We start from the raw sequence: 72,089 nt of genomic DNA on the forward strand, positions 1-72,089 counted from the left end.
GGATACTCTGATTGCTGAAATACACTTTTGAAACAATGGGTCTTTTGAAAACATTTATGGTTTTGGGTTATATTTGAAAAGTTTAAATTTTTTGTGATTTTTGGGATGTTACATTTCTTGTGTTGGAAAAACTAATAATCTAATGTTGAATTTTGGATCTTCTGATTCTAATGTGTTGAACAAATCATTTTTGTGGCATTTTCGTTTTGGACATATAAACAAGAAATCCACACTGATGTATGTGGACCGTTCATACCTGCTACTAGACATGGTGAACTTCACTTTGTGACTTTTATTGATGATTTTAGCAGATATGGCTATATATACTTAACGAAGAATAAGTCAGAAACTTTTGAGGTGTTCAAAGAGTTCCAAAAGGAAGTTGAAAACCAAATGGGCAAAAAGATCAAGACTCTACGATCTGATAGGGGTGGAGAATACTTGAGTCTTGAATTCATCGATCATATAAAGGATAGTGGACTTATTTCACAATTTTCTCCTCCTAGAATGCAACAATTGATTGGAGTAACTAAGAAATGAAATCAAAAGTTACTTGATATCATTCGATATATGATGAACCGAGTTATGCTTCCAATAACTTTATGGGGTTACGCTCTTGAGACAGCCACTAATATCCTCAAACTCCTACCAACTAAGAAGGTCACTACAACACCATCCAAAATTTCGAATGGGAAACCTCCCAGTCTTTCACATTTGAAATTTTGGGGTTGCGAAGTTTATGTACTTCACGAGGTGGAAGATAAACTAGAACCAATATCAAAAAAGTTTTACTTCATGGGGTATCCTCAGAATTTTTTTTTTCTTTTGGATATCTTTTCTATAATGCTTTTAATAACAAAGTGTTTGTTGCTCGAAGGGGTTCTTCTGCGAGAGAGAGATCATGTTTAAAGAAAATAGTAGGAACCCAATTGATCTTGAAGAAATTAAAGAGTTAAACGAAGAAGGACTAATAGTAAAAATTGGAACTCAACTAGAGGTTGATCGACCTGTTGAGCAAAACAACATAGTTCTTGCTTCCCCACTTTATAGATCTGATATGGTTTGATTCCCTCTTGAGTTTTATGGTTTCCATATTGTAACTGAAGGAGAAGTGCTAATCAGTGATCGTACAGTTGCAGGTATGAATGAACGGTCTAGCTACAAGGAAGCAATGACAGACACTCGAGATGCTAAATGGAATGAGAGCATGGAAACTGAAATCCAATCCATGTATGATAACCAAGATTGGATTTTTGTTAATCCTACATCTAGCCTCAAAATTGTTGGATGCAAGTATATCTTTAAGAAGAAGTCTATCATGGATGGAAATGTGCACATGTATAATACTTAGTTGGTAGGAAAAGATTATAGTCCAACTTAAGGAATTTATTATGATGAATCTTCTCACCAGTAGCCCAGAATAAGTCTATTAGAATATTACTTGCCATAGTTTCTTTCTATGATTATTGAATATGGAAAATATATGTGAAGACTTCTTTCCTTAACATAAAACTAGTAGAAGATGTCTACGTGGAACAACTTGAGGGCTTCATTTATCCAAAGTATTCTAATACATTATGCAAGATTGAACGGTCTATTTATGGACTAAAACAAGCACGTGTAGCTGAAATCTTTGCTTTCATGAAAAGGTTAAAAAGTTCGATTTTTCAGAAGTAAGGATAAGTCTTGCATATATATCAAAGCTAATGGTAGTAATCTGGTATTCCTTTTATTGTATGCTGATGACATACTCCTTATAGGAAACGATATTCCAACTTTTCCAACTTTGAAGAGTGTTAAAACTTGGATTGGAAAATCTTTTTCTATGAAGGATTTAAGAGAATCAGCTTACATATTAGGCATTAGCATCGATGGAGATAGATCTAAACTTTTAATTGGAGTAAGCCAAAGTATATACTTAGATAAGGTATTGAAAAGATTCAAAATGCATGATTCTAAGAGAGGGTATCTACCCGTACAACATGGAATAAGATTGCGTAAAGATCAATAATCCATATGTGAATAAGAAATGGAAAGAATGAATCAAGTCATATAATATTATGCTATTGGAACGATCATGTATGTCATAACATGTACTAGACCTGACATCTCATATGCTCTTAGCATGGTGAGTAGATATCAAGAGAATCATGGTGATAGTCAGTGGAACAACCCACACTTAGAGATTAACTCATTGATTTAGTCACGAGTAATTCTTAAGTGACAATATATTTTATTCTTCAAATCTAAATACATATGGGTTTTGGTTTACAAAATATGTTGTGCACTGGTGTGCTCTAGTGCTATCCATAACTGGTAGTCAGAAAGGGTGTTTCCATGTATGATTAGACGAGTAGGCAAAAACTATGTACTCAAACTTTATTTGTTCGTTCTCGTAACTAGGAAGTGATATTTATGGGCCCCTCGGTGATTTGGTGCTGACTTCTAAAGTGCTTATCCGAGCCCTGCCTAAATTGATGTGTTCGATTCAGTAATCAGATGTAGTGTCAGAAATAGTTGATCGGGAAACAAAATATTGAACATTGAGATTCACTCTTATCCACTACTCATTTTTATAAAGATATCTAGAAAAAAAGTATAAACTGAAACCTCTCTTTATAGTTCAGTTAAAGGAAAATACAACATGAACCCAGAAATCAAGAAAGGATCTAAATGATTGATGTTGATTCTATTGTGGAAGAAATTGGACATTAAAAGAGAAATTGTTTCTCTAATCTCATCGAGCTGAAGAGGTATGACTTGTACAAGACTTCAGATATCTATATGATATAACTATTTATATTTCCATCATTCACTTGAGTATGTTATACTTCAGGTGACACTAATAATTGATATTATGTGTTGATGATTGGAAGAGATAATCAAATAACTACAAACAAATGGCATTTTGTGTTGAGGATATAAAAAGTGTTGTTATAGTCTATTATATAAACAATAGAGGTTTTGTACATATCCTTATAGAGATATGTGACAGTTGTAATTTATGAATAAATCTAGATTTACTTATCGTTTAATGGATGTTCACATTCATGTTCTGAAAGGATGTATTATATGTTAAAGAATATTTTCACATAATGTCATTTATAAAGTAAATCAATAAGCTTTCATTGAATTCATAGTTCTAATCATGACACCTAAATAATCCAATGATATTTGATTCAAACTTATGTATGTCATAATCATCAAGACTATATAAATATGAAACATATATACCAACTTCAAATTGATGGAATTATTTTAAGGCAAATGAGCTTGATTCATTTGATATATATGAATCTTATTGATATGGGAAGATGGTTCACAAGAGTCTTTATCTATTAGTAGTTAAACAAGAAAGGCTTGACAAAGAATTATACATAAGCGATGTATGTAATCTTTTCAATCCATGAATAAATTTAGTGATAGATGCTTAGTCAATTTCATTGACGACTTTTATTTGTTATTGTTGAAACTTTTGATTTGCTCAAATTGTTTCATAGTTAAGATTGAAATACAACTTAAGGAGATCATGATGGGTTTTTGCAATAAGAACATCCTATGTGCTCATACAAACCCTAATACTTGGATCTAGGTTTCTCTAATGTACATGCAAGTTATCCAAGACTATAAACCCTAATTCTAGCATACAAGTAATCATATTAACATAAGAATATGTTTAAGATATTACCTTGATTGTTATGTAGCAATAACAATCTCAAATCCTTCTTGTATTGACTTTAGAAAGCTTAGAGTCACAAATGTCACTCCTCTAATGGCTCACAAACACCAAGAGCAAAAGGATGAAGAGGAGAAGAGAATGAGGCTGCCTAAAACATGTGGAAACCCTAGAAAGAAGCTTGACCACGTTTTTGGGGCATAAGGGCTCTATATATAGTGAGGCTATTAGGGTTATCTAACAAAGAAACCCTAATTTGGATGCTTAAGCCCTAAGCAACCCATGGATTCCTTTCCTTAAAGGCCTTGGACGATTTCTAATGCGTTTCCCCATAGAATTCGTCCACTCCTTAATATAAGGCAATCGATAGCCCAAATTGTAATTATCTTATAATTACAATTTCATTCCCTTAAGTTTAATTAATCTCTTTTAGTCACAAAACTAATTACCAATTAATTCTTGACTAATATTAATTAAACAATATGATTTCTCCTTTAATATATTATTCCCATAATATATTAATAAATCATATTTAATCCTTTCTCTCCATAATTCATCCTATCAAGTTGGTTTGGTGAAGGCAACCCAAAAGGACCATGCTCCATCGGGTCAAGTACATACCAAAATAGTTGTGGACTTAGACACTAATCCAACAGTCTCCCACTTGGATAAGTCTAATAACTATTTTGCGTATGACTTCAGATCCTGATCTGCAATCGTAGCTTTCCAAAGCCGTTGTCAACTCTGATCCTATCAGATACGCGTGTCCTTTAGATAACGGATCATATATTCCTCCATTCTAGATATCATATGAGACATGATTTCTAATCATTCTCTCTGTACTATTTCTCGACTTCCGATTTATGACGAATGACTAATTGAACAAATCAAATTAGTCCTAGCTCGGCCGAGCATTTACGTTTGTCATCACTAAATCATCGAGGGACCCAAAGATATCGCTTTTATCCTACTTTAAATAAAAGGAACGGATAAACTTTGATTCAATGCTCGCTTGCACTCACTCACCGAATCACACACAACAATATGTTTTATGACACCAAGTTACTAGTGCGTTTACATATTATCAATGTGCAACCGATTTGCAAGATACAACTCACACATCTCGGTTTCAAGAATATAAGATGTTATCGTCTCACCAATCACTCGTGATACAATTCATGGAGTGATCCAAGTGAGCGTGGGTTTAATCCAATGCTCAAATCACATTCATAAGCACTCATGAACGTTGCAGCAAACATTTGCTTATGTCCAATACTCTTTAGACAAACCACACACCAATTCATGACAGTCTTTATTCATACCTACTTCCAACATATGAACGACTGTGGCCCGTTCGAATAATTTGACTGTTCTAAACCAATTAAATTATTCAGGAAGTCAAAACATGAAAAGTGAAACACAAGAATAATACTAATCCCATATGGCCTCAAACCTTTGAGTATAAATAAAACACCTTTTATTTATCACCATATCGATTACTCATTATTTGTTGTTTCGGGTAATCAACTTCTTACTTGAATTATTACACTTGTCCCATGCTCTTATCATGCACACAATGTTACCTATGGTTCTTACTTTGTGAAATAGATCAAATGAACACATTTCCAATCATACTCATTTCACAACTCCAAATCCCTTTTCATAAGTGAAAGAATATCAAATTCTTGCCACTTATAGAATATGTTAGATTCTAACATTTTATGCAATGATCCTTTTCGTAATGTCATAGCACAAAAAATCACAAAGACTATTGCCAACGATATTACAAAGTCCTCTATCGGATATTGTTACAATACAATTCCTTAGATATGATGTCTCTCACTCAAAGTACATTCCTTTGAACATCCTTTTGCATAAAAGTTTCTAATCTAGACATAGATTTTTAATATTCAATTCCCAATATGGACATGTTTCCATATTTTTCCATATGACAACTCATTCTTAGTAGAATCTTTTCTATTCATAATAATGTCGATATGGTCCATCCAATATCATGCTTCCAACTACTCACAAGCAACCAATCCTCGGCGAACTTTGGATTGTCTGTTTATAGTTGTTTAATTATCTTAGTCAAAACCGATTTTTGTTCATTTTCCCTCTAAATGCGCTAGACATTTGGAAAATTTTAGAATGGTCAAATATTATAGCATTTGCAATCGATCCTATACTCGAAGCGTATGGGACACGATACATAATGTCATACATAAAGATTTGATACTTTATCAATCTTCTGCCATAATATTTTATGTGATACGTTCTCAAAATTCAAACCAAGAAGAGGAATGTCGTAATCATAATCGAAAATTTGAGAACACACTATGTTTCCTTGACTAAATTTATTAACATTTCACAACCTACACCTTTAAATTTGAAATGAAGCATAATATTCTCTCCCTTAATTATAGCAAAACAACTTTTTAACCCTTACAACTTTGCAAATTATAACTCTTGTTTTCTATAATCAATATTGCTAACTTGCAATACTTTCCCTGATAATCATACAATCATAACATTTATGCTCCCACTATCATGATGATTATTATAAACATAACACTTATGCTCCCACTAGCTGTGACATGTATTCAGAAACCAGCTTAACTTCCAGAAAAACAATACTTATTGAATTTCTTAAGTTCATGTTTCTAATACTTAATGCTTTGATAATCCTTTATCTAAGCTTATACACCTTTTCCCTTAGATAGCTCATATGTGTGTCTAAACAATTCAGACTAATTGCCAAATCTCACAATTCGAATCATGGAAAGGGATACCGTAACCATAATCGAATTTGAGAATCCAATTTTCACAGTCACTATCTTTTTAAAATCTCTCTTAGTGAAAGCATTTCCTCATAGTCATTTTCATGAAGGAGAGAATCTTATGACACTTAGATTTTAATGGTGTGTGTGTTCCTATCCATGTGAATTTGTCAAAACCAAAGTTTACGACAAATTCAAACTCATATGAACCGAACTTTCTTAATCTTGACTTCTTGCCTTATGGTAACACAGCTGCCAACCATGTCTTCCAAGTAGTTAAGTAGCTCACCTTTTCCTATCAATGTACTTTTCATTAATCAAGGTCCTTGCCTTTTATGCATTCAAATGAGAACTCATAGGGCTCACATGCATAATTAACTCAATTGGAATGGCACAGAAACAATATAGTGTCAACACGATAGGTTGTAAACCTTAACTCGTGTGCTAGTGATGATCGATAAGGTTTATTTTGATTTGTTCTTGAAACCTTTCAAGACCATTAATACTCCCACTGACTCCTTGAAATATAAGATTCTCTTGTCAATAAACATTTCTTGACAAACAAATATTCAAGAGTTAGTGTAGTTTTTATAAAAACACTTCATAAATTGGTCCTAGTTGGTCTTTGTCTTATCCAAGACATCACAACTTTCCACATTTGATGAATGTTATAAACCTTCTTAATACTTTTCACTCAATGTCACAATCTTAACTCTAAGACTTGTTTTGGAACGAAGTATGATTGACTTCTTGATTTAACCATTTCTTCAATTCTTGATCCTCTTCTTAGACATACAATTGTACTAAGACTCACTTAGAGGATCAATTGAGATATGGTTCTTAATCATTAAGACCTATCATAAAGCATAAAAAGGTACTCTCCCTTCTTCTTAGAATGGAGAACCTTTTATCTTTCTTCCTACTTGATTCTTCTTATTCATTCTGCTATTGATTTAAACCTTTTCAATCAATTCAGAATTACACTTAATCTTATAAGTATAATCATATTTACTAAACCTTTAGTAAATCATGACGAATGTCTTTGTTACTCTTGTGGTGGACTTGATCAACACACAACTTTGTGTACTCGATCTCTTAGTCCTTCACTTGACACTTTGTCAATGAATTAGTCTAATTTCCAAATATGAAATTTCTCATTCATCGTGCAACCAAGTTGCATGATTCCAAGTTTCTATCCAATTGAAACTTGGGCGATGAGAAACTCTCCTTATTTCGTGAATTTTCGACTTTTCCATAATTAAGAATCAAATCCATTATTGCTAATAATAGAAACATTCAAACATCAATTTTTCATACACGCCATTGCAAGGATAAATAAATAACATAAAGTCAACATTTATTTTATTGCGGAAAAATTTTGTCCTTACAATGCAATTCATTGAAAAACTATGCTAATACATATTATTAGCAATCTAATTCTAACTCTAAGTAGTAGCTCAAGAATCTAATCTTCAAGTAATGCGATCGAAATCCATTTCTTCATGGCTAGATTCTGCTCACTTCTTCCCTTAAGCTTCCTCTCTTTTCTTTGATCCTACAAAACATCAATTGTAATCTTATCACATTATGTATTAAGAATCTAGAATAGGAGCTTAAAAGAGTTAGTCAATGGATTTTACCTAAAGCAAAGACATACGTTTTGACTCTCCCATCTCTTAGATCTCTTAGGTAAATAGGGCAGCTTCGTCTCCAATGCCCCTTCTCTTGGCAATAAAAGCAAATTGATTCTTTTGGAACGGAACATGGAACTACTTCAAACAATGCCTTTCTCTTAAGATCAAAATTTTCGATCATAGCATGTCTTTTGTTGACATTGTCTATATCCACAGAGGTCTTGAAGGCAGAATCACCAATCAACTTTGCTTTTCTATTGTGCCAAACCATTGCTGATTCAGCAGCAATAAGCATATAGGTGAGATCTATAAGGGTCACGTCGCAGTTCATCATATAGTACTCTCTTACGAACTCACTATATGAGTTAGGAAGTGACTGAAGAACCCAGTCAACAGCCATCTCCTCACAGACAACGGATCCCAACATTCTTAACCTATCAATGTGTGACTTCATCCCTAGGACGTGTGCACACACTGACTTTCCTTCTTTATGTTTACTTGCCAAAAGGGCTTGAGTGAGTTTGAACTTTTCAAGCCTTCGAACTTGTGGGTTAGGGAGAATAATAGGAGGAGGTGGAGGAAGTGAAGCATGATTTCTTGTTCCTCGATCGAATCGTGGAATATCATCTCCATGCGGAAAGCTTGTTCCACGGGATTTAGGAAGACCATAGTTGTCGAACTTTGACATCTACAAAACAGGAGAAAATGAATTCAAGTTAGTTGATTGATTGAGTCCTTAGTAAATCACCTAAATGAGATACTACGGCTAGGACCCAACACAATACGCTACAACCTAGAAAAGGGATGTCGTAATCTAGTTGCAGAATATTTGAATGTAAGTGAATGACGATTCACTAATTTTCACCACGAAAAACGAAAAAGAAATTTAAGTTTTAAATCTATGAAAACTCCTAGATCCTATGAGATTCATTGAACGTTTCAATGGCATGTTTAAATCTCGATATGCCCCTCTTGTTTGTGATTGGGATGCCGAGGATCACAAAGCGGGTGTGAATAACCATGCAAACTTACATGGTTCCCTCACATGTTACAGTCACCTATTCGATGTGCCGGTAAACCACACACGCTCAACCGAACTATTACAAACATTGAGTCACCCTTTGCTACCTTTACTTAGAACCATTTAGTGTGCCGGTTAACCACACACGCTTCATTAACGTCTTCGTAAGGGCACAAAGTGTAATTTCATGGAATTGCATCAATTCACTTTTTCCTAAATAACTAAGATTGGGAATTTGTAAAACATTTAGTTACTTTTTATATCATTATACTTATAGTGGAAGGTTTTTTCCTATCCTACCCGTTCGGCTAACGACCCTCTACTAGTCAAGAGTGCGGTGGGTAAGAGTGGATACCCATTCAATCGCCATTTTATATGCAATTTCCTTAAACACCCCTTATAGACCAGCTTCGTGAATGAGGCCTACTAACGGTAAGACTGACTTTTACTCATACATATATATAATGTTAGACTTTTAATGTTATATATAGTATAGGGTGTATTTTACACTTTTAAAATACTAGGTGATCAAATTTAACAATTATACTTTTAATTCAATCAAATTGTAAACCAAAACTTTTATGGATTTATTAAATCTCTTTTAATTATACACCTTAATTAATTAATAAAACCATAAGGGTGTGATTTAAACTTTTCAAAAACAATACGGGTCTTAGAATTTAACATTCCTAAATTAAACTTTTAATCAACTTTTAAATTCCAAAACTTGAGAGCAAGTTTTGAAAAATTTCAAAACATTAAGGTTTAGAATTTAAATATACATCAAAATTAAACTTTTAATCAAAATTTAAATTCCAAAACTTGAGGGCAAGTTTTGAAACCTTTTCAAAACATTAGGGTTTCAAATATTTAAATTTCAAAACTAAACTTTTGAGTTCAAATTTAAACTATAAAACCTAAAGGGGAAGATTTGAAACTTTTCATAATACAAGGATCAAATAACAAATAATCTAAATTAACATTTAATCACATAATTATCCGTATTTGATTTATTTAATGATTTCTTGCAAAACAATTTACCAATTTAATCAAAATAATTAATCAATTATCACATAAGGAAACAAATATTTTATTAATTGATAAATATCTTCAATTAGATCAAGAATATACTCATATATATCATAAAATCGGATTTATATTGATCTAATATGATAAAGGCAAGTATCTTAAAGATAAACAGCAAGAAATCCTGAAATCCCCTCTTTCTAACGCATAAACTCGTCGAGTACCCGTATGGACTCGCCGAGTAGGGGGCAACTCGCCGAGTCCACAATGGGACTCGCCGAGTCCATCATGCAGAACCACAAAAATCGAATTTTTTTCAAACTACAAGGCATCAATACAATACAAACCAATCTAGGCTCTGATACCACTGATGGGTTTTTGCAATAAGAACATCCTATGTGCTCATACAAACCCTAATGCTTGGATCTAGGTTTCTCTATTGTACATGCAAGTTATCCAAGACTATAAACCCTAATTCTAGCATACAAGTAATCATATTAACATAAGAATGGATTTAAGATATTACCTTGATTGTTATGTAGCAATAACAATCTCAAATCCTTCTTGTATTGACTTTAGAAAGCTTAGAGTCACAAATGTCACTCCTCTAATGGCTCACAAACACCAAGAGCAAAAGGAGGAAGAGGAGAAGAGAAGGAGGCTGCCCAAAACATGTGGAAACCCTAGAAAGAAGCTTGACCACGTTTTTGGGGCATAAGGGCTCTATATATAGTGAGGCTATTAGGGTTATCTAACAAGGAAACCCTAATTTGGATGCTTAAGCCCTAAGAAACCCATGGATTCCTTTCTTAAAGGCCTTGGACGATTTATAATGGGTTTCCCCATAGAATTCGTCCACTCCTGAATATAAGGCAATCCATAGCCCAAATTGTAATTATCTTATAATTACAATTTCAGTCCCTTAAGTTTATTTAATCTCTTTTAGTCACAAAACTAATTACCAATTAATTCTTGACTAATATTAATTAAACAATATGATTTCTCCTTTAATATATTATTCCCATAATATGTTAATAAATCATGTTTAATCCTTTCTCTCTATAATTCATCCTATCAAGTTGCTTTGGTGAAGGCAACCCAAAAGGACCATGCACCATCGGGTCAAGTACATACTAAAATAGTTATGGACTTAGACACTAATCCAACAGATCAATCAATAACCTTTCGTTGTGATAAAGAAAATGAGTTTTGTAAACCAAGTCTTATTGTAACATCTTTGGAGTTGTGTAATCGATTCACAACTCATTTTGTTAAAAACACTCACTCATCATTAGTTTGGTTCTTGTGGCACAGGATCACCTGGTCACTTGGATCTATCATTTGATGTTCGAGGTAGCCTTCGAATTCTCTAGTGGGATAGGGTCACGTGGTTGAATATTGATGGTACAAGTTTTTTGCAAAGGATAAAACAAAGGCCTTGCAGTCTATTATATGATGTTTTTAAAAAACTGTTTACTTTATAAAAAAATTTGAATTATGCGCACTGCTACAAATATATATATATATATATATATATATATATATATATATATATATATATATATATATATATATATATATATATATATTCCAACCAAATGAGTGGATTAAATACTTTCATTAGACTAAGGATGTAATGGTTTTTCCTTATTTAAAAGGTATGGACTTATGGACCTTTTGTTAGACAATAAGCTTAACCACTCTATCATCTACTAATTACATTTATGTAGACTATCCTAAATGATTGTTTATGATGAAGTCTCTACTAACCCCCTAATTATCATTCCATAAGACAAGTACTAAGAAAGTTCTTTTTCTAAGTGGGAGCAATTTGGATCTTTAAGAGCTAAAGAAGTATAAACTAAATGCATCATAGTTTGGAACTAGCAAGTTTTCAACTATAATTGAATTTGCTTAATATTTGATGAAAAACTAATAAAACACATAGAGATGCATTCATGTATGATTATCAAGTATGGGCTTGATTAATCTTCCTCGATATATTCTGAATATAAAGAGTAAGTGAGTTTTCACAGGAGAAAACATACATGAATGAAAATCTTCTCAGATTTAAGCTGACATCTCAAAGTAAGAATCTTCTTTCCTATAAGATAATGACATATTGTGATTTGATTATAAATCAATATGAGTCTTGTGTTTTCTATAAAACTAGTGGGAGCGCAGTAACATTCATAACCTTATATGTAATCGATATACTAATTCTTGGAATAAGGATCTATATAGATAGATCATGGTAACTCAAAGGATTAAGTAAAATTGCATTAATTGTTAAGGATCTTAAATAACTTAAGATAAATGACTCTAAGAGAGTTTACCTTGTCAAGTACCACATGACTTGATTTTGAGCAAAATCCTAGTGTAAATGTTTTTGAACTAGATAATATGATTGTATTCCATATGTTGTTGCAATTGAATTAATCATTTATGTTATGATTATGCATAAAGGAGAAATAATTCATATACTTAGAGCATATCGAATCATACCAACATAATCCTTGAACAAGTCATTGTGTAACTTATAGGAACATTCTAAGGTACTTGCGAGAACTAGAGAAATATTCCGAATATGCGGAGTATTTGAAAGAAACATATGTTTGAAGTTCTTACACATGTGCTAACTTTCAAATAGATTGAGATGATTCTCAATAAAAATCGGTCTTATCCTCATTATGAGTGAAGAGAAAGTTAAGTGAATAGTGTTTCCATGTAGATTTTAATTATAGTTACAAATCAGAGTTAAAGTACATTTTGGTTTGGAGAACCACATGCAAAGATGCTTAACGTATAGTTCATTATGACCATGACTAATCTCGTTACGTAAGTATTAGTATCTAAGTTATATTTAAGCATCTAATATATTCTTAATAGTTTTCTTTATATCTGGGTTATATATATAAAACTAAAAATGTTTGTATTCGCAAAGTTTATACAAATGAATTTTTTTTCAAATCTACTTAACAAAGATCCATCATTAGCTAAAGCATGAAAGTCAAGTTGATGATATAGGAACTTATTAATATAAGTAGATATATTTTATTGAAATTTAGTATTTGGATATTGGAACAATACAAGCAACATATATTGTAATGAATTGATATACTGGACATGAGTCTTTCATTGAATAATTGTTGTGTTTTATATTAGCATGTATAAATCCATGAATAACTAGGTTATTCTAAATGTCTATAGTCGCTCATAGTTTTAGGAGCATCTATGAGGTAAGACTAATATGAGTGGATTGGTGGATTCTCATAGAGATGAGAATAGCAAGAGTTTCTACCAACTTCATAGGTACTTGATTAGGATAATAAGTACTGGACATGATCCGCATCAAAATCACTTTATGGATCATAGTCAAGAGTGATGTTTTGATCAACGTTGTATCTTTTTATTCTTTGACCCGAGATAGATATTTAGGATATGAAGGGTAGGGATTGTTGTGCTTTGACATGGTTTAACTGTTGGATTAGATGTCTAAGCCCATAACTATTATTGGTATGTATTCGGCTCGACTTGGCATGGTCCATTTGGGTTGCACTTCACCGGAACAATTGGATAGACAAAATGAGAAAAAGGATACTAGTGATTTATATTAATGTATTATAAGTTCTAATATATTAATATGAAATCATATTATTTAATTAGTATTGATCAAGAATTAATTTATAATTAATCTAGTGATCAAAAAGGAACTAAATAAATATGGACTCTTATATATATGTCGTGGACCAAGTTGTTGTGGACCAAGTTCATTTAGGTTGGGCTAAGGTTTCATGGATAGTGCATGGTGTGTTTAACCCATGGATCCTATGGAAATGAAAGTTCATGGGTATTAGGGTTTACATGAATGTAACCCTAATCCTTTACACTATATAAAGAGGTCCTTGGTTCATGAAAATGCCACTAGTTCAAAAAATTTGTGAGGAAAATGTTGATTTCATAAGAGGAACCTATGTATCCTTATTCTCTAGTTATTCCAAGTTGGTTTTGGTGATTTGTGATTCCACTTGAGGCTTCCACACTATTGGGGCTAAGCTCTTAAAGTTCAAGACTTCAAGCTTCATCAAAAGGTATGTTATATAACTAGTTTCTTGTAGTTTAGTTGCTTCATAGCATGCTAGTTAGGGTGAAACCTTGGACTATCAATTATATGCATGTATAATAGAGAAAAAAATAGATCTAAGGTTTATAGGGTTGGATGTACACCATAAGAGTGTTAGAATGCTCAAAACCCTACAGTGGTATCAGAGCCAAGGCTTGTTTTCGTTTATACTTGATGCAAACTTGTTTTTCAAAACCAAAATTTTGCCCAGACTGGAAAACTCGACGAGTTCTGGCTATAAACTCGCCAAGTTCATGTGTTAATGCATGAGTTCGACGAGTTCCTTGGAGTACTCGATGAGTTGAGCTTCCAGTTTACATATTTTCATGTTTTTTGGCTGGAATTGGACTAGGAACATTACCCTAAGCTGTTTTTTGAACTTGTAATCCTATTTTTGATGTGGTAATGTTCATGCTAATCCAATTTCATAGATAATTATCAACAGATTCATGTTTTGTATTAGTTTAATGGTTAGGCTAATTACATGAAAAGTGTTTGATTTGAATTATCTTGTTCTTATGAGTTGATTTAGATTAATAGAAAAGTTATGTGATAATATGTTTTTAATCCAAATTAATCTAAAAGTTGCTCATAATATGTGTTTTTGTAACTTGTCCTCAAGTTATATGAAAAGTCATATTTATGATTATTAAAACTCATAAGATTTCCATAAGTTATGAAAAATGGAGAGTCTCATTTTTAAATGTTTTAAAGTCTTCCATAACTTGTCCTCAAGTTATGAAACTTGAAGAGTTTTTCATTAAAACTACTTTAAACACAAAAGTTATGGAATTGAAAAGTTTTTCAATAGTTCAAAACTTGCTCTCAAGTTTTGGAATTTATAAAGTTTCCCCTCATGAATACTTTAATTCCAAGTTAAACCCTTAGAATTTTAAAAGTTAAAATTCAACCCTTACACTTTATAGTATTATAAGTTTATATATATATATATATATATATATATATATATATATATATATATATATATATATATATATATATATATATATATATATATATATAAGAACAAAGTCAGTCTTACCGTTAGTAGGCCTCATTCACGAAGTCAGTCTATAAGGGGGTATAAGGTTACTGCCTATAAAATGGCAGTTTAATGGGTGTCCACTCTCACCCACCGCTTCCTTGACTGGTGGAGGATCGTTAGCCGAATAGGTAGGATAAGGACTAGAATTCTCCGTTCATTAAAAGTATTAATGATAAATACTAAGTAACTAAAATATTATGAATTCTCAATCTTATTTACTTAGGAAAATGTGAATTTGGCACTAACCCATGAAATTACACTTTTCACTTTGCCTAAATCGGTTAGTGGAGCGCGTGTCATTAACCAACACACTAGCTTGATTTAACAAGGTAGGAAAATGGTAACTTAATGTTTATCATAGTATCGGTGGAGCGCGTGTGGTTAACCGACACATCGATTGAGTGATAAATATTAAGGGTACCAAGTATATTTACATAGTTATTCACACCTTGTTTTGTGATCCTCGACATCCCAGTCATAAAATTTGAGAGGGAACAATCGAGATTGAAACATGCCATTGAAAAGTTCAATGAATCTCAAAAGATCTAGGAGTTTCAAATCCAATTAAAACCTAATAAATATTTCCTTTTTCATGGTGGAAATTGGTGAATCGTCATTCGCCTACCTTCAAATATTCTATAGCTTGGATTAAGGCATCCCTCTTCCAAGTTAATAAATATTATGTTGGGTCCTAGCCTTAATATTTCATATTGGTTGTTATATTAAGGACTTAGATCAACTGACTTAAATATCTCCCATATTAGATGTCTGGTTTAGACATCTATAATCTTCCCAAATCTCTTGGAACAAGCTTTCCTAATGAAGATGAATATCCCGTGGTTCGCTCATGGAAATCATACTTCTCTTCCTCCACCTCCTCTAATTATTCTCCCTAACCCAAAAGTTCAAGGTCACTCAAACCCTATTGGCAAGCAATGTCTAGGTGTGCTCACATCTTAGAGATGAAGTCACATATTGACAAACCGAGAGAGTTGGGTGTCAAAGTCTTGAGGAAGTTGGATGTTCAATTACTTCTTAAGTCACATAGTGAGTTCTTTAATGACTACTATGTAACAGACTATGACATGACCCTTAATGATCTTATCTATTTGCTTGGTGTTGCTGAATCAACAATGATTTGGAGCACTGGTAATGTAAATTTGATTAGTAGATCAACTTCCCAAACTTCCATGGACATTGACAATGGTAACATTGAATATCTAGAAAAGCTTCCTCTTCCCAATGGAAAGGGATTGGCCATAGTCAACTCGGTTGATCAAATGGTAAAGAGAAAGGCAAGTCTGAGATAGGCACGTGTACCGTTCCCAAAGGGTCCATATGGTTCTATTGCCAAAGGAAGGATTGATTGTGAAGCTGCCCTAACTACCTGAAAGATCTGAGAGAAGGTCTAGTCAAAAAGTTTGACTCTGCTTCAGGTAAGTCCATTATCTAACTCAATTAGGTTCAAATTTGGAGATTCTTAATACATTTTGATGTATGGCAGGATCAAGCAAATGGAAGGAAACTTAAAGGAAAAGTATGTTGAATCTGATCGTGAAGATGGATTTCAATCGTATGGTTTGAAGATCGGATTCTTGAGCTACTACTTAAGGAGTTATGATAGATTGCTAGGAAATATGTAATAGCATAATTTTCATCTAAAGCTGCATTGTAAGGAAAACATTTTTCCACATTTTATAAATAAATAAAATTTTGATTTTATTTTAGTTTATATCTCCATGTAATGGATTTTATTGAAAATTGATATTTGTATGTTTCTAGCAATAATGGAAATGTGAATTTGATTCTTTCATTTATGGTAGTGTCTAAATTTACCAAATAAGGAAAGATTCTCATCACCTAAGGTTTCAATTGGACCGAAACTTGGAATCATGCAAGTTGTATAGTATGATGAATGAGAACTTTCAGCTTTGGAAAATTAAGACTAATTCCTTGTTCACATGTATATGTGAGGCAAGTGAAGGACTAAGGGATCGAGTACACATTTTTGTGCACTGATCAAGTCCACCACAAAAGATCGATAAGACTATTCGTCATGATTTACTAAAGTTTAGTAAATATGGTTGTACTTACAAGTTTAAGTATAATTCTGAAACATTGGAAATGTTTCTATGTATGGCAGAAGGAATGAGAAGAATCAAATTAGGCAGAAAGATAAAAGTTTCTCAAATATGAAAAGATGGGAGAGTACTTTAGTATCATGTTTTGTGATCATCTTAATGATTAAGAAACCATATCGCAATTGGTCCTCTAAGGACATCTTAGTGCATTCCTATGGCTAAGAAGAGGAATCGTGAATTATTGAAATGGTTAAATCAAGAAGATGAGACATACTTCGTTCCAAAACAAGCCTTAGAGTCATACTCCAAGATTGTAATTTGAGTGACACATCTTAAAGAATGTTTATCAACACTTGCCATATGAAAGAGTAAATTGTGTCCTACTCTTGTACATTTGAAATTGGTAAGTTGTGATGTTTTGGATAAAACAGAGACCAACTTAGGCCAATTGTGTGAAGTGTTTGTCTTGATAAAGAATCCGCACTATCTCTTGAATATTTGCAAAAGAGTCATATATATCAAGAGGACAGTGGGAATCTTAAAGATCTTCGAAAAAAAAATTAACATCTAATCAAGAATAAAACCTGTAGTTTCTCACTAGCTCACGACTTCAGGTTTATAACCTATCGTGTTGACATATTCCTATTTTTGTGCCCATTCTAGTTAAAGTTGGATTTGCATATGAGTTCTGAGAGTTCTCAATTGGTTGCATAACAACTTGGAAGCAATGGCAGGCCCTTGTGCTGCTAGATGGCAAGAAATTAAGAATAAACAAGTTCATTCCATGTGAGTTTGGATTTATCACTAACCTTGTCTTGTGATTATGGTTATGACAAATTTTACATGGATAGGAACATATACACTATATAAATCTAAGTTTCATAAGGTTTCTCTCTGATTCATGAAAATGATGGTGGGGAAATGCTTTCACTAAGTAGATTTTAAGTAGATAGCAATTGTGATATTTGCATTCTCAAAGTCGTTAGTGGAGCGTGTGTGGTTAACCGGCACACTAACATGGACTTGTGAGAAATGCCAAGGGTCTAAGCAATTGAGACTATGATTACGGCATCCCTTTTCATAGTTCTGGAAATTGTTTAGACACGCATGAGAGCTATCTAAGGAAAGGTGTATGACTTTGATAAAGTTTTATCAAAGCATCTCGTAACAGAAATTTGAACTTTAGCAAGAAAGTCAATAAAGTATTGATTTCTAGAAGTCCACCTGATTTTCTGAGTACATGTCAAAGCTAGTGGGAGCATAAGTGTTATGCTAATAATCATAATGTTAGTGGGAGCATGATACTTATGATAAGTGTTGCAAGTTAGCAATGTTAATTATAGAAAACAAAAAGTTTCAATAGGAAAAAAAAGTTGTTTTGCTATAATTAAGGGAGAGGAAATTATACTTCATTCCAATTCTAAAAGCTTAGATGGAGGTTTTAATCATCTTTAGTCAAGGATATATATATATATATATATATATATATATATATATATATATATATATATATATATATGAATTTCATGTTGGAATGGCTCAACATAAGGAAATTCTATATATGGGACCATTATTTGCATTCTAAAATTTGATTATAATTATGGCATTCCTTTTCATAATCTGAATTATGAGAACTTGGCAAATAGAAATAGAAATATTATAGCAAAAAAGTCTGGTCTAGTATCATGTCTTTACGTGAGACATCATGAGTCATGTCCCATATGCTTCAGATATAGGATCGATTGCATGTGCTATAATATTCATTTGTTCTATATTTTTCCAAATGCCCTGGGCATTAAGAGGGGAAAAGTCTAGAATTGGATATGACTAAAATGATTAAGCAATTGTCTAGGACAATCTAAGGCTTACCAAAGATTGGTTACCCAAGGACAGTTGGAAGTATGGTGTAAATTTTTGGAGAGGACCATTTTGACATATTCTGAAAAGAGGCAACTCTTGTTCAGAAGTGATAGTCAGAATGGAAATATGGGAATGTTTCATAGGTGGGAGTTAGCCATTAAATCTGTGTAAGATTAGAAAACTTAATGCAAGAAGGATGTTCAAAGCAATGTACCTTGAATATGAGACTTCGTTTCCATGGAGTTGATCTCCATTGGAACACTCTGTAATGTCTGTTGACAAGTCTTTGTGACTTTGTGCATAATAATTACAGAGGATCAGTGCATATAAGTTTAAAATGTAGCAGATTTCGGTAAATGGCAGGAATTTGGAATTCTTGCATTTACGGTAAGGATTTGGGATTGTGAACTGAGAATCATGGGAATTATGTTCAATCGATCTATTTCACAAAGTAAAGATCATAAACAAACTTAGTGTGCTTACTTGGTGTATGGTATAACTAACGTTTGGAAAAACATAGTGTGCATACTTGGTGTATGGCATAACTAGTGTTTAGAAAACATAGTGTACATGCTTGGAGCATGGGACAACTAGTGTTTTAATTCAAGTATTAAGTTGATAAATTTGAAACTTTATAACGTGTAAGCAATATGGTGATAAATAAAAGGTGTTCTATTTATATTCATAAGTTCTGAGACCATATTGGATTCGATTAATCTTGTGTTTCACTTTGCATGTTTTGACTTCCAGGATAACTAGGTCATTCTTCTTGAATGACTAAGTTATTCAAACCATCCACAATCGGTCATATGTTGGAAGTAGATATGAATCAAGACTATCATGAAGCTGGTTTGTAGATGTCCAAGGTAGTGGACATAGCAAGAGTTGCTGCAACATTCATGAGTGCTCATAAGTTATGAGTATTGGATTAAACCCACGCTCATTTGACTCACTTCATGGATTTTATCACGAGTGATCATGAGACAATAATATCTTATATTCTTGAAACCTAGAGATATAATTTGTTGCCTATGAGTTGGTTATACATCGATTGTACGAAAACGCATTGATAACTCGATGTTATAAAATGTGCCTTTGTGTATGATTCAACAAATAGTAGAACAAGCATATGATTCGAAGTTTATCCATTCCTTTTACCCTTAAAGGGATAAAAACGATATATGTGGGACCCTCGATGATTTAGTGATGACACCCCGAAGTGCTTGGCCAAGCCTGGACTGATTTGATTTGTTCAATTAGTCGGTTTTCATAAATTGGAAATCGAGAAACAACAAATGGACAGAGAAAATGATTATGATCCATGTCTTAGTCCATATGATATCTAGAATGGAGGAACATATGATCCCTTATCTAATGGACGCGTCATTGATTTATTCAAAGTACGGCAGCGGCTTTAAGTGCTACGATTGCCAGTCGGGTTTTGGAGTCATATGCAATGATAGTTTTAGACTTATCCAAGTGGGAGACTGCTGGATTAGATGTGTAAGCCCATAACTATTATTGGTATGTATTCGACCCGACTTAGAATGGTCCATTTGGGTTGCACTTCACCGGAACAATTGGATAGATAAAATGAGAAAAAGGATACTAGTGATTTATATTAATGTATTATAAGTTCTAGGATATTAATATGAAATCATATTATTTAATTAGTATTGATCAAGAATTAATTTAGAATTAATCTAGTGATAAAAAAGGAACTAATTAAATATGGACTCTTATATATATATATATATATATATATATATATATATATATGGTAGTCCACGGAGTGTTTAACCCATGGATCCTATGGAAATGAAAGGTCATGGGTATTAGGGTTTACATGAATGTAACCCTAATCCTCCACACTATATAAAAAGGTCCTTGGTTGATGAAAATGGCCCTAATGCATAAAATTTGTGAGGGCAAAGCTGATTTCATAAGAGGAACCTAAGTATCCTTATTCTCTAGTTATTCCAAGTTGGTTTTGGTGATTTGTGATTCCACTTGAGGCTTCAGCTTTGAAAGTTCAAGACTTCAATCTTCATCAAAAGGTATGTTATCTTACTAGTTTCTTGTAGTATAGTTGCTTCATAGCATGCTAGTTAGGGTGAAACCTTTGAGTATCATTTATTTGCATGTATAATAGAGAAAAGATAGATCCAAGGTTTATAGGGTTGCATTTACACCATAGGAGTGTTAGAATGCTCAAAACCCTACACTAACGTTATTCCGTAAAATGCAATCATAAGGGTCATCGTTGCGTATGACATGAACTACATTGATGGGCATATGTAGTCAAGATGAGATTTGTCCCTCTTATTTGTTGAGAGTTAGACATCTAACGCCTTAATAAAAGTTGAAAACTAAATGAAATTGATGACAATCCATATCTCATGTTCAACATGATGTTTGAGACAAAGAAATAATTGATACCACACCTTTAGTAAAAATTGTTGCTTAGAGCTCCTAGAATTGGTTGTTGATGAAATGACACCCTTCATATATTGTTAGGGGCAGTATGCCGTTGCTAGACGCCAGCTCCTGTTTACGTCAGTCATTAATGAATCTTGTGCAAGTGGGAGATTGTTGAATGTATATGCCCAAGAATCATTATGAGTGACTTTGCTATTAATATATGATCCTATAGGGTCACACCTTTATGAAGTTGGCACATGATGAGTAAAGCGTCTCAACACCTTTATGAAGTCGGTTACCTTTATATTGTGTACTTGATGCTATAAATCCCCAATAGGATTTGTGTCTTGATGAGTAAAGCGTTTCAACACCTTCTGGTTGTAATTTTCTTGATCGAGTAAAATCCCATCTTTGCGTTGCTTAATCTGTAGGCCGAGGTGTTACTGGGTCTTTACATGATCTTTTATCTCGAATTCCTTCTTCAGGATTGCACCCATTTTGAACAATTCTTTCATGGTCCCTATAAGATTCATATCATCTACATAGATTGTGATAATTGTATATCTTGAAGTGGATTTCTTTATAAACAAGTATGTCCATATTTTATTCTTCAAATATCACATTCTGATCAAGTAGTCACTTAGACTGTCATATCACATCTGTACAGATTGTTTCAATCCATAAATTGTTCATCTCAATCTTATCGAAAACATGTTCCGTGATCTATACTACTTGATCTATGCAACTTAAATCCATCGGGGGCTCTCATGTAATTTGTATGTCAAGATCCCCATAAAGATAGGCTATGACTACATCCATGAGTTGTGTATTCAGTTTTTCGAAAACTACTAAACTAAGCAAGTAGCCGAACGTTATAATGTCCATTACAAGAAAATATATCTTCTCGTAATTAGCTCCAGGGTGTTGAGAGAATCCTTTTGCCACGATATGAGATTTATATCTTAAAATATTATTATTCTCATTAAGCTTCCTTACGAAAGCCCATTTATTACCAATTGGTTTTAACATTAGGTGGTGTTGGAGCAACATGTATAATTATCATTCTTTTCGCCAAGAAGTCCAATTCATCATGGATTGCTTGTTTCCATTGAGGCCAATCCGTTCTATGTTCACACTCAACAATAGTATAGGGTTTCATGTCATCATTGCTCATCATATCAGCAACCACTACGTATATGAACACATTATCGACGAGAGTCTCTTTTAAACTTCAAAATATCATCTAAGCAAGTATACTCGACATATATATTAAGATTATGGAGATCATGAGAAACATGCCCCTCTAATACATCACTGTGATCCTTAATGATTCATGTGGCGAAATGGGTGCAACAAAATTTATTGTTTATCGAGGTAGAACATCCTTGGAACCGATTGACCTTCCTATCTTTTTAAGAAGAACGGTGGACTGGACAGTCAATGGCAGCTTTCCATGCACAGTGGGTATGACCGGTGCAACATTTTCAACCTGAGCATGGTGTCGCATATGGATGTCGATCCATGCAGGCACATTTGCAATAGGCATATTTGATCTCGTGACATTTTCTTAGTCACTAAATGTGTCTGGTAACCGAATAACAACATTTTTTAGACTTAGGATTCATTGCACTTCCTTATCACTATGTGTAGTAGGTCGATCCATATGAGACAAATTGGATAAATGCCACATTATTTCACATCGTCCCTTATTAATGTGAACGTGTAAATCACCATATGACGACGGGAAGATTGTTTCATCGAAGTCTCAATCTACATGTCTATCGTTAAAGAGGTTGTCTGTCAAGGGCTCTAAATAGCGCATGTTAGACGGCGATTCATAACTGACATATATTCCATTTCGTTTATTAGGTCTAACTTTTGAACGCTTTGGATGTTCAGTTAGAACATTATCTATTTATCTTTTATCAAAAATTTATATCAAATGAAATATAAGTATAATCAATTAACTTTTATCGAAATTGGTGATTTTGTTATATTTTAGATTTAGTGTTTATGATTTTAATAGGGTTTATAATTAATAAAGAGTAGCTCTACATATAGTGTTTGAACTTTAAAATGATATCAACTGTATAATTAATAGGGTGTTTGCTATTGTTTATTTGAAGTATTTATTGATTTATTTCAATTTGACATTATACCAAGAAGTTTTTATTGTTTGGATAAAAAAAGATTTTTATTTATTGATTTAAATAATAAGTTCTACTTATTACTTATTTATTTATTTAAAAAGTTTTTGATAAGTTGTTTTTATTATTGCATATAAAATAAGAGTTTTGACAGAACAATTTTGATAAAACTTCATTTTAATATCATATAAACTTATAAATACTTTTTAAAAATTTCTTTCTAATATCACATAAGTTAATAAACAATTTTACAAATAAACATAGGGTAACAAACACTCCTAAATCAATTAATTATACTTGTAATTTTTTTATGTTAATTTTGACCATAAATAATTTTATTTGTATTATATAATTTTTGATGAAACTTATAATTAATAGGAGGTTTGCTATTGTTTATTTGAAGTATTTATTGATTTATTTCAATTTGACATTATACCAAGAAGTTTTTATTGTTTGGATAAAAAAAGATTTTTATTTATTGATTTAAATAATAAGTTAATCAATTCGTACTACTTATTACTTATTTATTTATTTAAAAAGTTTTTGATAAATTGTTTTTATTATTGCATATAAAATAAGAGTTTTGACAGAACAATTTTGATAAAACTTCATTTTAATATCATATAAACTTATAAATACTTTTTAAAAACTTCTTTCTAATATCACATAAGTTAATAAACAATTTTACAAATAAACATAGGGTAACAAACACTCCTAAATCAATTAATTATACTTGTAATTTTTCTATGTTAATTTTGACCATAAATAATTTTATTTGTATTATATAATTTTTGATGAAAATTATAATAATAAAAATATATTTAAAAAACAATCTATTTATATATCTTACATAAAAAATTATATAACAAAAGATAAATTATTTGACATCAAAGTTAACCAAAAAAAACTTCACAAGTCAAAACTTACAAAATAATTTTGGACAGGAAGGAATACTATTTAGTTATACATATAAGTCGATCTTAGAAGTTAAAAAAGTTAAAATCATATTCATTTTAGAAATTAACATTAACTTATAAACTTAATAGTTCCACATAATCAAATTCCCTTGGAGTTTGATATGACACACTAAAATAAAAGTGCTAGCAATAAGAAACTTTTAGTCAGAATTATAGTACCATTAGCATACGTAATTACATTAAATTAATAAAGGGTACAAACAGTTTTCGATCTTTTGCTCAAAGTACCATCAAGATTCAAATCAACTTCAACATCACCATTGTTCATCTTCCTCTTTACGATCGTCGGACCAGAACTACTAAACAGCTGGGCCACCGAAGTCACCACATGACACTTGTTAGTGATAGTAGTAGAGCTGCCCGATTTTCTCTTTTTGCCTTCCGCCGACGACGACGACGATGTTGTCGGGGATGTGGTGGTGGTAGACAATGGGAACACCGAAGGTATCTCGAAGTTGGTCCTGGCCTTGGATCCTCTTAGTCGTCTTGCAGCAGCGTCATACGCACGCGCCGCCTCCTCGGCAGTATCAAACGTCCCAAGCCAGTGCCGGCATCGTCCTATCCTGTCACGTATCTCAGCCGACCACCTCCCCCACGGCCTCTTTCTCACCCCTCTATAATTCTTCTCCACGCCGCAACCGTGCTTCACCGCATGAAATTTCATTTCTTTGTCGCCATCCTTCACAAGACCAGAAGCTGTTTGATTACCAGCGGTGTTTGCAGACTTTCCGAACAGAACACTTTCTCCGACGACTGCTGCGATGCCTTCAAGAACGGCAGGATGGTCGTATTCTGGAGATAAATCAGTCTCCGGAGAAGGTGGGTCTGGAGTTAATGGGTTGTTGAAGTTGAAGTGAGGAAATTGATCAAGTACGGAGAATGGTTTTGCTGGTTCAAAAGGCAAAAAGGGAAGGGTTTGGAACAGGGTGTTCATTGTTTTGAAGGTTCTTCTTGATGTATCAATGGAAGCTTACACACACACATACGAACTGTATGTACCTTCGACTTGTATGCTAGTGGTAAGAGTAAGATAAAACAAACAAAAAGAAGTATGTAGTGTGCATGGGGACTGATGAATCCTCTCCAAGCCACTATTTATACTCACTTCAACCCGACCCATTTTGCTCACGAATCAAATACATTGTTGTTTGTATAAAGTTAATATAGTATTTGAATCATTAGTTTTTTAAACTATATGAGGTCTGCATATTGTCATTTCATATTAGCTAATCACTATACTATCCGAATTAATGGTGTCCCTCAACCAAAAGAAAAAAAATCAAGTGTCGTTGGACAAAAAAAAAAAGAGAAGATGTTTTAGCCGTTTTTTAATATATATATATATATATATATATATATATATATATATATATATATATATATATATTACCTACTCTATTCATAAGACTGCTCTAGAAAAAAAAAAAAAAAAAAAAAAAAAAAAAAAAAAAAAAAAAAAAAAGTTCATATAAAAATATGTTAAAAGTCTCATGATCTCAGTTTAAATGATGACATTTATATATGCCCAATTTTTTGATGTTAAATCAGTGTACTTTTGGACAATTAATTACTATTATATTTATGAAAAATATTAAAACAACCTTAAAATATGTGATAATAACAAAGATACAAAAATCAGCGGATTTAGTTGTAATAAGTTACCACTTGCAAAGTGCTTTGCCAAAAGGAAAAAAAAAAAAAAAAAATACCAAGACTTCCAACACCGAAAATTCAGCGTTTTGTTTGCCTAAACTTAGGTCTGATAATCGTGTGGGGTTCAGGTTGGCATTTGGTGGGTTGATGGGTCAAAATATGTCAATCCAAACACGGCCCATTTAAATATACAGATCACTGGTTGGCGGGTTTGGAACATAAACTCATATATGACCCGTCAACCCATTTATTTATACGGGTTCATAGATTGGCGGGTTTCTGGGTCAGGTTTGGGTTCGTGTGTCAAATTCCATAAATAAAAGTGACAATTAAACATGAATAAATTCTTGATGGTTAATGTAAACATATCCAAATTTTAGACACTTAAGTCTTAAACATCTAAATGAAAATTAAAAACATTCATAGAAACATGTTCAAACTAAACATTAATACAAACATAGATAATTCAAGTGCTAAAGTAATAGCCATAATTCTCATTTTCTTCTCCCAAAAAACAATGTCAATTCTCCAACACCATTTCGATACTTGATTTCGATCACACAGTAACAAATGGGAGAGTGGGACTATGGGAGACCGGGACACTGGAAGTCTGGAAGAGGGAGGCACGCTCATACACGATTTGATTTTGAGAAGCACGAGTCAAAATGTCAAAACAGTCAAATACAGTAACAGCCCGGATTTTCAGGTATCTTTTATTCATATATTTTGGTGTTTTGTGAGGGGACTCGGCGAGTTGGAGCTCAGACTCGCCGAGTAGGATCGCGGATTCTGGACGCGGGTTCGCGCCTGGACTCGGCGAGTCCAAGGAATGGACTCGGCGAGTCCGCGTTGTTTAATGAAACCCTAATTTCCCGGTCCTAAGCCCTATTTAAAGGACCTTATGGCCCTTCATTGCGGCTACCTTGATCTTGAGAGCACCAAAGCAGCTGAGAGTTCTTGTGAGTGAGATAAGAGGCCATTATTCACCAAATTTGTGTGTAATTGCAAGAAAGGAAGGGGAAAGTCAAGCTAGAAGAGTTGGGGAGCTTGGATCTACTTCCATTTCGTCAAGGGAGCTTCTTGAGGTATCATTCAGAGCTTAATTCCATGTTTTTGTTGATATGGTTAGATCTAGGGTTTCTTCATGCCTTGTTTGCTTTGTAATTGAAGTGTGAGAGGTCCCATGGGGATATGGTACCTAGATCTGGACCTTAGCAGGTCCAGAGAGTCCCTAATGCCATGCTTTATGTCCTTCCTTTTGGGTTGGAGACTAGGGTTGCCATCTTAGAGGTCATTTCTTCAAAAAGAGCCTTGTAGCTGTTGCATGGTATCCAAGACTAAGACTTTACGTGATGAATGAGCTTAGGAGGGCCAAATCTATGAGTTGAGGGAGCAGATCTGACCTCGGAAGCGAGATTGAGTTGATGCATGGCATGGACTCGCCGAGTCCGAAGAACAGACTCGGCGAGTAGCATGAAGATTGTCCTTAACCACTCAGCGAGTGGTCCTGCTGAGTTATGGGTTGACTCAGTGATTCAGGGAGAGTTAGAGAGGTTTGACAGGTGGACTGAGTCGAGCTGGAACTCGCCGAGTTGTTCTTGAGACTCGGCGAGTTGAGTCGTGGTGGCCCCGCGATTCATGCCAGGTGGAACTCGTCGAGTCAGGGGAGTACTCGATGTGTCAAGAGAGGATCCTAGGGAATCAATGAACACGTATAGACTCGCCGAGTAGCTCTAGTGCACTCGCCGAGTCCGGTCAAAGTTGACCATTGACCGTTGACCAGAGTTGACCAGTGTTGACTTGATAGGGGTAGTCAACCCTAGTTGAGAAAGTGTTAATTAGAGGTATGTTGTGTTATAGGAGGATTATAGCTCAGAGGATCGATCGCGAGTGACTTCTGGGATTTTGCTAGTTATCGAGATACGCGAGGTGAGTCTCCTCACTATACTTTACCTTGAGTAGGTAATCAGAGTTATGTGACAGAGTATTTGTATGCTATATGTATGTGATGTGTTGTACTGCATTATTTCTATGTGATTTATGATGTGCATGTTTATAGAGTTGGAACCGAAAGGTTCACAGAGTTAGAACCAGAGGGTTCACAGAGTAGGGTCCACGGACCCACAGAGTTATAGCCTTGAGTGGCTAATATGTGTTATGCGTGGTATTTTGGGGAACTCACTAAGCTTTGTGCTTACAGTGTTAGTGTTGTTTGTTTCAGGTATTAGTGATGACCGTGGGAAGGCGCCGGCTTGATCTGTACACACGCATGGGATTTTTATGATATGTGATCTTGGGATTTTGTATGATGTGAATTGGAGTTTTAAACTTGATGTTTTATGAAAATTAAATGAAAAATGTTTTTATATTTTGCGAAAAATTATTTTGAAATTCACGGTGTTACAAGTTGGTATCAGAGCCTTGGTTTGAGGGATTCGAGTACACTTCGGGCATATTTGAACTCAAACTGAGGATTTGAGAAGTATTTTCAAAAAGAGTAAAAGATTTTGGAAAAAAAAAACGCAGAGCAGAGTGTGTGTACGATCGGTCCGCGCCCGAACGGTGATTTCTCAAAATACCCTCATTTTATGTGATATTGATATTGATATGATGTATTTGCATGCTATAGTAGGCTAGGTATTCCTATTAGGACTAGAGTGGCCTGATTTGTGATGCCTTAGCCTAGGAAGAGGTGAGCTGCTATGAGATGCTTGAGAGTGAGTAGGTAGCAGCGAGGGGCTTATGAGAGATCTATTAGAGAGTGGCCTATGCATGATAGAGTACTTGGAATTTGGGATCCGAAGATGAGGACTTGGGGTGTATTCTGATACGGTGCGGACAGTAGTATTGGGCCCGTACTACTGAAAGCACCGGAGCGGTGTACAGCTCAAGTAAGAATCTTTGGAATACCAAGGATCAAGGAGGAATGAGTTGTCGAGTGTGAGTATGCTCGAATGGGCTCTAATTTATCGTATGTTGTATTTCAGAGGTAGATCATGGTGAGGACACGTTTGATGCCTGAGAGCAGTGATACTAGTGATGAGGAGATCCGCCGGATCATCCACGAGGAGGTAGCTACGTCCATCAGGGCAGAGATACCAGAGATGTTCGGGTCTATTAAGACCACGCTGATTGAGACCTTTGACGAGCATTATGCCGCTCTTTCTGAGGCTGCTGTTGCAGCGGCCACCGCAGCTATTGCTGCCGCGAGGCCCGTTGCTGTTCCGGGAGTTCAGCAACACAAAACCACCAGAGTTTGATGGGACCCAGGACCCGGTGGCAGCTATGAGGTGGATTTCTGACATAGAGGGGTGTTTCTTCACTTGCTCATCTCCTGAGCATTTGAAGGTTCGGTTCGCGCTGAACTAGCTTCGCTTGGGAGCGAAGGACTGGTGGAAGTTTGTGACGGCGCACTTTACGCCTGCTGAGCTTGCGGCAGTGACCTGGGAGAGGTTCACTGCCATGTTCCGAGATGAGTACGTTCCCCAGGTGGAGAGGGAGCGTTTAGCCCAGGAGTTTCTGACCCTCAAGCAGGGTACTGATTCGGTTACAGCGATTACCAGGATGTTTCATGAGAGGGCGATGTTCTGCCCTGAGCACGTGTCCACTGAGCAGGCACGTATGAGCCTAGGGCCGGCAATTCTCGACACGACACGCGACACGACCCGCGACACGACACGAAATAAACGGGTTTGGGTTGAGTTTTTCAACACGCCAACCCGTCAACCCGCCAACCTGTCAACACGTTTATTAAACGGGTCATATATGGGTTTCTCAAAAAATAAATGGGTTGACCCGCCAACCCGTTTATATTTTTAATTAAAAAAAATATTTTTTATTTTTAAATGTATTTATATTTTGACTTGTGGTCCTAACTCATAAGGTCGTAAGTAAGTTTGTAACCAATTGATTTTCCTCATTTTTTCCCTAAATCAAATGGCGTATCAGCGTATGGTTGTATGAGCGATTGAGGCATTGAACATGTTTCTATGAATGTTTTTAATTTTCATTTGGATGTTTAAGCCTTTAAGACTTAAGTTGTTAAGTGTCTAAAATTCAGATATGTTTGCATCAACCATCAAGAATTTATTCATGTTTAAATGTTAATTTTATTTATGGAATCTGACCTACGAACCCAAATCTAACCCACAAACCCGCCAACCTGTGAACCCGTATAAATAAATGGGTTCGTGGGTCATATATGGGTTTATGTTCCAAAACCGCCAACCCGTGACACGCCAACCCGTGACCTGTATATTTAAATGGGTCGTGTTTGGGTTGACATATTTTGACCCGCCAACCTGCCAACCCGCGACACGCCAACCCGAACACGACTCGATTGCCAGGCCTATATGAGCCGATATCTGAGTATTTTAAGGAGAGACATTCGGGAGTTCGCGGTGAACTCCTCGTATCGAACATTTGCCGAGCTTCAGGCAAATGCCCGGAAAAGGGAGATTGAGCTAGAGACTAAGGCCAAGGAGGAGGCAGAGTCTCAGGGGAGGGATCGGCGACCGGCATAGTCTCAGCCGGCAGCCAAGCGGGCCAAGCCCGCTGATCCCAAACTAGGGAGCCAGAAGGGCCGCACTTGTGGGAAGTGTGGCAAGGGTCATGATGGAGTCTGCAGAGCGGTATCTTGCTACAAGTGTGGCAAGGAGGGGCATATGGCTAAGGACTGCCCCAAGTGGTTTGCGGTGTGCTTTCACTGCAATCAGACCAGACACCGCAAGGCAGAGTGTCCGCAGTTGCGAGGATCATCTCAGGGAGAACCTCAGGGATCTGCCCCTGCCGCCATCAGAGCTACAGAGAGTCGGCCAGTGAAGGCCGAGGCGCCGAGGGCACAAGGGAGAGCCTTTCAGCTGACCGCGGAGGAGGTCCGCGCAGCGCCCGATGTCGTGGCTGGTATGTATTCTTTCATGTATTTATTTTGATGTTGAGATATTATGCTTATGTTGTGTTATGCGTAGGTACTTTTCTTGTGAATTTTGTACCTGCCCTGGTGTTATTTGACTCGGGTGCGAGTCGGTCTTTTGTATCTTTGGCTTTTAGTCAGCATATCAGTGTTAGTCGTGAGGCGTTGAGTCGGCCTCTGAGAGTTTCCATAGCTGATAGAGAGGGTGATATATGCCACGGAGGTTCTCCGAGGTTGCGTAGTCGAGATTTTCGGTGTTGAGTTCCCGATTGATCTGGTTCCTATTGCGATGGGAGATGTCTGTGTCATTGTGGGCATGGACTGGTTGAGCAGATTTGGGGCGGTTATCGACTGCGATCGTCAGCTGGTGACCATACGAGACCCTATTGGGGGAGTTCTTTCGGTATACGACGAGGGTACACGTTCAAGATCAGCGTTTTGTTCGGCCGCTAGGGCGAGGCAGTGTCTACAGCAGGGCTGTAAGGGTTTTTTGGTGTATGTGATGGATACGCGGGTGGATTCCGAGAGGCCGAGTTCAGTTGAGGAGGTTCCGGTGGTGTGTGAGTTCCCGGATGTATTTCCCGAGGAGTTGCCGGGTGTGCCTCCTGTGAGGCAAGTGGAGTTCAGTATCTATTTGGTTGCGGGGGCCGCGCCTATCGCTAAGGTGCCTTATCGCCTTGCACCTCCAGAGATGCAAGAGTTGTCCTCGCAGCTTCAGGAGCTGCTGGGGAAGGGATTTATTCGGCTGAGCAGCTCGCCGTGGGGAGCGCCTATCCTGTTCGTCAAGAAGAAGGATGGTTCACACCGGATGTGCATTGATTACCGGGAGTTGAACAAGCCGACGGTCAAGAACCATTACCCGTTACCGAGGATCGACGATTTGTTCGATCAGTTGCACGGAGCATCTTGGTTCTCCAAGATCGATTTGAGGTCTGGATATCATCAGGTGAGGGTGCGGGATGAGGACATCTAGAAGACAGCGTTCAGGATGCGTTATGGGCATTATGAGTTTGTGGTGATGCCTTTTGGGCTCACCAATGCCCCGGTGGTGTTCATGGATCTCATGAACCGAGTATGTAGGCCGATGCTGGATCGGTCGGTGATTGTATTTATCGACGACATTCTGGTATATTCGATATCTAGAGAGCAGCATGAGGAGCATTTGAGAGAGGTTCTCAGAGTTCTGAGGTCGGAGAGGCTTTATGCCAAATTCTCCAAGTGTGATTTCTGGTTGCGGGAGGTCCAGTTTTTAGGACATCTCGTTAACCAGGAAGGGATATTGGTCGATCCGGCCAAGGTTGAGGCGGTGATGAGTTGGGAGGTGCCGAAGTCACCCTCCGAGATCAGAAGTTTCCTAGGGTTGGCAGGGTATTATCGGAGGTTCATCAAGGATTTCTCTAAGATCGCAGTGCCACTCACCAGATTGACCCGGAAGGGTGTTGCTTTTTCATGGGGCCCCGAGCAGCAGGCCTCCTTTGAGACACTTCGCCAAAGGTTGTGTGAAGCCTCGGTATTAGCTCTCCCGGAAGGGATGGAGGACTTTGTGGTATATTGTGATGCACCGATTTTAGGGTTGGGAGCGGTGCTGATGCAGAGAGGGCATGTGATAGCATATGCATCGAGGCAGCTAAAGCCTCATGAGACGAGATATCCCACCCATGATCTAGAGTTGGGGGCAGTGGTGTTCGTCCTCAAGATTTGGCGTCACTACTTGTATGGGGTTCGGTGTACGATCTACACCGACCATAAGAGTTTGAAGTATTTGATGGATCAGCCCAATCTAAACATGCGTCAGAGAAGGTGGTTGGACGTGGTCAAGGATTATGATTGTGAGATCCTGTACCACCCAGGCAAGGCTAATGTGGTAGCCGATGCATTGAGCCGCAGGGTGGAGAGCACCCCGCTGCGGGAGGTATGTTTGAGATTGACCGTGATAGCTCCAGTGTTGGACGCCATTCGTGGGGCACAGGCCGAGGCTGTGCAACCTGAGGTGCAGAAGAGGGAACAGGTTGTTGGTTTGGTTTCAGAGTTTGTTACCGATGGTCGGGGGCTTATGACATTTCAGGGGCGCATCTGGGTGCCGTTTATGGGAGGAACGCGTACCATTTTGATGGAAGAGGCTCATCAGTCGAAATTTTCGATCCATCCGGGGGCCACTAAGATGTATTTGGATCTGAGAAAGGAGTATTGGTGGCCCTGTATGAAGAGGGACGTCGCGTGGTTTGTTGAGAGGTGCTTGACCTGCCGTAGGGTTAAGGTCGAGCACCAGAGGCCACATGGTAAGTTGCAGCCATTGGAGGTTCCCAAATGGAAGTGGGAACAGATCACTATGGATTTCATCACCAAATTGCCGAGGACTGCCAAAGGAGTTGACGCAATTTGGGTGATTGTGGACAGGTTGACGAAGAGCGCTCATTTCCTTTCTATCAGCGAGAGTTCTTCAGCAGAGAAATTGGCGGAGGTGTATGTAAGGGAAGTGATATCTCGGCATGGGGTGCCGATCTCGATTGTTTCAGACCGTGATGTGCGTTTCACTTCCATATTCTGGAAGAAGTTTCATGAGGAGTTGGGTACTAGGCTGCATTTTAGTACCGCATATCATCCCCAGACAGACGGTCAGAGTGAGTGGACGATTCAGACGCTCCAGGACATGCTCTGGGCATGTGTGTTGGATTTTGGGGGTAGCTGGGATGCATATTTACCCTTGACAGAGTTTTCCTACAACAATAGCCATCATTCGAGCATTAGTATGCCACCTTTTGAGCTGTTGTATGGGAGGAGGTGTCGGACCCCCATTTGTTGGGGAGAGGTTGGACAGAGGGTGATGGGCAGTACAGAAATCGTGCTTCAGACGACAAAGCAGATCCAGCAGGTCAGATAGAGGTTGTTGGCCGCTCAGAGCCGACAAAAGAGTTATGCAGACAGACGCCAGTCCGAGCTCGAGTTTCAGGTCGGCGACCTTGTGCTCCTGAAGGTCTCTCCTTGGAAAGGAGTGATTCAATTCAGGAAGAAGAGCAAGTTGGGGCCCCGATATATTGGTCCTTTCCGTGTGATCGCGAGGGTAAGCCGGGTAGCCTATCGTTTGGATTTGCCAGCAGAGTTGGGGCAGATTCACGACACTTTTCATGTGTCGCAGCTGAGGAAGTGTATAGCCGACGAGTCGGCAGTGGTTCCATTAGAGGATATTCAGGTGGATGCGAGCCTGAATTATGCTGAGAGACCAGTGGCCATCAGAGATCGGAAAATCAAGGTTTTGAGGATCAAGGAGGTACCCCTGGTGTTGGTTTAGTGGCAGCATCGGAAGGGATCAGAGATGACCTGGGAGCCAGAGCGTGAGATGCGTGAGCAGCATCCGGAGCTATTTGCAGAGCGAGACTTCGAGGGCGAAGTCTAGTTCTAGTGGGGGAGAATTGTAACAGCCCGGATTTTCAGGTATCTTTTATTCATATATTTTGGTATTTTGTGAGGGGACTCGGTGAGTTGGAGCTCAGACTCGCTGAGTAGGATCGCGGATTCTGGACGCAGGTTCGCGCCTAGACTCGGTGAGTCCAAGGAATGGACTCGGCAAGTCTGTGCTATTTAATGAAACCCTAATTTCCCGGTCCTAAGCCCTATTTAAAGGACCTTATGGCCCTTCATTGCGGCTACCTTGATCTTGAGAGCACCAAAGCAGATGAGAGTTCTTGTGAGTGAGATAAGAGGCCATTATTCTCCAAATTTGTGTGTAATTGCAAGAAAGGAAGGGGAAAGTCAAGCTAGAAGAGTTGGGGAGCTTGGATCTACTTCCATTTCGTCAGGGGAGCTTCTTGAGGTATCATTCAGAGCTTATTTCCGTGTTTTTGTTGATATGGTTAGATCTAGGGTTGTATGTTATATGTATGTGATGTGTTGTACTGCATTATTTCTATGTGATTTATGTTGTGCATGTTTATAGAGTTGGAACCGGAAGGTTCACAGAGTTAGAACCAGAGGGTTCACAGAGTAGGGTCCACGAACCCACAGAGTTATAGTCTTGAGTGGCTAATATTTGTTATGCGTGGTATTTTGGGAACTCACTAAGCTTTGTGCTTACAGTGTTAGTGGTGTTTGTTTCAGGTACTAGTGATGACCGTGGGAAGGCGCCGGCTTGATCTGTACACACGCATGGGATTTTTATGATATGTGATCTTGGGATTTTGTATGATGTGAATTGGAGTTTTAAACTTGATGTTTTATGAAAATTAAATGAAAAATGTTTTTATATTTTGCAAAAAATTATTTTGAAATTCACGGTGTTACAGTTTATGAATCAGTGGTAGATACTATATAATACTTATTAAATATTAATACTTTATACATAAACACATTTAAAAATATAATAATTTTTTTATTAAAAATATAAACGGGTTGGCTGGTCAACACGTTTATTTTTTTGAGAAACTCATATATGACCCGTTTAATAAACGGGTTAGCGGGTTGACAAGTTAGCGGGTTGGCGGGTTGAAAAACTCAACCTATACCCATTTATTTCGTGTCGTGTCACGGGTCGTGTCGAGAATTTTCAGCCCTACCTAAACTCAATAAATCCCAAGTGTTACCAATGTAATGAACTCGGACATTTGCAAGTTCTCAAGCCTACAGATTTACGAGTTATTGTGTTTTTAAGGTGCGATTTAAAGCACTTATCTTATATGTATATAAAAAGACAAATCACATAATTATATTTCGGATAAATGGCATAAAAGTCATTAAGTTTTCATTTTTGTCAATTTTAACATCGTTTTTTTGTTCCAATTAAGTCACTATCTTTTCAATTTGTTGCAATTCTGACAGTTGACCGGTTTGCTTCAGATCATTCGGTTGTCATTACTAACGTGATATGATGAATCATCAGAAGCGAAGAAAAAAGTTGCACAAAGTTCATTATGTTTTTATTTTTTGCGATTTGAACACTAAGTTTTCAATTTTTTTTCAATTTTACACTAATTTTTCGATGTTCTCCAATATAATATATAAATGAAATAAACATATCCAATTTCCGCCCTCATGAATGAAAATCTTCATTTGTATATCGTTTTTGTTTATCCTATATTTGTAAATAAATAATATTTGAACTATAGCACCTTAATTTGTCACATCATGTATCATTTGGGTTTCACTTATTCATTGATGGAATACTTTTACTAACTTGTTTTTCCATCCTCCCTTGTTTCTCTGACATTGACTCGTGCATGTAAATAACTTGTTTTCATAACTCAAAACCATGCCTACCTTTTGGTCATAAAAACATTTGTAGTGTATGTATTTTGACTCAAAATTAAACCATATGTGCCTTTAATTGATCTTAAAACATAAAGAGAGAACCATGGATCAAATTAAAAGAAAGAAAATAAACAATTAAAGACCAACTTATGCTTTGCTAGCAACATAGATCGCACAGAAAGGATGTGAAGGTACAACAATGGCAACAACCGAACCAATATTAACAATGACACCTCTTTTCCTTTCCAACTATTCCTTCAATCACAACTCTTGTTACCAAACTCGTACCTATTATGTTCATTTCCATTATATTCATCTAAAATGCTTCTTCAACCTTATGAGAAATCCTAGTCGTAGGATAAGTCACCCCGATATTATTTACCAAAATACTCAAGTCTAGTTGATTATTATAAATCACTGTCTACATCTCCTTAACTCCGACCACCAAATTCTTATTAAGAACTTCTTTAATCTTGAATAGTTATCTGCTAACCAAGATTAGGTGAAGACTCATTTGAGCTAGTTGAAAGACACAGGGTTTGCCTATGTCGTTGGTTTCTATAGTGACGATAATCCATGAACAAAAAGTGTTGAGGTTCTTAAGTGGTTGGAAGAAAGTGATGAAACCCATTTGAGGAGAGTGGTAATGAGTTTGAAAAGAGAAATGAAACCAAGCATAGAAAATGAAGCAATTATGTCTTTGCATATGTTTATTTCGTTTATATTATTTTTTAGTGTAATATATATATATATATATATATATATATATATATATATATATATATATAGTTAGGTCACACCTTATGATCTGATGAGTCAAACACTCTACACATCTGTCACTATCATCGTATACTCTACTACCAGCACCATCATATCAAGCTTATCAGTGTGAACACTTAGTATAGTTATTATATGTAATCTATTTGTATATTAGGTAATGATATAGATAAGTACATAATAGATAGCAGATCTGGTATGTTTGTTATGAAACTCGGTTCTTAGTATAGATAAGATACAATCCCTTAAATCATGGGATTCACATGTATAGATTAGTATATAATCTACACTACAGTAAACCCTAATGTAGAGAGTTCAGATTTGTGTCAATCATCTTTGTGGCAACGCGTATTCTTGGTGAAGACAAAACCCTTTCTTGGTGAAATAACAATTTAGAGAACTCTCTATTTCATTTACTGTCACACCCCCAAACCGGAATGGCGGAAACGTTCAGGGGCAGAGGACGTCATGTACAGTATGACAACAATTGCATAATAGTAATCAAAGCAAACACAACCATTACATTGATAATATATAGTATTTACATCTGCTTAATACATAGCTTGTATGACATCAAAATGTATAGCAAAAGTATAAAATACGTGACTTTATGATCTCCATCTTCTCAAAATCTGTAGGTGTACCTGTCTACCAGTTCCCTGAGAATACAAGTGATTTTGAAAGTGTATCAACATTTAAGTTGGTGAGTTCTTAAGTATGTTCTTGAGATGGAAAGCTTGTTCTAGTTCTTTGAAAATGTTATAGTGTACTTCTAGAAAATCCAATATTTTTTGTAGTGACTGAGAAGTAGTCTTAGGACTTAAGACCAAATTGTATGTATGTTTCTGTACTCTAAAATAGTAATATGTAGTCTTATTAACAAATAAAACCATATCATGATTATTCTAGAAAATTTGTATGTTATACTAGTGTAACTTGTACTAGAAAGGTAGAATATTGTAGTAGTGTCTGTAGTATTATTTGTATGAAAACTTTCTTGTATGAACGCCTGGAATCCACTAGCGGTAGCGTATAATAGTGTAGTCTAGTTTTATTATTTAAAATAAAACCTTTGAAGTAGTGTTTATCCCGTAAACAAATGTTTCAGTTGATACTATTGTGAGTTTCATATAACCATGCTTGATATGACTAGTGACCTCTATGACGTTCTTCAGGCATCGAAATGTTATGACATTTGTCACCAAATGATTGCCAGTCTAGCTGTTGCGAGCAGTTCAGGTGCAGGATTGTCAGTCCCGTATAGATCTATACACAAATTCATGCTCTCCCTCCAAGAGACTTTGGTTATAATTTATAGGACTAAGAACTGTACCCTGGTGGGTACCCTGAAGTAGTGCCTCACAACCCTGTATTAACTAGTTTACGTGTAATGTAGTAGTTTTCTCTTGTACTGGAAACTGTATGTATTCCTTGTAGTAGTGTACTTTGTAATATAAATAATTATACTTAAATAATTATTTAGTAGTGTATCCTTGAATTAATGAAATAGAGTAGTGTTCCATAAACTATACCTACTATAGTTTATATACTTGTTTCTGTATAGTGTTCCTTAGCTTGTAAAATAGTGTAGTGTTTCCCAAACTATACCGATTATAGTTTAAATGTTCTTGTTTCGTGTAATGAACTTAGCAAAATAGTGTAACGTTTCACAAACTATAACAATTATAGTTTAGATGTATGAACTGTAATGAACCAAAGCATTTGCAATTTAATGGTGTGTATAAAATGGATGAATCGATCAAGAACCCTTTCTAAGAGACACTACCCAACCATTTTCCCTAAACCCACTGGACTACGATGAATCGATCAGGGTGATGATTGAGTTTATTGCAAACCACCCCATCTCCATTCCCCTCACCAAAATCTATGAACCACCACTACCGCTTCATCACCTTCATCGCGCTTTCACCAGCATCAAACTCAAAGATGGTGCTTTAGAAACCACAATCATCGATGATAGGATCGTTCCCATCTACAAATCGACCTTCCTAAAGGCGATTGGTGTAAAAGCAAACCCAAAGGGTTTCAAAGTAGCCGAACCAACGACTGAAGGGTTTCATACGTTCCTGAATTACATTGGCTATACTCAAGACTACAAGGCCAAAGATTTTAAGAAATTTGTTGTATCTGAACTCTGGACTACACTCATGCACCTCATCATCAGAGGACTGTCCGGAAAGCATGGAGGCATTGATACCTTGAGCAAGGACTAGCTCAATGTCGTCTTCAGCATCTATTTCGGACGCGAAAACGTTGTGGATCTTCCGGAGGTCTTATGGCAAGATTTCTGCAAGTTTGCTGTCAAAAGGAAGAACAACGAAGTTTTGAGCCCTAGGTTTTGGTGAACACATCCGAACCACTTCCGGTTCACTTCCGGTGAACACCATTCCTCCGGAAGTATGTGTCTCTTTCAAAATAGTTAAGGCCTATAGGATTCCGGACAAATCCTCTTTTGGTCTAGTTAGACGTCTTCCGGACCACATGTTGGCCCTCATTCATTCCAATTTCCTTTACTTAAAACAACATTTAAAGACTTCAGTTGTGTTTGACCCAACACAACCTACCCCAATCTCTGTTGAGCCCATTTCGGAAGAGGCCAACCTTACTAAGTCTAGACCTAAGGCCAAGAAACCATCCAAGTGAAAGGCCTCTCCCACAAAGCCTAAAACCAAAAAGAAAGTCAAAGTCAGTGCCTCCTCTCAACAGGAAGGCACCCATTACATTCCGGATGATTCTGGTCGTCCGTACACCCCACCTACCCACTCATCCGAGGTACTCCTTGATGTTTCAAAATCACACACACACACACACTCATGGGGAGTCTCCACACAATCCACCCTCATCTTCCCAAAAAGGTGATGCCAGTGTTGAATATAGTTCCTTGAAGCCCCTGGAACAAACCCACGTGTCACCTTTGATGATCCTATCGTCTCTTCTACACGCACACACTCCGGAACCCCTGTTTCAGACCCCAAGCTTTCCGGAGATGGAGTAGTCTCTCTAACTCTGGAAGCCTCAACTGGTCTGATACCCGGAAGGCGTACAGGACGACCAGGTACTAATGATCCTCTTTGGGAAGACTTTGTCACAGGGCCGCATCCAAGCGTCCGGATCTCGCCAGAACTCAAGTGGAATCCACAGTTATATCTATAAGGAACAGGTCCATCCAAAGCAACATGCCTTACGTTCCTCCCACTGATGCTTATGTTGTAAATGAGCTTCAGAACTACCTCCCATTACTACCCATCAAAGTGTCTTCCACACAAATCTGGATGAAGAAATTTCCGAGGAAGTTATGCTAGATGATGAAGCCAAAAGTATTCCGACCACAACCTTCATGGCCTCAAAACACTTCCAATCCAAAGCATTTGCATCCAAGTCTGCCTATGACTTCGGATCTTCATCATCAACCATTCTGGATTCTACTATCAACTCTAAAATGCCTGAAGATGATGATGCAACCAAGTCGGGTCCTTCAACAAATGTTTCCTCACAAGCTCCTCCAAACAACTTAGATTCTGATTCCGAATCCTTCGTTGGTGACTACATAGACCCCTTCGCACTCCTCGAGATCCAGACGAATGTCTCCGACACCATGCAAAAAGTGGCCTCCATTGAAACCTATGTTACCGAGCTAGATACGAAGATGGATCAAAAGGTCTCCGGACTTGATTCCAAGCTTGATGCCATTCTTCAATCTCTTTCTAAGTAGTCTGGACCATCTGTTGCTGAAAGAGAAGCTCAACTGGATTAGCTGATTTCTCTCCAGCTCAAACGAACAATGGAAGAAGTGGACTCCAAATACGACATTCTGGTCGATAACTATCTCAACACAATCACTTCCATGCTAAAGGTCCATGACGACTTGGTGGATGCTACCAACGACCTAATAAAGCAGACCCACATTTTTCATGAGAAACAAATTCAAAGACTGGAGAAGGAGATCAAAGAGAAGAATGAGATGAGCAGGATAATTCAACAAGTCCTTATCAAACTTCTTCGCTCAACTTGGAACATCGTTGATGTTCCAAACCGGATGTTTGATGAGATGATATCCATCCTTGGTGACATGTTCAAACACCTTGCTGCTCAAGCCCCAACATCTGAAGGGTATGATACCCTCACCCTTCAGCTTAACCGGAACCAAAAATTGCTCTGATTGACCAGGGTTCTCCCTTCCGTATCCCTGATGAAATTCCGGAAGAACCACTTCCAAACCCCACTCCGGAATTTACGATCGATGAGAACATGAAGCTTGTCATGGAAGCTCTGAAAAGAGATAAAGGGAAGAGGCCTATGACTGCCTAACAACAAGCCCTTCATTTCGGACCTCCCCTCAAGCAAAAACTTGGATGTTCGCAGGAAGAAATCAACCAGGACTAGAGGACAACATTCGGATCCAAGCCCTGAAAGATAATCCTAATCCAATGCAAGGCATCTCTCCTCTTTGTCGTGAAGGCATTCTCAAGGCTGAGGAAAAAATCCTTGCATGTACTATGACATCTCTTCCAATGATTCTGATCAGTTGGATCTTCCTCTCTCTCCCTTCAGCAAATTTTACACTAAGTTTGCTCTTCTTCACCCATCAGACGATCCACAAGTGACTATCCAGACCGAAAGAGAGACTCTAAACCTTCTATTCCAAACATGCTCAACCTCTTAAGGAAGTCTGGTCAAGGAAAAGGATCACCAGGTGGAAGGCTTCGGAAGAAAAATACTTGTGAAATTTGAGCTCAACTACCCTCTCTTCCGTTTTCACATCCTCCGGAACAAGCCTACTCCCTGGACCGTTACTGATTCAGACTTCCCATCCATGAACCCAAACGACATCCTCACTTTAGCTGCCTACTTTAGAGAAAATCAGAAGGAAGACATAAGTATGGGAGCATACCACGCCACTCTAAGCTTTCTGAAGGATTACGTTACAAAATTTTGCCAACGTGATTATGAGCTTGCACATCTATACGGGACTGAACAATTCATTGCCAAGATTGACTTCGTTCTTCCAGAAGCCTAAGTTCTTGATGATGGTCCCATTGAAGAACCGGTTGTAGGGTTTATATATACCACAAGGAAAAAAAACAAGAAGGACTGCTTCCAAGTCCTTGACCAATATCTAGTTTCGACTAAGGCCCTGAAGAAGTTCATATCCCAGGCATCCAAGTCAGATGCTCTGGAACATGTTAAGGCAAAGTTCATAAGTCAGTTGGCGTGGTACATAGAGGTCCGAGAGTGGTTATTCTGAGCATACACCTTCATCAAGGAAGAAATGAACTGAGCTTGCTGGATTTCTAAGTTCACTTAGGGGTGATTATTGGAACCTGAAAGTGAACCTCTAGCAATCCTAAGTCCACATTCCAAAGCTCAGACATTCTAGAGTAGGTGTTCTAGAGTCAATATTGGAGGAGTAGTCCGGAACATAGTCCGGACCAGGAAAGAAGATGAAGAGAAGACTGAAGACATTCCGGAGTGACTCTCATGTCCGGAATGAATGCTGATCCAGAAGAACACTATTTTGTCTTCAAGTATTTATTATATATGTACTTGTTTTGATGTAACGTTTCATAGGACTTAGTCTATTATCTTATTTGGACAATCAGAATGTCAGAAATATTTCTTTTCTCCAGTCCTATGTAAACATTGTAGTTAATTCGCTGTAACCTTTACTCCTATTTAAAGGACCATTCAATACGAGTCAAAATGGATCTTTCACTCAACTTTTGGCTCTTCACTTAGTTCTTTCAAACATTCTTCTAGTCTTCATTTATTAACCTTACTTTGATCATTTACTCTTCTTCAACATTTAGTGACTTGATCATTTGTTGAATTCATTATCTAAGACTTGACTGGTCTTTCCAGATTTGACTTGAACATTTATTAGTAAGCAGACATTGATCTTAAACATTCACTCAATGTTTGAGTTTTCAAACCTTGTCCCTGCGTATCGATCTTGTTCTCACAATACATGTCGAAATAAAACCATAATCCATGCAAGTAGCCCAAAATATTACTTTTCCCATTTTACCCTTTTGCTTCAAATCACAATTCGATGACTTTAATGACTTAACCAACATTATCAACATCTGATAGGGTCTAAACTCTATTCTCTTAAAACTTTAGACCTCTACTTGAGCAATTTATGGCCCACTATCTCGAAATTAAAAACATCTCAAAACTAAGTATTACAAATATATATATATATATATATATATATATATATATATATATATATATATATATATATATATATACACACACACACACATACATATACAAGTAAATTACACAAATGGTCCATGGTGAAAGTGCCAAAAGACACGTCTAGGCTCTATTTTTCAAAAATTAAATCGGACTGTCCCTAAAGACATAAAATGACTATTTTTACCTTAATAATTTTTTAATCTTTTTTTTATCATTTTTTTGAATAAAAAATGGAAAAGAAAACAAATTACCCCCCCCCCCCCCCCAACTATTTGTCCACACCTCAACCCATTTCTTATCCTTCCCTTTCCCTTTTGCCTCCCTAGAAACCAGGTCACTAGACCACCTTCGATTTATTCAACTATGACCAACACCACTCCATCTCTACCTGTATTCTCTCTTCTCCATTCATCACCAATGCACCACCATCTAAGCATAAAAGGACTCCTAGATGTTGAAACATGTGGCTTCAACCATATTCTTTTCCTCTTCGAAACCTGCAACTCTTGCGACAAGGATTTCATCTGCTCGGTTTTTGTTCACCATTCATTGAGTTTCTATTTATCAAATTTCCAAATCTGTTTGTCCAGAAGCGTTGTTGGAGAAGGTGAAAGAGCAGTTGAAGGATGGTGATGGTGGAGTAGACAAGTTTGGCTTTCCAAAGACTTCTGGCAACTGGTGCAGTTTTCCCACTAAGTATTTCATTACTCTCACTCTCTCTCTCTCTCTCTCTCGCTCTCTCTCTCTCTATCTTTATCTATCTCTCTCTATCTCTCATTATTGCACCAACACACAGACGAGGTGACAGGATTTAGGTAATCTAATGTTTAACAAAATTAAGAAAGAGATGTAGGAGGAGGCGTATGTTTTTAAATAAAAAAATGACATGTTCAAATTTGTAACCTGTAGATGCAATCTATGGTGGTCTGGTAGTGGATGGTTGGCGGTTGGTGGTGGCTTTTACTTGTTTCTAGCAAGGCGAAGTTTAGAAAAGAGGTGGAGAATAATAAATCAGTTCTACCAGATTTACGTTTAAATGGGTGACATGAAAATAGGGTGGGTGGGGTAGGTAGTGGGGGCCACTTTTATTTTACAAATTACAGATAATAGAAAAATAAGTAATAAGTAATAAATAAATTAAAAGGAGTAATAAGTAAGGTAAATATAATCATTTCAAGTTTGTAGAAGGATGAAATACGCAAGTTAAAACTAACAAGGGATGAAACGTTCCAGTTTAATACAAACGAGGAACGGTCCGAGTTAATTTTTAAAAATAATGACTAAACGTGTCTTTTGGCACCTGTACAAGGGACGATTCGTGTCATTTACAATATATATATATATATATATATAGAGAGAGAGAGAGAGAGAGACTCACACACACACACCACACATAATGCATCAAGTTTGCGTTCACATGCATGACCACCATGAGCCACATTCTAACACCCTAAAGTGTATCATGTGCTATGTACTTAGCACTCTTGACCACAACCTACAATTATACGTTTACCATCTTCAGGAAGTATCACATTCTCATATGAAAATTGGGGAAATAAGCAACAACTCAACGATCACTACTAGAAAAACAACCTTTTACGACGCACAATGTGTATCGTAAAACGCTCAGACGATATACAAATGTGTGTCAACGAAGACCATGTCATAACGAAATTACAACACGCTTTTGCGCATCGTGTATTTACGACACCCATTTACGACACGCAATTACGACACACATTTACGACGCTCATTTATGACACGCAATGCATATCAAGGAAGGCCTTGTCATAAAGGAAGACGACAGGCATTTGTGTGTCGTAACGTTACGACGTGCGTTTAGGACACGCATTACGTATCAGTAAAGCCACTACCATAAATGAAGATGACATACATTTGCGTGTCATAATTTAAAATGTTATATATATATATATATATATATATATATATATATATATATATGATAGAATTACTAATTTTCAAATTAAACAACAGATTGAAATTATCATAATACAAAATAAAATACCATACATAAGAACGACATTTCATTTAAAAAAATATCATATGTCAAATACAAATAATCATTCCAATACTATTTATTACAAAAAAAAACAATACACAACATTAAAAGGAACTCGTGAGTAAGTTCTCCTTTGGTAGTCTCCATGGAAGCGTTATGCCTTGCAACTTCACCCTTCACATAAGGAGCATCAACTCCATGGACACATTCAAGTATCTTCTCAAAGCACCGACAAGAAAAACTGTGAGTTTTGGCTTTTAGAAGTTACGTATTGCTATAAGAAGTTACATATTGTGGTTATCAGTAAAAAAATTACATTGCCCATATTGATAAAAGGGTAAAGTATGTTGCTATTTTGAGTAACAAAATGAAGAAACATAAAAATAGTACCTGTTGATGAGCTGTCATTCGAGTTTTGGGACGCTTGTCTTTAGAAGGTTCCCACAGTAACATAGTGAAATCATCACTACCTGAAACTAACCTCTCAAGACTTTCACCCTTCATCTTATTGTATCTCTCTAAAGCTGCCTGTTATATATATATATATATATATATATATATATATATATATATATATATATATATATATATATATATATATATATATATATATATATATATATATATATATATATATATTCAATTCTCATACCAACAAATGAGTACTAAAAACACACAGAAAAAAAACATCAATTTACCTCTTTGATCTCTTCTAGAGATGAATACTGTTTACGTGTATGATCAAAAGCTCCAGTCTGTAAAACATACTCAATACTTAATGCCAAAGAATTCACCCAATGTCCATGACCCTATAATGTGAGATGAGAGAATATAAAGTAAACAAATAACAAGATTGACAGATGTATAAAGAGAATATAATTACAGTAAGCAGATTACCATAAGCTTTTCCTATCCGTGGGTCCCAGATTTAGATTTATCCAGACTTGCTTCCACTTACTAGATGTTTTCCATCTGGTGACCATGCAACACAGGGAACCCAATTCTTGTACCCTGAATAGATATGTAAAATTATAACAATTTGTTTGGCTTTTTTGATTATGAAGTTATCGTAACAACCATCATATTGACTACATGGAACTTGAGTTTGTAAATGTTCTTTTTGTCTCTTTAAAGAAAGTAAACTTGTTATGCTGGTTTCTAACCTGTACAGGTGAACATAGGAGTTTGGGTATTCAAGTCCTAGAGTCGGACAGTTGTGTCACCTGAACCACTTGCTAACTGTTGTCCATCAGGAAGTAGAAATACATTTTCCAAGGGGTAGAATCGTCCAGGTTGCTTTTGAAGTTTCTTTTGTTCCCATGCCTCCCAAGAATTCCCATTCTTTTCAAGAAACAACTGTTTAAATTCTTGAATTGCATCAGACTTACTCAATTCTTCCAACTTATTTCCTCCAATTTTTTCATTGCTAACTCCACCCCACTTCCAGAACACATTGCAGCATGACCCTTTATCTTCTTCAATGATCTGGAGGATGTAATAACTTCATGCAAAAAACATGTATAAGAACACGAGTGAAAAGGATGATTTATACATCAATAATACACGTTTTTTTTGTAAGAATCACATGTTGATGCCGGTTGATAAGTCAGATAAGCTCAAAGTTGTGTTATAAATGTTTTTTCCATGCTCCAAAATATGCCTAGAATCTTGCAAACCAGATGCTTCATGGAATGCACTTCGTCCTTTGACTTTTATAGTCACCATGCTTTTTGACTCTTTAGTGGCTTCAATTTTATACAAATCAAAACAAAGTTTCTTCTATTTTGAAAAGCAATAAACCAGTTTCTTCAGTGACACACAAATTCAAGAATAAAACTAACAAAACTACCATTTTTCTTCTCATAACCTTTTGATGACAAAAACTACCCATCAAGGGCATAATTGTAATTTTAATGACAAAGCTATGTGATGTGAAACAAAGTACTACCCTGCTTTCTTTATCTCAACATTTAGATTATTAGGTACTCTACTTACCACCAAGCAACATGTGAATTGTGCACAATTTGACACTCCATTTCATAAATAAAAGAAGTTATGTCTTATTTGTGTAAGATAAACTTACTTGATCGGTGTTGTAGACGATGTACTCATTATAGATCAACTCGTATGCCTTAACATTTGATGATATCGGCTTTCCACATGGAACAACAACATCATCCTTCGACCTAATGTGTTCAGACTCATTAGGGATCTTCTTCCCAAGTCCTTTAGTCGAGTCCTTCCTTTTTGGAGGTTTGTCCATATACTATAAATATAAAAGGACAAATAAATAAGTTAATACTTTCAACATACTAAAGCACAACATTTTTACACGTATAAGTATAACTGACCTTGGCCTTCTTAAGCTCATACATCTCTCCCAAAGCAACTTCACTTAATAGCATTAAGCCCACCAGATTTTTCTTGTCAGTAAAACAATATTGAGCACTTTTGCTCACCAAGTCAGCAAAATAAATCCCTTTTTCAAACTACAAACATAGAAAAAGATTACTTTCTTCATCAATATATATATATATATATATATATATATATATATATATATATCTCATGGTTGCAGAAATCGGGATTAATCGGCGATTAATCGTGCATTAATCGTTTGACGTTCTCCAACCGTCGAGGATTAGGGCATTAATCGGAAATTTATGATTAATCGGGTTTGGCGGGATTAATCGGTCAACAAAAGAGAACAAAAGTCAAAAAAGTAAAAAAAAGTCAAAAAAATGTCAAAAAAAAGTCAACAAAATTTTTAAAAATTCAAAAAACCAACTTACTTTTTTTACTCCAAAATTTTCTAATTTTCAAAATTTCAAATATTATACCAAAATATTCATATTTTCGTATTTCCAAATTTTCAAATTACAATTTTTCTTATTTTCTAATTTTGAATAACTTGTTTTTTGTAAGATATATTAATATTTAATTAATTTTAATATTTTATTAATAATCTATGGTCTCCGATTAATCCTAGATTAATCCCCGTTAAGACCGATTAATTTCTTAACACCAGTCGACCGTCGAGCTACCGTCAAACGATTTTTACAACCTTGATATATATATATATATATATATATATATATATATATATATATATATATATATATATATATATATATAGAGAGAGAGAGAGAGAGAGAGAGAGAAAGAGAGAGAGAGAGGACCATGTAGCCGGTTGTAAGAGCTTCAGGGGGAGCTATTCGCAATCCTTGGCTTAAAATACTAACATAGTTTGTCAAACGAGAACCTATTAAGAACAATAGATTTCATTAACATCAATGCAAAAGACATTAATGCCCTTCTTATCTTGCATGATTGATCAAACTTAAAAGAAAAGGTTTGAAGCTACTATACCATGCCAAAGGAGCATCTTGTTCTTGAGTTTATTTTTATATGGAACAAACTTATCAAACTCTCCTTGTCATTCAACTGTGAAAACTTCTTCCAGTTCAAGTGCCTAATCCTACAATTTAAAAAGTACAAACAAGGCCAGCCTTTCAGCATAATGTCAAAAATACCAAAAAGCCAAAGAAACTGCAAGTCAAAAAAAAGCCACACCGTATGTGTAGGGAGTGTGTAGTTTGGAGATACTTCTCAACTAACTGATAATCTTCACTATCATGAGGAAGTGGGACCATTTCACATTGAAGCTTTTTATATTTATCAGCAAGTGAATCATCATTGTCCACTTCAAACGCTACTAGCCTTGAAGCTATTTCAATATCCTGAAGTGCTTCCAACATTTTGACCTACCAATATAACAAGAATGAATGTCATCATATTGATCCTAACAGATCAATGAATTCTTAAATATATAAACAAATAGTCACCGGTACCTTTAATTTGAAGTCATCCTCATCCTTGATTACATGTGGATGAATAGAAGGAATGAATGTAAAAAATCGGTTGTTGGCATCAACAATCAAGCTTTATTTTAGAGGATTATCAGTAGCCTATTTCAATAGATGTTGAAGCTCTGTTAGTACTTCAAAACCTTCAAGGAAAACAAACATATTTTTCTTGTAAAACTAATACAGAAAAGATGCACAGATTATAATGACATCATACTGAAATTCATTTGTAATTTTCCTTACCTTTCTGGATATTACTTTTGCTAAGATGTACATATTATGTTTCCATGTTAAAAAACATCTTCATCAACTCTTCTGACGCAGGAGCAAGTTGGCTTTTAGAATCTTTAATTTTTTTTTTCTTCTGATGTGAATCTTTATTCACCCCATAATCCTGCAAGATCAAGCATTCGAGAACCATGAGAATCTTTTAAATCAACAGACTACAACGAAAGTAAACAGGGAGAAGACTAAGAATACAATTTCCAAGGGGTAGAATTGTTCGGGCTGCTTCTGAATATTCTTTGTTCTCACGCCTCCCATGAATTCCTATGGTCGTCCAGACATGAAATGGAGAAGCGATTCTATTGAAACTTCCAAAATTACGTGAATCGGTGTACATAGGAAGTTGAATTACTAGATTGATGAGGAATTAAATGGTGATTGGTGAGTGGTTGTAGATGGTGGCGGCAGTGATGCGATAAGGTTGTAAAGATGAGGCATCGAGATTGAGAATCGATTTTGGTTTCCTTGTGATGGGGTGTGAGAGCTGCAAACAATGATGGTGGATGAAGTGTTGGTCGATAAGGCCAGTACATCGTCATCATGCGAGTCATGAAGAGTCGGTGTGGATTGGAGGTAGCGGAGGTGGGTATCAGGCGGGATTTTAGGGTTTCTTTTGATCGAAGAGGATTTTAAGAACTTCAAAAAATATGAAATTATCGATCTTGTACACACCAAATACCAATTCAGAAAAATCGCATATCTGGAAGTCAAAAATATGATTTCAGCAACTTTAAAACTAAAAATCGCATATCAGGAAGCCACACAATGGTTTTAGGGTTTCTTTTGATCGAAGAGGATTTTACAACATACGAAAAAGAAGGAGGAGAGTATTAGGCGGAGTTTTTAATTTTTTGGGATTTCATTCCCCCCTTGGCAATTAAAAAATTGGAGAACGCACGTTTATGAAAAAAAAATTATAAAACGACACATTTAGACGACACACTTTTCTATGACAGGTGTCCTCAGTGTTTTTTATTTTTTTTGTTGGACATTAATTTTAGGGCATACATAAATGTGTGTCCTCTATCCTTAAAATTTTGGAAAGCTGATATCAAGTTTTAGGACACACACAATTGCGTGTCCTCTATCAGTGTGTGCCATTGTTTGCGTGTCATTAAAGGGTTGTTTCTAGTAGTGGATCAACCTTCAGATACTGTGTTTTTTCCTAGGTTAAAGCCTCCTTACATTATTGTCAAAGCGTGAGGGCTTGATCTTCAAATCTAGCTCTAAAGCCAAATATCAACTGTAGCTAATGCAGTAACTAAAACATGTTAGCTACACAATCCCCTTCGAGAAATTTGTGTTTCACCTACCAAAGCGACCATTGATTGTTATAACAGTGTTAGTGTTGTACATATATCTTGTAATCCATTTCAACATCGACGAGCCAAACACTCAACCTCCTTCGAAAAGTTCATGTTTCACCCACTAAAGTGATCATTGTGTACTATAATAGTGTTAGTGTCATACATATGTCATCCAATCCATTTGAACATCAATGAACCAAACATGTGGAGAGTTGACATACATTATGTTCGTGATCATGTCCCTTTAGGCTGAGTTTCCGTCTTGCATATTTCATCCATGTCTTACTATGCTAGTATCCTCATGAAAATGCTTCTATAATCTTTATTCCTAGCTTTTCGGTCTAGTTTGAATGTTAATCTGAAACCTTTGAGCAAACTGCAAAGGGATGTTTATGTGTATTACTATATGTATTATACTGGCTTGTGAATTAGGCCTCAAGGGCGGACACATGAATGTGTAGCAGTAGGTGCATCAAAAAAAAATCGATCAAATACAATAATATAAAAACAATAATATTATAAGTGCATTAGATATAACAAACTAGTGTAGACAAACTTCATGAAGGAAATTTTGGTCATTTCATGGGTAGCCCTTTGCATCAAATAGCATGTTAGTAACCAAAAACTTATGTATTTTAACAATATAGATAATCTTTTAGTAAATTATAAACTATAGTACCTAGTCTCACATACACATAAGAAATCAATGAATCTAACATACATGAATATAGTAGGCGACACCTATTATATTGCAAAATATAAAGGGAAGAAGAAGTAAACAAACTAAAGAAGGACCTCTTCAATAATTTTCAAATATATGATGAAATGAACTATGTTCTCATAATATTGTTTCTCACTTCAAAAGTATGGATTAATCAGCTTTTAAATGGATTGGAATATGTGCCGCTAGAAAACAAAAAAGAGTACCTTAGGTAATTTAGACTCTCTTTGTGATACAATGGTACAATTTAAGAAAAATTTGGTAAAATAGAAAATAACTTGTTGATTGAGATTTGAATCCATACCATTTCGACCACAACCTTAATCTGCCACGTTAGACCAACTGGATCATCTCAACTTTTAATTAGATGGTTGAACTGCAATATAATCTTTTTTTGTAGGTGCACACTAATAAAAAAAAATTAAAATTTTTTATTAATATGAAAAATCAAGTAATTGCCAGGAACTCTTAATTTGAGACACTTTATAGGTCTACCCCTTTTAAACCCTCTTAAATATATTTTATGTAAAGTTCATGGTACACTAATACGTAATCCATGTGTTGTGAAGATATATTATGGAAAAATTATTATCCAACAATGTGTACAAACAAAAACCCATAGCTACTATTTGACGGTGGAAAGTGCAACCCTACATCCAAACAATCTCATGTTTATTATTAGCATCAAATAGATCCTTAATTCAAAAGGGAAATTGAATTTTGCATGTATATATAATATTCCTCCCTTAACAAAACTGCTTCCAATAGGATTTTATCATGGTTTGATCACCTTGTTCATCGATTGAGATTAGGTATTGTTAGTTTTTTTGTAAAAAATCTTTTCAAATCTCTAATCACTGCGCGGCGCAGCACACGCGCAACGCTTTTAATTTCCCAGTTGTTTGTTTTTTAGAAGTTTTCAGAGTTAAAAACATTTGCACGTGTTCTGTTTGGCGCAACACTTATATTGCTTCTTCCAACTTCTTCTTCTTCTTTTTTTTGTTGAAATTTTGATTATATGTTGATTTTTTTTATATTGAATAATGATAACTTCTTGATGAAATATCATTATTTTTTGCTAAAATATCGTTATTCTTTGTTGAAATATCATTATTTTTTGCTGAATTATCATAAATTCATCCTGAAATGTAATACATTATTAAATTTTCGGTATTAAAAAACTATTTTTGGTTTATAAAATCAATTTATTTTAATTTTTAATATCTGCAGCAGTATGCAAATATTAAAAAAAAAATAAACACGCTTCTTATTATAGTCTGTAGCCGTTTGGTACACCTCTTCTACTACAGATGGTTGCAGAAGTGGTCTGCAGACTTTATAAATTTTGGCTTCATAAAATCAAATAGTACCTAAAATTCAGCACACCGTTATGTCAACATGCATGGTCCGTAAGGAGTTTACTTCTAAAATCGTAAGACTTAGTAATATCTCCTACGTTACATACTAAACTAAACCTTCAAATTAAGAAATTTGCTACTTTTTTCTTTGGTGATATTTATTTTGTAAGATTGAGATACACGAAGCTATTTTGTAACTTAGGTTTTACCCTTTTATGATCAGTTTGTCTTATTTAGATGGGTTCGAGACACAACCATTGTATCCAATCTTTAATTAATCAAGATCATGGTGAAAGCTAAATGCATAGTCATATCCTCTAAAATTATATAACTATTCTTCAAAGAGATACATAACTGACGAAAGTAATGTGAGGGTTGCAATGGTAGGTGAGAGCATGCATGGTTAGTGGTTATAACCGGTGGTAATAATGGGGGGTCTGTTTGATTTACGAGGTTCAGGAAGAGTCACTGGTGCATGGTATCCGTACGTGAATGGGGAATGGGGCAGGGGACGTGTTGTAAAATTAAGGTTCAAATATCTCTTCTTTAAACAGTGTTTAAAATTGTTTGATTTGATCATATGATCTTTTCTAGTCTTGTAAAACCCAAAAATTCATCCTTATTTTTTTCGTGTGTCCGATGACGTCACTTCGCCTTTTCAATCTCATTTTTGATTTACCATTAAATCATAATTTTGTATTTTATTATTAAAATAAATTTGGTTACTATCATTTTATTTTATTAAAATATTCCAAATATAATATCTGGTTCAGTATTACTTAATTTTAATAGTATTTTATGTAGTTTTAAATATGTATTAACAAAAATTTAACTGTTTTTTTATATATATTTTACATATTTTAAAACTTATGCTAAGATTCTTTTAATGATATCTTTGTAATTTAATTTTTAAGTTTTATGTAAAGCAATTTTTTTAACATAGAAAAATATTTTCCATGATTTATTAACACCAAAAATTTAATTATCATTCATAACCAATATTTGCTTATTTTAAAGTTCTTAATAAATATTTTGTAATTATATATGTTTATACATTGATTTTTAATTTGTATGCTTAAAAAAGATTAAAGGGTTTGATTTGTCACTGTTTATTAACTCAAAAAATTTATATCTGTGTACTATGGTTGAAAACGAAAAAGGATTGAAAAATAGTTTATGGTGCTTGATTGGAATTGTACTAAGCTATTACAAATTGTGATTCCCTTGCCAAATTTGCTTGCAACTAAATGATTTTTTATCTATAGGTTTATCAGAGAAAAAAAATGATTGATGCTTCAAATCATGTCGTGGACAAAAATATTGATTTAGAAGTATGATTAGGATATGTATGCTAAAAGTTCGAACAAAATAAAAATTGCTTGCAAGTTGAAACACAAGTTCATAGTTTTAAATACAAGTCACTATATTTGAAGCGATTATTCATTATATAAATAATATAGTTTCTTATTTATTTACAGAAAGTAAAGAATAACAATAGCAACATTTTTCGTTGGCGTAATTGAGGGGTTGAAGGGAGCACATAGTATGTGGTAATTATTTAACAGTATATAATACTTTAGCACACAGTAAGAGAATGTCTGTATATGACTATATTTATCAAATTATAATGATCATGAATATCACAATAAATAACACTAATAGTCGTCCTTTTAATTTACAATGTTTAGAAAAATAATAATACATTTTAATAGAACAATTGAATATTTTATTTTTCGATGAAAAGAAAAAAAAACAATAATTTAGGATCATAGTTACTTATATATATATATCATTAACTATATGATAATGTCCAGCTTGTTACAAATGTAATTAATTTTTACTTTCAAGTAAGGCTGACTTTCCGTTCTGACATGAGAAGTTGTAATGGTTTCATCTCTTAACTTTTCTCGAATGAAATGATAATTCACTACTATGTATTTGGTTTTCTAATGAAATATTGAATTGTTGGCGATATGAATGGCGAGCTTGTTATTACACCATAGATTCATTGGCTTTGATTGAGTAAATTCAATTTCATCAAGTAGATTATGCAACCATACGATTTCGTAGCCGTTTGTGCCATAACTCTATACTTCGGATTCTACACTTTACTGGAAACTACATTTGGTTTCTTACTCTTCCAAGAAACAAGATTACATCAAACATGTATACAATATTTGGTGGTTGATTGTTTAGGTGTGGCTTCACCATTGTAGTCATCATCTGTAAACCCTTCTATCACATGATAACCATGATTCTCATATAAAATATTGTATAACAAAATATGAACTCAAGAACTCAACATATTCAAACATCGACATTTCATTCACTATAAAACAGTCAGTTTTCATCATACAAATACAAAAAGAAAATCCTCACTGTAATCCACACTCAATCACTCAAGCATTTACATGAAAAGAATCTACACATAAGAGATCTAGTTGTGAAACCCTAATTTGAAGACGAAGAGTAAAAACGAGAGAATATCAACTGGATTTAATTCTTGAGTTATGAACGAAATGAGCAGAAGCCGAGCATTAAATACCCAGGGCAAAATATACCGACCCATGGATGACCCATGGATCGGGTTTGGATCCACAAACCCGTGAACTCTTTACACAAGTTACCCCTCAAATAAAAGAACTTTACACAATATATCCTGCAATCATAAATTAAAACTCATAACTCCACAAATGATAACTTTTTATTTTGTCATTACTCATAGAGATTAACATGTCATTAGGATAAGAACATATATTATCAAACTCAGAAAAAATATCATTATAAGAAGATCAACGAATTTTAAATGAGTTAAGAAGATCACGTACCTTTGCAGTCATCAGTGATTTAGTCGAGTCTGTCAATACGAAACCCCTTCCAGTGATCTCATATTCTTCATCCTACTCCCCCTTTTCCAGTTTTACATACATTGCCCCATGATTCAGATTTCGCATCTCATCATCATCTGATCCAAAAGACCAGATTTGATAGGTGCCCTCTTCCTCATCATATCCTCTAACAATCAACGAAACACCCTTTGCGCGAGATCTAACCTCCTCAAGCTTCTCAGCATAGTACGCCTCATCCTTGACTCTCTCATTCTTCTCTTCTTTCTTCCTGAGCATGCAATCCTTAGCCAAATGATTTGACCTATTGCAGTAGTTAAAGTCGAAACCTGAGTCTACGAACCCTTAGCAACCATCTTCTCTACTTTCGAATCCTCCTTCACACTTTTTCCAGATGAACTGTTTCCTTTAACCTCATTACTGTTCTTGAATTTTGGATTAAAAGGCTTCTTAAAGAATTTTTCACTTTGTTGTTCGAGTAGTATGCGACAGCTTCATCATCAAAGTTAAAGAAGAAACCTTCCTCACCATTTTTGGCTTCTTCATCAGATTCGACTTCAGATTCATTTGCTGGAACTTTTGACACCAATACCTTGGGTCCACCCAAACTCAATTTGTTTTCATCAGCAATATCATTGATTTCACATTCATGAGCTTTCAAGACATTGTACAAATTTGCAAGAGAGTAACCATCAAAATATTCTTGTGTCACACCCCAAAACCGGAACGGCGGAAACGTTCTGGGGTGGATGACGTCATGTCAAGTATCACAACACATGCATTATAGTAATCAAAGTACAACAAAACATTGCATTAATAGTAATAGTTTTACATGTTACATTACAATACATCAAAGTAATACAAGTAATAGAATAAATACAGCATGGTACTAAGCTATCTTCATCAACGGCTCCGGAGATGTACCTATCTAATGCTAACCTGAGAATACAAGTTATTTGAAAAGCGAGTATCAGCATTTTTACAAATGTTGGTGAGTTTATAAGTATTTAGTGTCATTTAGTCAAATAACGTTATGAAGTAACAGTTTAAGTGTTTACAGTGCATTAGAGTTCTTTCCAGAAAATCCTATATTTTCTTTAATAAAAGCAGCCTTCTACCAAGACTAGTCAGTGTTATGTGGTAAAAAGTAGTTTTCCCTAAATTGCTATCATTATCAAAATACTGAATTTGATTATTGAGGAAAGCAAACGACATCAGGGAATAACATATGCCTCAGCAGTGAGGACTGCTGACTAAGGCAAGAAATCATAGACTCCAGGAAAGTATAGAACGAACAACACGCCTGGTTCAGTCTAACGAATGGAGGCACAGACCCCAGAAGGTACCAAATGAAAGGTACAGCTGGTAAGGTCTCAAACAGTGAATACAGACCCTAGACAATATCAAATGAAAGTTACGTCTTGTAAGGTCAAAACAGTGAATACAGTGAAAACAGTGGATACAGTGAATACAGTGGATACAGACCCCAGACAACATCAAATGAATGATGCGTCTAGTAAGGTCTAAAACAGAGAAAACAGACCCCAGACAGTATCAAATGAAAGATACGTCTTGTAAGGTCAAAACAGTGTGACTCTGAAAATGAATTACCAACATACAGTGTAAATTGCTGGCGAGATACCGTTACCTTAAGGCCAAAAAATTATAAGGTAACCCGGGATACTCGTAACCGTACTGACTAGAGTACCAGACGCCCTACAAGCGTCCAAAATATGACATTTGTCACCCGTTGGCTTGGTAGGCCGGGACTGTAGCTAGCAGTCTGGGTGCGGGGTTGTCAATCCCGTATAGATCTATACACACAATGTCCGCTCTCCCTACAGGAGATTCTGGTTACCAACTAGACGACGGAGAAGGTCGTGCCCTGAAGATGCATCCCAAATAGTGGGTAGAGACTTCCAAATAGTGGGTAGTGTGTTTCTAATGTAAGTGCTGAACTAGAGGTAGAGACTTCCAAATAGTGGGTAGTGTGTTTCTAATGTAAGTGCTGAACTAGAGGTAGAGACTCTTAACTGAACTGACTAGAGCATTCTTGTATGTCCATACTCATATACATAATATATAACTAATGAATCAAATGACCTTCGGACGGCCATCCGATCCCACCAGACCACATCTCAACGAAGAAAAGGAAATAGGGCGGACGAGCCTTCCTAAGTCTTTCAATCATTACTTATATGTACCTATATAAGCACAGACATACATCTAACTACGACTGAGTGTGTATCAAGTAGAAGTGATTCTTGTGAAGTAGGAGTGTCTAACAAGTGAAGTAGGAGCGGTCGCAAGTGAAGTAGAAGTATCGAACAAGTATAAGCGTATCACGAAGTAGAGACGACGATAAGTGAAGTAAGAGCGTCTATCAGGTATAAGCGACTACAAGTATAAGTGAAATAGAGACAATAACAGGTATAAGTGTATCACGAAGAGAAAGCATTATCAAGTAGGAGTTTAAAATACGTGAAAGCGAAGCAGTAGTAACTAACAAGTAAGAATATACGTCGTAAAGGGAACTTTGAGGAAAAGCCTTTATACTCGGGGAAAAATCATAATTTGTATTCTTTTGTAAAATATGTTTGAAAATCTTTGGAAATCTTTCATAAACCAGTTTAGAATGAAATTTGATAAAACAGCATAAGTAAGAGTTTTGAAACAGTTGAAAATCATTATAGTGTCCTACTCGGTAAAACAGTGTACAGTGTGGTAAAATCTTGTGCATGTGGGTTATCAATCACATATGATTGATATGATAACTGGCATGTTTAACTTGTATTCCCCCCCCCCCTATAAAACATGTAAAAACATTTAAAAGGTTCATTCAGGGGTATGAACTCACCTGGTGTAAGTAGGTCCGACGAAGGTGCCGGTTGGGTGTTCGTTGTCACGTAAAGACTCGAACACACTCAATGACCTATTTAACATATGATAACATATGTTCACATACAATTAGTATATTTAATACTAATTAAACAAATATACGCACTCAAAGGAGCGGAAAACACTTTAGGTAAGTGTTTGGGTGTCCCGGGTAGCGTCTAAGGGTGTGTATGACTTAGGAATGGAGTTTACTCTCTGAGAGTAAACTCCCAATACCATGTTTACGGCCCAGGGACTACTCACCATGAGTTTACGGCCGTAAACTCATGGTGATGGGTTCTAGTGTGTTTTAGGCTTCTACTTGTTCATGGAATTATTCTAGGTCCAATTTCAAAAAGGCATGAGTGGGTTTAGGGTCTTTAAGGGCACTATAATGGAGTTTACGGCCTAGGGACAACTCCTAAGCGATTTTACGGCTGTAAACTCTTATTCCTTGAGTTTTCTGAAGTTTCAAGCCCTTATATCACTTCTAGTAATTTATTCAATGCAATAGGGGTGTTTGGGGTTCCAAGAGTTTACTCCTTTAGAGTTTATGGTCCAAACGACCATCCCTTAGGATTTTACGGCCGTAAGCTCTATGGTTTGGCTGTGAACTCTCATACACCCTCAATTCTTTGATTTTAAGCCCTTGTTTCAACCCTAGCATTTTCTAGTGAAAGTATAAGGCCAATTAGGGGACATTTACTATCATTTGGGTATGTTTTGGGGAGTTTACGGCCTAGGCACTTGTTTGGGCCGTAAACTCCATGTTACCCCATATTTCCTTGTGTTTAAATGATCTAAACCCGAAATAGCAAGTCCCTTAATTATATCTTAAGCCTAAGGGTGGTTTGGGAGTGTTTTGGGGCATTTTAACAAGGTTTAGAGGTGTTTACGGCCTTGGCACATGCCTGGGCCATAAACTTTCTTTTATGCTCCAAATCCTTATGTTTTAATGTTTAAACACTCCTAGGCTAAATCCCCAATTTAATTCCAAGCCTTTAGGGACATTTCGGGGTCATTTTGGCCTCTATTTAGGGGTTTACGGTCTAAGGAGGAGCTTAGGCCGTAAACTCCATTCTAACAGCTTCTATGTCCGAATTTTAAGCTATAAACATGAATCAATATGTTTAGAATAAGCTAGGGTAAGCGGACTTACGATTTGGAAGCATTTGGTTGCGGATTCGGGGTGAAAACGAGTCTAGAGAGAGTGTGTGAAAAGGGTTGAAATGGGGTTTACTCCCCTTTATATATGGGTGGGAGTTGGAGCTCAGTGGAATTCTACCCAATACTGCCGTTAGACGGGGCTTTTGGTCGCACCCGATTTAGTGGTCGTAATAATAAAACTTAACATTTTCCAAATAAATGGAAATGTGTGTTATGTGTTTTTATTTCCTTTTATCACGACTTAACGGCATATTATATGTAAACAAATGGAATGTTCATTTAATTGACGACCTCTAATTAACGGAATTTTTATAAACTGGAATATTCCGTTAACGGTAACGGGGAAACGTAGCGGGACAACTTGGGTTGTCACATCTTGTGCTTTTATCATCAAAATGATATTTCTCCATTCCTTTCTTAAACCCATAAGAAAGGTGAGATTGAACTCTAGTGTCGAACGTGTTACTCCAACGTGACAACACTTGAAGATAAATTCATTCAATCGACCATAATATGATTCGGTTGATTATGTTTCCTTCTACTTGAAATCTCCCAGCTCCAGCAAGCATTGTTTGACAGAACTCTTCTTTGTCTTCTCATTTCCTTGATATTACTCCTTTAGTGTATCCCAAATTTCCTTTGCAGTTTTACAACCTCGAACGTAATTGTAGACTACAGGCGGAAGAGCACAACGTAATTCACGCATACATTTCTTATCATTTTCCTTCATCTCAGATCCTCTTGTGATCATGTCTTCAGAACTTGCAAACGTACCAACATCGACTAACATCGTCTGACAATATTCTCCTCTTTAGATGGATCTCATCAGATCTTCATCAATCCCATTCAGATAATCCTCCATTTTTTCAGCCCATTACTCAATATTCCAGAATCAACATCGGAATCTTTGTTGATGATTTGAGCAAGTGAGAGAAATTAGACATTGTGTTCAAACTAAAATTTGCCATTGTTGTACGGATTTCGAAGAAAGAGAATTTCTGATTCAAATGAAAATCTAAGAAAGAAATCAATTAGAGATTGATCAGAAATCAATCGATCTAACACACAGAGTGCAAAATCAATTCAATACAACCAATTGACACAAGTTTTCTGAATTTGTAGAAGATTTTGAATCGGAAAGAGCGATTAAAAATGAAAAATTACAAGAAACTTCAATTGATTGATAGAATCCTGCTCTAATACCAATTGTTGTGAGTTAGAGATTGATTAAGAACATATATGGATCAACAGAAGCTATAAATGGACACACGATCAGATCCGGTTGGCTCGATTAAGTCTGAATGAGTACAAGAGAAAATGAGAGTACAAGTGAGAATGACGTCGTGTTCAATCGTTACTCTACTATATGTACTTACCCTATTTATAGGGTACAACAGACTCACAAATAAAAATAAAAATGACTAGACATTTAAGTATCAAAACTAAACTGCATTGTTAAATAGATAGAGTGTCGAAGTCATACTGCCTTCGATACCTTAAAGACTTGGATTACTTTTGACTCCACACTACATACGTTCGACCCCAATAGCTTCTCCCAACTCCATTTCGATAAATGAATGGATATCATGGATCCATGACTATCCAATTAGTATAAAAATGAGAAGATTGAAGAAATAATATTGTCTTTAATTCTCGCTCATTGCAGAAGGATAGTATTTTTGATAACATTATTTTATATTATTTTTCTTGGTTCAAATTTAGAAGGTCCAAAAAGTATTCTTTGGAATTTTTTTTTCTAGCTTTTAGCTTGCTTTGTGCATCTATAGATCTCTTTTTTCTTTTAAAAAATCACACTCCCATGAGTAACAAAACCAAGTGGTGCTTCATGTAAAATTTCTCATCTAAATCACCATGAGAAATGCATTTTTCACATTAAGATGATGAAGTGACCAATTATAAGTAGTTGTTGGAGAACTAAATAGGCACATAGAGGATAATTTAGTTATAGGAGAAAAGGTTTTAAAGTAATTCACTCCATAAGTCTGAGCGTAACCTTTGGTAACTTGCATTTAAACGAGCCACGGATTAATCTTAACCGACATGTAAAATAAACATCCATTTACAACCAATTATGTTTTTATTAACATGTAACTAAACCAAATTCTTCATGTTATTATGAGCAACGACATTCATTTCTTCAATCACAACAACACACCATCCAAGACATGTTAAATCTTCACTAACAATATTTGTGATCGATATAGAGTCTAATGTTTCCACAAATGAATGAGAACATTCATAACGCTTAACATAAGAAACATATGAGTCAATATGGTAATTACATGGATTCTTACCTTTCTAAAGAGCAATGAGAACATCAAGATTTAGAATTTTTATAGAAGAAGTTGGGGCCTCATCATTTCTTGTATTAGAATCATCATTAGTAGAACTTACAGATGCATGTGGTAGTAAATTGTGTCCTTGGAATAGGTTATCGTTTGCATAGTATATACATGAATCACTGGTGACATTGCATACTAAAACAACTGCTTGGAGTAGGGGTGAGCATTTGGACCAGTGGACCAGACCTGTACCTTTTTTTGGACCCCGGGCCAGTTCTCTGTTATAGGATTTGATCAAAACTTGTCCGGTTTTACCGGTCCGGTCCGGCCAGTTTCAGGTAAAAACTGGGTTTGTACTATAAACATCTGTATTATGTAAAATTCTTTAAAAAAACATCTCATTTGCTTTAAGTCAGATTGACATGCGGTTTTTTTCAAGATGAAGTTGAGAGTTTGTAGATGATTTTATACTATAATTTTGTTGTTTTTGGTGCTATATTCAATGAATTACAATCTTTCAAAGTTGGGATATCAAAGCTGAAATATTTCAGCTTTTCAACAAGAAATTTAAACTTTTGTATTCTGTGAAATTCTTTAAACAAGCATATCTCATTCGTATTAATTCGGATTGACATGAGGTTTTATCCAACCTGTAATTTAGAGTTTGTAGATGAATTTAGACTACAGTTATGTTGTTTTTGGTCTTATATTCAATGAGTTACAGTCTTTCAAAGTTGGGATATTAAAACTGAAATATTTCACCTTTTCAGCATAAAATTTAAAATTTGTATTATGTGAAATTCTTTTAAAAAAATTATCTCATTGGTTTTAAGTCTGATTGACATGCTGTTTTATTACCATGTAATTTAGAGTTTATAGATGAATTTATACTATAATTTGTCTGTTTTTGGTATTATATTCAATGAGTTACAATCCTACAAAGTTGAGATATCAAAGCTGAAATATTTTAACTTTTCAATCATTATTTTTTATTAAATACTAACAACATTTCCATTTTGTATTTATGTAGAGATTTCACAAGCTTTAAACATGTTAGACTTAAATGACAATGATATGGGAAAGAGGCCAATGAAAGATTAGATTATGACATTTGTTAGTTTGATTAATTTTAAATTTTAACTATGATTTTTAGTATTATGGTAATTATTTTTGTATGTTTGTGTTAAGATTGTTAACTTTTGTTTGTGAACTTGATTTATATGTTAGGCGCTTTTATTTGGAAAATTCATTTTTCAAGTTATAATATTATAAATAAAGTTAGATTAGTTATGCATTAAATATGATAAAGTCATTAATTTACTTGAATCAAAGTTCAAACAAATGATATAAACAATCAAAGTTTGACCGGTCAAATGGGGTACAAGAAACAAAAATGTATTCATTTTTACAAGTTGTATCGTATCAAACGCAAAAGCGTATTCATTTTAATGAGTTGTAACCTATCAAACCCAACAACATATTCGTTTTAATGACTTGTATCGAACCCAAAAATGTGTTTTAACGACTTGTACCATATACTTGTAAAGTTGTACCGGTCCAACCGTGTCTAAGAACCGGAAAACCCAGACCTAGACCCGTAAGTCTCATCCGGTCCTGTTTACGGTCCACAATATTCTCCAAAACCAGTTCGGTTCGGTCTGGTTTTGTCTGGTCAGGTCCAAATGCCCACCCCTAGTTTGGATTTAGATAGTTTGGGAAACTATGTAGTCTAGTCAAGAATAGGTATAATATATACCAAAAAATCATCATTGTCTCCTTGATCACGAGAAATGGGAAAGTGACATCTTGTGAAGCAATGTATCAACTGAGTTGTAGGAGAAAATCATGTGTAACTTTCTTGAAGGCGAGCTTATACAAGGAAAACACAATTGATAAACTTTGTATCTAGTTTGCTAATTTGAGGGTAAGAATCCCATACAAAAGAAATACAACTATATACATTAGGTTTGATATAGAATTTTTTATTATAAAACAGAAAAAAATATGGAATATCTCCACCAAGTATTGTAGATGGAATACAGGTGATGAGAAAACAGACACTAGAGGCTGCATCAGCCTCAAATGATTTTGGAATGATCATTTGAAATAATAGTGTTCGAACTACTTCAAGAGGATGGTGGTTTTTTGTTTAACAACTCTATTTGAGCAGGTGTATAAACATAAGAAGATTTAGGAATAATACATTGGTCAAGTATGTAAGACCAACATGTTTTATTGGTGTATTTCGCTTCATTATCACTATGCAAAGTTTTTATACAAACAGTACATCGCTTTTAATCTTAGCAACAAATGAACAAAAATGGGTGGATACATCACAATGCTTCTTCATCAAATACATCCAAGTAATAAAGAATGAACAATCATCCGAAAAACTTGCAAAATACTTAAACCAGTTTTAGAAGTGTGACAATCAATAAAATTTCCATCACCAACCACCGTTATGATATAGTAGGGAATGATAAATGTGATAACTTAGCATTATATTTTTTGATTTTATGAATAAATATAATCAAATACACTGTTATATTTTTAAATAATTCGACGTTTAGCCTAAAAAATAAGCGTCCAAAAAGTTGTATTGTCTTTTAAGACGATTAATATATACGGAAAGTACTTGTCAATATGATTCTAGGATATAAAATTTGTAAAAATCCGACTCCAATTGGAGGAGTTATGATTTTTGTAAAAGGTAAAATCAACCGTGTAAATATTTATTACGGTGTCGAAACGGTACATAGAGATTGCTTAAGTTTTGACTAAAGTTATAAAAACGAGAATTGTAGTACTCCTAGAAATAAGAACTTTAGGAAAAAAGAATGTCAATAACGAGATCCGTATGAGAGAGATATCACTTTTTAAAAATCATTTATTTTTACCCCCGTTAGGCAAAACGATAAAAGTCAAAACTAGCCAAAACAATCTAAAGGAAAGTTGTAGTTGTTAGGGTGCAAAGTTCTCCTTGGATGTGATGTAGGCTTACCCTCTTAGATTGTGTAATGGGTTTAGCCTTTACTATAAATAGGAAGTGAGTGGCTTCCATTTTATGTAAATAGAACCCATATATGTGAGATTTAGTCTACAGAGAGAAATCATTACAATACCTACTTTGTAAACTCTTTCTAGTCTAATTAAGCTTAAACAGAGAATTATTTACATTTTATGTTGTTCCATTATGTTTGATTCACATTAATCATTACTATTCTGCATTCATTATCATAATCGGGTCACAACATTTGGTATTATAGCAGGTGCTTGAAGTTTTCAAGAACTTGATCCATGATGACTTTTTTGATTGGGTGAATCATTAATCAAACTTCATGTTGTAAGTTTTCTTTCTTTAAGAATATTTTTGGTTCTAGAAATCGAATTAGTTCTTTGATCTTGATTCAAATTTGATTTTCCCTCTCTAGAATTCATGTGATTTTCTCTTTCTCTCTCTAGAATTTTGATCAATTTTTGTTTCTCTCTCTAGAAGTTTATTCAAATTCACTTTCTTTTCTAGACATTTCTTTCAAATTCACTTTCTCTCTCTGTAAATATCCAAGTTATTGTGATCTTTTTGTTAATTGATCAAATATGGTGTGTAAACATTCCTCAGGCTTGCCCCGACATCAAACCGAAGTCCGGAAACATATAATCAACATCGGGCTGGCCCCGACATTGGATCTAAGTCCAACATACGCTAACATACATAAACAAGCTGCTGGTGCCTTTGACCCATTCCTACTGGAGGAAAACTCACCTCATAAAGTTGGCCGTTAAATCTCTCGGTAAGGAATCTCTATCGGCTGCTTCCACGACTCCCCAGCTAACATCATCACAATAACAGTTAATCAATATCCAAAATCTTTATTAGGGTAAAATTACTACTTTACCCCTGGTACATAATCGGGACAAAACGACTCAACTCGTCGAGCTCCTCCATGGATTCGACGAATTTTTCAGTCTGGTTGGGATTTCTTAAAGGATTAAGCCCCTACGTTTCAGATCTCAGCTTCTTATTCCTCATGCACACTGAAAACATCCTTTTAAGGGTAAAGTTTCCAACTTTACCCGTTAATAGCCCTTCTTCATGGGTTTAGCTCAAACCCTAAACTTTTAAGGACCTAGATCTTGGTCCACAAGCCATCCATACTCCAAACTAAGTCATATTCACTGAGATCCAGAATCTAAGCACTCCATGAACACGTAAAGTTCCTAACTTTCTCCCCATGCATGGCCTTTTGAAGCTTAAAAGGCTAAAATGGCAACTTATATCTTGTATGGGGCTTCCATAGCCATAAAGTTTACACCTTTATGCCATGTGAGCCCTTCAAGTTCATAGATCTGAAAGTATACCCACTTTGGACGTCCATGTCCCAAAGATCATGTTTCTTGGACCAAAAACCCCATAAAATGATAAGAAGGAGATCTAACAAGCTATGAAGAAAGGCTAAGACTTGATTACCAGAAAATGAAGAGGATGAGATGTTGTTTCTGGATCTACTAGCTTCCTTCTGAATCTCCAAGCTCCTCCTTCTTCAACAAGCTTCAAAACACACAATCTTCACTCAAAAACAATTCACAAGCTCATACAAGGCACCAGGGTTTCGTAGATTAGGGTTAGGGACTTGGAGGCTGGAAATGAGGCCAGCAAGTGGGGATTAAGATGCTTAAATAGGGTGCAAAACCCCAAAATTAGGGTTTCATTCTGGCAGACCTACTCGCCGAGTTGAGGCTCTCAACTCGTCGAGTAGATTGCTTAAAACCCGCGTCCATTCTGATTTCTACTCGACGAGTTTGGGGCTTCCAACTCGTCGAGTAGCTCTACAAGATGAATAAATTATAATTAATTGTGTACCAGGAACCAGGCGTTACAAATAAATTGGTATCAAATAAAGACTAAGTAAGGAAAAGATAAAATGATAATCATACTTAAGATTAAATAAACACGTGTTAGTGAGTTGTTATTTTTCGTCCTATAACCCGATTAAATTCGGCTAATCCCAAACCTATAATCGCTAATCTTGCAAGAGCCAAAAAGATATGTATAGATCTATACGGGGAAGACACCCACACCTGCGATTGCTAGCTACAATCCCGACATGATAACTTTCTTAAGTATAAAATTAATACTATTTTACGTCCGATGAAGCGTCGTGTGGGGTATATATCCGTCAACAGCGGTGATTATAGCTGCTAATGGTAATGATGTTCCGAAAATTTTAATTTCAACTGCCTAGAGGGACACCTTCAAGTAGTTGTATGATTCAATTTGATTAAGATTATAAATATTAGGATATGTAATACATCCTAAAGGAAAGAAAGATTTTTAAAACATGAATAATTTTTGAACAAATAAAATAATTATACGGAAAACTATAAAGCTTGTGAACTCACTAACATTACGTTGACATTTTCAAAATACATGTATTCTCAGGAAAATGAGTGTGGAGGGTAACTGTGGAAGGCAGGAAGTTTGAAAGTCGTTTATGTTTGTTTTATGATTAGTTATAAATAGGAAGTGTGTTTGAACTCCAAACAATGTAACCCTAAAATAATTTAGAATAAATTAAATTAATTTGTGTGCTATACTTTCTTGTATTGTTCAATACACTTGTTACCATGATCCAATGTCCCTACGTCGAATAGGTCGACATTTCCACCGCCGGCTGGGGGTGTAACAAGAAGTAACATGACAACATCAAAGTGAACCAATTCAAATGGGGATGCAACTCCTTAATTACCTATAATGTTCAAATGAGCATGTTGATCTTTAGCAAACTAACACGACTCACAAATTAGGGACAATAGTTGACTAAATTGGGGATATGATTTCTCCAAACTTTGAAGATATAGGTGACCTAAACGAAAATGTAGTTTAAATGGAGATAATCTACTATTAGGAGTTTCAATACCTTGGGTTCAAACAAATAAAATCTACTAGATTCTTATCCTCTACCAATTATTTGCTTTGGTTGAAGATCTTGAAAGACATAATAATCGGGGGAAACATGATACTACAATGCAATATATGTGTACTTTTACTAAATTGTAGAAATTAAACAAAAAACTAGGTACGATTAGCATTTATGATAATGAAATAGATTTGGCGATATCACTAATACCATTTCCTATAACTTGAGGGGTAGATCCATAACAATGGTAATATGATATATAAATGTATTTATGAATACGAAATTTATAGAATACACTATGATTACATGTCATGTTATTCGAAGCATCGTAACTAATAAACCATTTGGAAGCAAATGCTAATAAGAAAGTAAAACAAATAAATAGAATCCAACAAAATTTCTTGGGAATTACCTTCACAATCTTACTATGATCAGACAAGCTAATAAGAAAAATCTCTAAAGGTGTCTGTGATGTATCCAAAGTTTAGTCTTAAACCAGTATTCATGGTTGCAACCCAAGAAATTACCAAACCAAAATCTTTCTTAGTAATCCAAGATCAAAATGTAACCCACTCAAAAGTCGAAGAACTAATCTCCAAATCAAATCAATAAGAACGTTAGGAACAAAACAACTCTCTTCCACATGCTCTCACGCACCAAGTTGTAGTTGAATGCCAGAAAGTAGAGGTGACATGTGAGGCACATTTGGTGGTATATGACTAAATAAAATTCAAGGCCAATTTTAAGCCTGACTGCTATATGCATCTGTTTAGAAAAACAATAATGTAATCTTTAAATATTATTAAAAAAGAAACCTTATGACATCATCTTAAATAATCGAGACCCTTGATTGTATTTCAATCTTATTTTTTCCACCGCTGGATCAAATTGTTGACATCATCTTCCTCATATGGATTGAATTTAACTCCAATAAATGCTTTCCAATCCTCAAACAATACCTTACATTCGTTGAAATGAAATGTATTTAATTCCAATAAAAGCTTTCCCTATTTTAAATCTTGAAATTCCAGTTATGAATATTTTACTATGGTCAATTTTAAAAACATATTACTAACAAACCATTTCAATCAAGACACTAATATCAACCATTAATATAAATCTATTTATATTAGTAAACCATGAATATAAAATCTATTTTTATTAGGAAATCATTAATATCGAAAAATAATATTCAAATTATCACACACATATACGATTTATCTTTGAATATACGGTTCACACTTATTTTCAATCGTTTCTTTTCTTCAAACCTTCTCTTACAACATCATTATTATTGCTTATAACTTCCATCATCATTCTCTGCTTCAAACATTCGCTCTTGTGCACTAGAAAGTTAGTACCTTCTTTCACTTTTTATATTTTTTTCGATTATTTTTTTGCTTCCTATATCAAATGTATGTATTCATATATTTGGAATTTCTTTGTCACCAATTACATGAAATCAATTAACTACTTTTCTGAAACTTTTCAAATAAACAGAAAAAGATATTACGTACCTTTAACAAAACAAAAATTAACTATCTTGGGAACTAATATTAATTACGAAAATGTTACTTTTATATATTAGAGATCATTATGATTTTTTTTTTAATTTTTATGTCATAAGATTCCGGTTAATTTTGGTATAATTTTAAAATATCATTGAAATTATTATGTTTTTATATATCATATCAACCTACTTTTTTTTTATCTTTATATAATAACAATAAAATTTATAAATTTACACAACAAATATAAATATTTTGAATTTTATAATATTATTATACCTTACAAAAACAAGTCCCTCCAAAATAATTTTCGCCAGTAATCTCATCTATAATTTCACAAAATTTAAATTTATATTTTCTTTATATAAAACTTTTTAATGATCCTGATTTTTTTTCTCGAAAAATATATCAAGCATGTACGTTTTATATAATGTTGTCACATTATAAATATTACTTTCCAAAAATATATCCATTTATTGAGGAATTTGATATAATGAAGGAAGTAAATGTTAATTAAAATGAGATATATATTCCATAATTATTACACGGGTTTATTAAAAAAACTTAATATCAAGGTGTAAACATTAAACATTTTTAAAATGAAATTTCAGAATACATGATGTTGTACAATGAAATATAAAATTGAATAGACTGAAAAAAAAAACTATCAAGACAGTCAATCTTCAAAATAACATAGTTATAAAAAATTATAAAGTAAGATAAAAATTATAAGATATTAAGAGATTTGTAAAAAGTACAATTAGTAAAAGTGTTACGGTTATTAAAAAAATAAGACCGTTAAGATTAGTAAAAATATAATATATAAACTAAATTATCACAATAGTAATGAAATGTCATTATTTGATATTTCATATAATTGAAAGTTTACATTGATGATATACTAAAAATATTCAAAGTTACGTCAAAATTAATGCAAAGTTCTTGAAAATACCAAATAAATAAGAGCAAACATAAAAACTAACACTTATATTGATAATCAATTTAAAATAAATCAATCATAATTTAGAAAAGAATCTTCATTGATGATATACTAAAATTAAATCCATATAACATAGAACATTCTATAAATTATATTATACAATTTTATTTGAATAAATGAAATAGTTGTCAATATTTAATGCAGTAGAAAAAACGGTATATTGGTTGTCAATATATGTTTAAATTAATTAACCTTATTATGGAATGAACGTATAATTAAAATGTTTATAATTATATAACAATATAACTATATGAGACGAGGAAGGTCATTCAACTAATAAAATAAAAAATGTTGTCTACAAAGATGTCTTTCAATGATTATGAATATTTATCAATTTCAATGTATTTTTTACACATTTCAATAATACCAATAACCATATTTTTTTTTGTTATGATTATGTCATATCTGTAAACGATTATATGTTTTTTATGTGTTTCCCGCGTTTATTGCAAACTATAATCTAGTTTAATAGTATAACTGAATATTTAACTTTTTTGATGAAAAAAAAACTAATAATTTTAGATCATATTTACTTATATAAGTTATTGATAAATGATAATGATAATTAATTTAATCAGATAAAGTCATAAAACATCTATTTATTTGAAATAAAAACAGCTTTATTAAGTAAATTTATTATTTTATGATAAACATAATAACATATAATATAGACTTGTTATAATGTAAAAAAAATATATTTTAAAATTAAAAAAACCACGTAGTTTGTAAATTTAAGAGTGAAAGATGGAGTCTGTGTTTCCAAGCCAATAACCGATGAACAATCTTTGGACTAAGAGACCATGAGGTGTTGGGATTTTGGGGTTTGGGAAAAGCTTACAAGTAAAACAAAAAAAGAAATGCCAAAAAGAAAAAAAGACAAGTAAAGTATGCAATTATCACACCTTTTATCATTGTTTCAACCAATGTCTTCTTCTTTTTCGTTTTAAAATGTGTTTTGACTTGTATATTAAGTACATATTAATAAATCAATATAGGAGAAAATATGTGTATTATTAATATGATTTTTTTTTTAATTTTTTTTAGTTTATTTTAAAAATACATTTTTATCTAGAATTTGACTACTTTTTATTGAGATTTTATTGAAAAAAAACTTTTAAAACTTTTTATTAGTACCACCATATAATAATTATACATGATATACTAGACTAAGGTGTATGTGGTTTCAAAATAAATCTGATTCCAATATATATATATATATATATATATATATATATATATATATATATATATATATATATATATATATATATATATATATATTTCTGTTTTTTAGTGACCTTGACATTAAATATATAT

At 34.9% G+C, this 72,089-nt stretch overlaps 1 protein-coding gene and 1 pseudogene across 1 annotated transcript; both read right to left on the reverse strand.

Moving 5' to 3' along the window:
- Positions 1–24,929: 24,929 nt before the first annotated feature.
- Positions 24,930–25,952, reverse strand: LOC111892316 (ethylene-responsive transcription factor ERF084). The gene has a single exon (XM_023888391.3). The coding sequence runs from the start codon at positions 25,723–25,725 to the stop codon at positions 24,976–24,978; it is 750 nt and encodes a 249-aa protein (XP_023744159.1). The 5' UTR covers positions 25,726–25,952; the 3' UTR covers positions 24,930–24,975.
- Positions 25,953–36,744: 10,792 nt separating this feature from the next.
- Positions 36,745–40,632, reverse strand: LOC111892203 (very-long-chain 3-oxoacyl-CoA reductase 1-like; annotated as a pseudogene).
- Between the last annotated feature and the right edge of the window lie 31,457 nt (positions 40,633–72,089).

The sequence above is a fragment of the Lactuca sativa genome, chromosome 4 (genome assembly GCF_002870075.4).
Source record: "Lactuca sativa cultivar Salinas chromosome 4, Lsat_Salinas_v11, whole genome shotgun sequence".
Classification (NCBI taxonomy): Eukaryota; Viridiplantae; Streptophyta; class Magnoliopsida; order Asterales; family Asteraceae; genus Lactuca; species Lactuca sativa.

Coding starts and splice junctions, on each gene's coding strand:
- LOC111892316 (XM_023888391.3), bottom strand. CDS start 25,725: ATGAACACCCTGTTCCAAACCCTTCCCTTTTTGCCTTTTGAACCAGCA.